Raw genomic sequence first — 66,810 nt, forward strand, 5'->3', positions numbered from 1 at the left:
AATTTAAAATTGTTTGTTGTAGCCTGTGTATGGACATCGATTCTTCAATTAATGGTGTTTGGCTGAACTTATTTTTCAGAACTTATATGCTCCAATATCTTTTAAAATGTAATTTATCCAAAGATTCTAAATTGTTGATATGTCTGGATAATTGAGTTTATAAGCTAGCAAGAAAGTTGCTATTAGAGAGAAAATCATAGTCAGAATAGATAGACAATAACAGTTCAAAATAGAATAAAGATAAATTGAGGATATATGAAACTAAAAGTATACATTTTGCAAGAATTTATAGATTGTTTATAACTTATCTTGCTTGCAAGAATAATGTATAACAGTATAAGGTCTCGTACAACTTATAACTACTTTTAACTAAATATTTCTGCACCATTTCTTTCCCAATTTTCTCAAATCTTTCTTCCAATGCAAAGTCTGCATATTAAATTAACAATAGGTTACGACCAATTGAGTAGTAAAATTGACAAAGAATCGGAGAGTGTTAATGCACAAAACAAAATCTTTTAAAATCTTATGTTGTTCCACGATATGATATCTTTTATGGGACGAAAGGTGCATTTAATAAGGACCGAATGCTGAGAACGAGGTAAGTCACACCACATGTGAAATACTACCGAAAATGGGCATGCATCAATAGTGTCATCTGTTAAAAGGAGGAGAACATCTAGCCTAACATTTCCATAATTCTACAATTTTGGAAAGGGAAAAACGCGTTATGGTTTTACGAGGAAATGGATTTAAATTGGAATGTCAATATGAAGATTATATAGTAACGCCTTAAAAAATAAAATATAATGAAAAAGCCGAATTTCATTGGACAAAATAAACTGCGACTACACTGATTCAGAGTGGAATTAGGTTCCCAACATATCATGCATCATTAATTCTAAACTTTTATCAAAGAAATAGTATTCAATTTGCAATTGCAAATTATTTCAACGAAAATTTTACAATAAAATAACATAAAATGTGAACAAAAAAAAGTCCAAATTTAATTACGAATTTTAACCAGTAAAGTAAGTAGACGTGTATGGCCTTGAATAAAACACTATCATGTTAATGATGACTTAAATTAGTTATTACAATTTAAAAGTTTAATGATGCCATGTTACACAAATTCATACTTAATTTAGAATACTCGGAATTAAATTATACTCCTCTTAGTATTTATTTCAAGGTAAAGTTTACTTATAAAACATCAAACTATAAACATGTGATGAAAATTATACTCACATATATTGGAATTTGCATAGATTCCATTTATTAAAATTGTTAATGGGGGCATACTAGTTCATTTATGCTACTAGTATAAGTAGGGGTGTCGAAACGGGTACCCGTGGATACTTAAACCTGATTTTGCAGGTACCCGTACCTAAAAACTTCAATATTATACTACCCAATCCCGACCCATATAGTTATACGGGTAACCCGATACCTGCATCGGGTATCCCAAACCCGCAGTTGCGGGTACCCAAACTCGCAGGCATAATTTGAATTGTGTATTATATTATTCAACGGTATTATGCTTTTAGTTTTCGCTTATCATTAATGCTAGCCATCTAATACAATAATTTTATGTACATGTTTGTAATTATAGAATGGATTTTGGGATTGTTGCTAGTTGCTACACTGTGATTTTAGATTTGTATTTTTTTTACTTTGTTGTATTTGCATAATTTCCAACTATTAACTATGCACAAATATGGTGATTTCTCATCTCTTAAATATAATATGACTACGTATGAAATATAATGCAAATCCAAATTTCAAATAAGCAAATATGACAGAAACATCAAGCATGTCTAAAATTAAATCAACCATTAAAAAATTTAATATAAACTGATTATATATAAACTTGAAACTAATTAACTAAAATAAAATATTTAAAAACCCTAACCCTAAAAATAACGAGTATTATCGGGTTTAACGGGTATACCCGTGCGGGTAGCGGGTATACCCATACCTGCAAAAATTTAAAACAAAATATCCGATCCTGCCCCATTTCCCTTTATCGCCGGGTAGTGGGTACCCGATATCCGGTGGATAGCGGGTCGGGTTGAGGGTTTCCCGCCACCCGCTACCCGTTTTGACACCTCAGTAGTATGGTTGAGCTCCGAGTTGAGTTGTATTCAGTCAAATTCTTTTTGAGGGGCCGAATTTTAAACCACTGACAAGCTATTAAAATAAAATAATTTAATGATATTTTAACATTAATAAAAATTATTAATTGATGTTTTTTCATTGAAATAGCTAATAAGGTTGTGTGGTTAATTAATTCTTATCTCCTCACATGTATATTTTGATATTTTCTAAGTTTTGATGTGTTAAATTAATCCACGAGTAGGTGAGTTAATTAAACTACATTAAAAATTCAATCATGATAATTAACTCAAATTATCTTATTACTCTCAAAATTTTCACTTTTCCATTATGATTGAGATTAAATAATTAGTATTCTAGTACAATTACAATTCAATCTTAAATACAAACTAACATGTTAAATTTAAAAATTTAAATAACTTATCACATTTATTAACTAACCTGTTAAATCTTCAAATACCAAAGAAAGATTATTTCCGTACTTTTATAAGAGATTTGATTGAATTAACTTCAGTACTACTTTCTCTTGGGCCCTAACTTTTCGGTTTGAGTGAATTATATCAAAAGTCCCTAACTTTTCGGTTTGTGACACTGTAGGTCCCTAATAAAAAAAAATATCGTCAGATGACCCTAACGTTAAACATAATCACGAATCATGTTTTTTTAGCCACTTTTCGGACGAAAATGCCCAAATGGTTTGAAGGGCATTTTTGGCAATCCCTAAATTCGCTGACATATGAATTCTGTCACATTTATGCCAGCAACTTCTTATGTGATATCCTAATAAGTTCTGATACTTTATACGTGATTAAAGTTTTGACAATATTTGTACATAAAAAACTTCTTATATTCCTCTATTTCTAGTTAGTGGTAACAATATACTAGGTATATCATATAGGAAATTCATTGAGAAACAACAAAAATATGGAAAAGTGAAGTTATTTATGAAATAAAATCTGAATCAATAATACACATAATAGAAAATATTTCATATTTAATTAAATGATACAGTATTATTTTCTTGAAACACTAGCATTTAAAATATTTTTTCATTATATATCATCGAACTAATTTTTTAATGTAAGCCTAACTTTAAAATGATTTTATATTTATTAATATTTTATTATAAATTATAATTTAACTCAAACTGAAATTTTTAACATCATATGAATATTCAATCTTTATATATAAATTTGCATAGTTTCTTGTCATTCATGATAAAATTGAAACATGAGTAATATTTTGAAAATATTCAAGCATGTGACATTAGCTATTTAATCCTTGTAGATTTTTTTTATTAATAATAGTATCTGAAATCAAGACGATGTAAATTTATAAATTAATACTGCAAAATTGGGATACTATCATAATAAATAAAATCGATCGATAAATCAAGGTAAAAAACAAATAAAAATTAGTGGAAATAGAAAACATCGAAAAATACCTGAAAGTGAGTTTTATAAGGAAGAAATGGTCTCATTTTACTATTTTCATATTAATTAATGCAGATAATGATAAATATGTATATTATAAAAAAAATTAGAAAATGTAAATAATGACAAAATTTAAATTACTTATGAAATACTAGAATTTATTAGAAAATTACATAAGAAGTTGCTGACAAAAATGTGGCAGAAATCACATGTCAACAATATAATGGAGTGACAAAAATGTCCTTTTAGGGCCTAAGGGTATTTTGGTCCGAAAAAATATGATTCGTGATTATATTTAATGTTAGGGTCCCCTGGCGTTATTTTTTTTGGTTAGGGACCTACAGTGTCGCAAACTGAAAAGTTAGAGACTTTTGAGTTAGTTCACTCTATTTATATTGATGTGAGAGAAAACGTTTTTCAAAAAAAAAAGAAAATGTGACATCTTTTGTGGGACAAACTAAAGAAGAAATATGACATTTATTATGAGACGGAGGGAGTAATAGTATTAGAATCTAGTAAAATATAATTGAAATTTAGTGGATGATAATTATATATCATTACTAATAATTGCTTAGAAAAATATAAGATTAAACATGAATTATTAGTTTGTGTGGATGAAAATTTTTATGTTAAATGTATAAGAATTTTCAATGTTCACAATATTCCCAAAAAGTTCATGTGGTGGAGTGTTAGAGGGGTTGTAAGTTTACCAGAGGTAATATATTTTATATCCAAAGTATTTCAGTGGATAGATTTAGTCGCATTAAACCAAGTAATATAAAGTAAATATTTCCCATGAACTTCTAGAAATAAAATTAACAAAAAAGAGAGAACGACGGATTCATCCACAAATCTTTTATACGTATATTTATAAATATAACACACTCAACTTATAAATTGTAATAGGATTCATATATCAGATCAAAATTGGATGATTGTTTCTCCAATTTTAAGAAAAGTGCTTCGTAATTTTTTTTCCTGAATCGCAGAATAAATGGCCGGCGGTCAGGCGGCGGAGGTGAAGCCACCGGAGAAGAAAGAGGATGAGAAAGTGCCGTTTTATAAACTGTTTTCTTTTGCAGACAAGCTCGACATAGTTCTAATGGTGGTCGGCACAATCTCAGCCATCGGGAATGGCGTGTCGCAGCCGCTCATGACGCTTATTTTCGGCGAGTTGATCGATTCCTTCGGCGGTGGTGATCGATCAACTGTTGTGCATGCAGTTTCCAAGGTGATCGATTTAGGTTTTTGTTTTTTTGTTGAATGTTTTTTTTTGGGGATTCCATGCAGCCGATTGTCGTCCAATTTAACGCGATAATGCTGAATCGAGTTGTTTCGTTTAATTAATTGCTCGATTGAATCTAATTTTTTCATGCCTGTTTCTGCGGACGTGAGACTGTTCCTAAATTGATTTGAATTTGAACTTGTATGAAGCGATGCTTTAAATTTTGCAGGTTTCGTTGAAATTGGTATACTTGGGCATTGGTGCTGGTATTGCTTCACTTCTGCGTGAGTGTTAAATTTTTTATTTACTGCATTTGAATGCAATTTGCGGTTTACATTTATTGCCATAAACTGTGTGTGTGAAATCATGAACAGAGATGGTGTGTTGGATGGTAGCTGGTGAAAGACAGGCTACTCGAATTAGAGGACTATACTTGAAAACTATATTAAGGCAGGATGTCGAGTTCTTCGATACTCAAACGTCAACAGGAGAGATCATTGGGAGGATGTCAGGCGATACGATTCTCATTCAAGAAGCCATGGGTGAAAAAGTAAGCTCTTAAGTTGGGATAATAGTCATTGTAAAAGGTATAAAAGAGGCAAGGATTCTTAAATATGAGCTGATCATGCAGGTGGGAAAATTTATTCAATTTTTTTCAACATTCTTTGGAGGCTTTATTATTGCTTTCTGTAGAGGATGGCTCCTGTCGATCATCTTGTGTACGTGCATTCCTGCTCTTGTTGCAGCAGGAGCAGTTTCGGCTGTACTCATGGGGAAGATGGCGACACGTGGACAAACTGCTTATGCTGATGCCGGAAATGTAGTTGAACAAACAGTTGGAGCAATTAGGACGGTATGTTTTCAGAGTTTTGATTCAATTGCTTCTTCTTTTTCAAGTTAAAACTTGCTATTAACTCGTCTAGGTTCAATCCTACACTGGTGAGAAACAAGCCGTGGATAAGTACGACGCCAAATTGGTTATTGCTTATAAGGCTTCTGTGAAACAAGGGCTAGCTTCAGGCACTGGATTTGGTTGCATGTTGTTCATGGTCTTTTCTACTTATGGACTTGCAATTTGGTATGGAGGCAAACTGATAATCACCAAAGGATACAGTGGAGGGAAAGTTGTGAATGTTATCATGTCCATCATGACAGGGGGGATGTAAGTTGCATTAACTTAGTTTCTTGTTTTCCAGAATAACTTATTTCGCTAAGTATGGTTTATGCTTCTCCACCAGAGCAATTGGCCAGGCTTTTCCGTGTGTGAACGCCTTTGCAGCAGGGCAAGCTGCTGCCTACAAGATGTTTGAGACCATCCATCGGAAACCAAAAATCGATGCTGATTGTGGTGGAATTATTTTGGAGGATTTAAGAGGGGAGATCGAGCTCAAAGATGTGTATTTCAGATATCCAGCAAGGCCAGAAGTCCAGATATTTCAAGGCTTCTCGATTTTCATACCGAGTGGGAAGACTGCTGCTTTGGTTGGGCAGAGTGGGAGTGGCAAATCAACCGTGATTAGCTTCGTGGAGAGGTTTTATGATCCTGAAGCTGGACAAGTTCTGATTGATGGAGTTGACTTGAAGAAGTTAAAGCTGAAATGGATCAGAGGAAAGATTGGACTTGTGAGCCAGGAACCTATCTTGTTTGCCACTTCCATTAAAGAGAACATACTATACGGGAAGGAAGATGCAACGGATGAAGAGATACGAAGGGCTATTCAGCTTGCTAATGCTGCTAAGTTCATTGACAAGTTACCAAAGGAAAGACATATTCCTCTTTTGTCTGGCATTCTTTAGCATGCTTTTTCCTAATGGATTTTGGAAATGACAAGCTTCAACAATGCAGGGTCTTGATACAATGGTGGGCGAACATGGCACCCAGCTCTCCGGGGGTCAGAAACAGAGGATTGCGATTGCTCGTGCCATTCTGAAAGATCCCAGAATTCTACTTCTTGATGAAGCAACGAGCGCTCTTGATGCCGAGTCAGAACGAACAGTTCAGGAAGCACTCGACAATGTCATGACAAACCGTACAACAGTGGTGGTTGCACATCGTTTGACAACTATCAGGAATGCTGATATCATAGCCCTTGTGCATCAAGGGAAACTGGTTGAGCAAGGTGCACGCATATGCATATGTTTTTTTCATCATTTCAGTCTTGATTGCAATCCACATACTAACGTTTGAATTATAGGAACACATGATGAACTGATGAAAGATCCTGAAGGAGCTTATACGCAGCTCGTTCGCATGCAAGAAAGGAGCAAAGAGGCTGAAACTAGTCCTAGCAGTCAAGAAGAAACCCCTCACGCCTTAGAAAGAAGCTTGAGCAGATCCGACAGCCAGAGACTGTCCATGCGCAAATCCTCAAGCAATGATTCATCGAGGCATTCTTTCTCACTTTATGGTGTTCCTACCTTTGACCTACGAGGGATCCAGCCTATAGAAGATGATGTAGAAGAACCTGATGAAATCACAACGAGCAGACGCAGCAAAGTTTCAATCAGACGGCTAGCAGCCATGAACAAACCTGAAGTGCCATATTTGCTACTTGGGTGTGTAGGTGCAGGAGTGCAGGGTTTGGTCTTCCCTATGTTCGGGCTTTTGCTGTCAACAGCTATCAGAATCTTCTTCGAACCTCCGAGTCAGCTCAAGAAGGATTCCAGTTTTTGGGGGCTTATGATGGTTGTGCTAGGCCTCAGTACTCTGCTGGCCCTTCCTGTACAGAACTACTTCTTCGGAGTTGCAGGTGGAAAATTGATCCAGAGGATTCGCTCTTTGTCTTTCAAGAAGGTCGTTCACCAAGAGATCAGTTGGTTTGATGATCCTGTAAACTCAAGGTTTGTCACTATCTAATGGAGTTAATATCTAAACACCCTTTTATATGTTTTAGTGTGTGTTTGTGATGGTTGGAGGTGTTTGATATGTGCAGTGGAGCAATCGGAGCGAGATTATCAAGTGATGCCGCGACTGTTAGAAGCATTGTTGGGGATGCTTTGGGACTAATAGCCCAAAATATGTCCACCTGTTTAGCAGGTCTCATCATTGCCTTCACTGCTAACTGGTTGCTGGCCATCATTATCTTAGCAGTCCTTCCTCTTGTTGGTTTACAAGGATTCCTTCAGATGAGATTCTACAAAGGCTTCTCTGCTGATGCCAAGGTCTCTTCACACCACCAACCAAACACACACACACACACACATGAGAAACAAGTTTTTGAATGGAATGTTTGTGCAGGTTATGTATGAAGAGGCTAGCCAAATAGCAAACGACGCTGTTAGCAGTATCAGAACAGTGGCGTCGTTCAGTGCGGAGGACAAGGTGATGAAGATGTATGAGCAGAAATGCGAGGGTCCTCTGAAGCAAGGAGTCAGGCTCGGAATTGTAAGTGGTGCAGGTTTTGGTGTTGGTGCGTTGGCGCTCTACTGCACCCAGGCCTTCTGTTTCTATATAGGAGCCATTCTCATTCAAAACGGCAGAGCATCATTTGGTGAAGTATTCAAGGTTTTCTTCGCCTTAACCATGTCTGCAACTGGGATCTCCCAAGCTAGTGCCACAGCTCCGGATGTCAACAAAGTGAAAGACTCTGCTGCCTCTATATTCGAGCTGCTCGACAGCAAGCCTAAGATCGATTCAAGCAAAGAGGATGGGACGACATTGTCTAGCGTTCGCGGTGAGATTGAGCTTCTTCATGTCAGTTTCAAGTATCCCACACGACCGGATATTCCAATCTTCAGAGACTTATGCCTCTCCATACCTTCTGGAAAGGTATATATATCTCTCAATGTTTTCCTCTTAATTCTATCAATACTTGCATTTGCTTAAAACCGCTCCTACTTTCTACAGACAGTTGCTCTAGTTGGAGAGAGCGGTAGTGGAAAATCAACCGTCATCGCGCTGATAGAGAGATTCTACAATCCTGACTCGGGCCAGATTTTCTTGGACGGAGTGGAGCTCAGGAAGTTCAGGCTGAGTTGGCTGAGGCAACAGATGGGGCTGGTGAGTCAGGAGCCGGTGCTGTTCAACGACACAATCCGAGCCAATATCGCCTACGGGAAGAAGGGAGAGGTGACAGAGGAAGAGATCATCAACGCAACGAAAGCAGCCAACGCTCACACCTTCATCTCCGGGCTGCCTAATGGCTACGACACGGGCGTTGGGGAGAGAGGCGTGCAGTTATCAGGCGGTCAGAAGCAACGGATAGCCATTTCTCGGGCAATACTGAAGGATCCCAAGATCCTTCTCCTTGACGAGGCGACAAGCGCGCTGGATGCTGAGTCGGAGAGGATAGTGCAGGACGCGTTGGATCGGGTGATGGTGAACAGAACCACGGTTGTGGTGGCGCATCGGCTGACGACGATAATGGGGGCGGATGTCATTGCGGCGGTGAAGAACGGAGTGCTTTGTGAGAAGGGGAAGCATGATGTGCTGATGAAGATCAAAGATGGAGTTTATGCATCTTTGGTTGCTCTTCATGCAAGTGCACAGTAGTGAGTGATGAAGTCTAAATAAGTATGTTAACATGCTTTTTTTGTTGATTAGTTTGATCATAATAATTCTTGATTGACTGCTTTTCTCTCTCTAATTTTGCTACCATGATTGAGAAGAGAGAGAGAGAGTGACAAAATGGCAGTTATGATTAGTTCACTGTCAAGAAACCTTTTTTGTGTTGAAGGAAGTTTTGAATTTCTGAGATGTAGTTATTCAGTTATACTTGTTAATGTTCATTGATTTGGTATGCTTACTTAGTTCATCTTTCTCATTTGATTGCTGACTAAAAATCTAACTCAAACTCTCATAAGATCCATTACTATAGACATAGAGAGAAAATTATTAATGTAGTGATATAAAGTATGATTCATTTAATATCTAATAACTATACCCCTTTATGAATTTTATTTTTATTGACTTCTCTCTCTGATTTTCAATTCATTGATAAATATATTTGACGTAGAACATGAATTACCACACTCATTTGTTACTGTCATCCATGCATATCAAGTCTTTCATCGCACTCTTAGAAGATTCATCATCGTTCTTCAACAAGTGATAACAGATCATATCAAAAAGACTTAGTACTCCCTCTATCAGTGAATAGGAATCTCGTTTTTCCATTTTAGTTCGTCCGCGAATAAAAGTCTCGGTTCACCTTTATTATAGTAGAGTCTCATATTCCACTCATATTTAATTTAAAACTAATATATACCAGTGAGACTCACATTCTACTAACTTTTTTCCACTCACTTTTTTTAGCATTTCTTAAAACTCGTACCGGAAAGAAATGAGACTATTATTGATGGAGGGAGAGAGTAATTAAACCATATTTTATTAAAGGCGGATGGAGGGAGTAATTAAATCATATTTTATTGAAGTTTGTAATGTTATAAATCATTAATACTCCCTCCGTCCCGCACTACTTGCACTTATTTCCTTTTTGGGCGTCCCAAGTTATTTGCACTCTTTCTATTTTTAGTAACAATTTATACCTACAGCCGTAATTGTTGACTTTGTCTATCACTCATTCCTTAATCTCCGTGCCCAAAAGGAAATGTGCGAGTAGTGCGGGATGGATGGAGTATGTTTCTGGAATCTAATGAATTAAATCATTAAAGTTGAGGTGGAATTGTGTGTGAATTAAATCATTAAAGTTGAGATGGAATTGTGTGTGAATTCAGTACAGGAACAAAATTCATAATCGAAAGAAAAATTGTACTCCTACTACAAGTGTTTTTCCAATTTCGTGTCATCCAGAAATTCATTATAATATTAATATAATTGCTAAAATTATTTTTTTGAATATCTGCTCATTTATAATAATAAGGAGTATATCTTTTGTATTTTATTTTGTGCGATTTGATCACGTTTAAATGAAAAACAAATGGAATTTATAACACTCACAAATTGTGAACGTTGGAAACATATTACGATGTTTTAACTATTTAATAAATCCATATATGAATAAAAATATTTCGTTCATTGACTTATGTTTTTTTAAAATATTTATCTTTAAATTATAATTTTGTACATTCATATATTTCTAAAAATATTTTACCAAATTCTCAATTTAATCTTTCAATATTTTGGATAGCTTAATTTAGATACATGTGCCTCAGTTTGCCAATCAATGTTAAGGATATATTGGTATTTTACTGTAATTATTAGTGATCAAATTGCACAATACAAAACGTTAGACATTTATTTACTTTTCGCAATAAATAATTAGATATCATGACTTTATTGCTACTTAGCCTGTAAAGTATTAAACCAGCACTACAAAAATTGAAGCGTGATGTCTTAGCCCATAAAATAATTACTATACGTCAACACCAAACGAATTGAACGTGATGTCTCACAATAAATATAACCCAATTAAAAATAAAATATCACAGTAAAGCATGACTCAACCCTCTTAATCAAATTACATGAATGTCTCGCATGGCAGCTGAAATTTCAATGATTTGGGCCCAAAAATTCGTAGTCATCTCACTGCAGAAAATAAAATTAAAGAATGAAATAAAGTAATACATTAATCGTATTATGCATACATACTATCATTTTCATCAAACGTGTTTAATTTCCATATTATACAGACCACACATAAGTCAAACACGTAAACATATTTCTCTATAAAACAAAACGCGGCATTAGCCACGTTTTTTTTTTAAATATATGTAAATTAATTGGAACTATCCGAATTAGTGTCATATATAATTAGTTTTGGTTCAACGCCAACGTTATGTTAAATAGAGTATAAAATACTAGTACTATTAAATGAATTTGAAGTTGAAGACGCCAAGAGGATAACTACTACAAATATGATAAAATAAATAAAAAACTTGGTTTAAGTCGATTTTTCCATATTAAATAATTAATTTATTGACACAGCACATGTAACACTTGCTTCCATACGACTGGTTTATTAATAAAAGTTGATAACCATCTTTCATTCAATATTTAGATGGTTAAAGAAAAATGGCACCAGATTTGATTCTGAAACGTGAATCCTTCAAAATCTTTAGGTAAGAATAATATGTTCGGCCTACTATTATTTGGATATGATTAATTATTTCCACGAATAGCTTCTCAAACTGCTTGTCTTGACTGTAATAATTATAATAAACTTTTCTGGTTTTGATTATGTCCAAGATGAAGCTTCTTAAATAGTTTATGAAGAAAGTTTCATCTCAAATTGAAAATATGAAGTAAAATCAACTTAAATTAAGTCATTACTTGCATATTCAATTTTCTATTTTTAAAAAAAATTCAAATTTATGAAATTGATGGCTATAAAATTATAAAAACAGTTGAGCCATTTATTGCAAACATTTTTTTGTAACCACCAGTACCTATCGATTTTGTAATGAAACCTACAATTTGATAGATCTCTCCTTCACTTCACGTAGCAATACGATTCAATACATAGGATCGTAAATTACTCTCGTAAAATTTAACACAATGCTTATGAAATTATGAGCATTCAAATGTTTGTTTTGTTTCAATATATTTTCTTTCTCAACAAACAATTCATATAGTAATTAAATGAGTCATTAGAAATAATAGTATTTAATTAAATAACTTATTTATTCTCACCGACAAATAATAGTGTTAATTAAGTTCATATGATTATATGAATATCTTTATTAAAGACAAGCCATTCCAGAAAAAAAAAGATAAAATAGTGTTAACAAATTAAACAATGTTAGACTTCAAAAATACCCTTTTTCCAGTTTGAACAGCCTGCTTCCCCAAATATATACACAAGTTTTTTAGTATTATTTCACAACCACTGACCAACAGAGAACTAACATAAACAATGACTCAGTATAAATATGTTTAATATTTATATAGATTATGAACTACAAGTGGCCATTTTTTTTATTATTGTCCTTGACAGTCCCTGTGATTTGGGTTATTTTGATTCCTGTTTTTGGATAATATAATGTAATCAAGGAGTATAGTATATTATTAATACCTCAAAACTGAAAATATTCAAAAGGTATTCAAAAATCAAAGCCAATTAGTGTTCTAATTATTTATATACTCATGAAATAAAATATGGGATTGAAATATACTATACTACTAACGAATAAAAATACAAATTAATGGGTAATCAAACAACAGTTTAATAAATCAGGTAAGTATAATATATAGCTCTAAAATCTTTTATTAATTTTTATATGCTGCTACGCCAGTTCCATTTGTGGAAGCAATTTGATTTATTTAAATGAACATTCTGCATGAACAGGCCAGATTAATCCAAGATATCCAGTTGTTTAAATCAGATAAAAATATTAATTAGACAATTTGACTAATAGATTTAATAGTTTTGTACATCACATGCTATTATATTTTACAGTAGAGGATTCTACATATCTGTCGAAATCCGGTCATTGTTCAACTTTGAAAAAGTATTTCTTCTTTAATTTCCGAGTATTTTACTACTACAACATATACATTAATAATACTATTCAAAATTCATAAAATCAAAATTCAGTCTTATACAATTGTCAGTCATGCCTATAAATACTTTTACTTGTACCCTAACATCTCACTATTACCACAAACTACATTTATATTTATTAATTCATCTGAGTTAGGAATGGAGCTGAGCCTTCAAGAAATGGTGAAAAAACCAATCCACGAGATCCCAACGCGGTACGTTGTGGATCAAGAAGCCTTGATTTCACGCTCGTCTGAGGAAATTTCATCCTCAACCGCAGCAGAAATCCCGGTTCTCGACATGGGAAGCTTGCTCAACGAACAAACGAAAGCCTCCCAGCTCGAGAAGCTGCACTCAACATGCACCCAGTGGGGCATATTCCAGGTTTCAAAATGTTCTATTTTAGGTTTTATCGGATTTTGTTAGGAATTTATGTCATCATCTAATAATAATACGTATACTCATGTATGCAGCTAGTGAATCACGGGGTGAACACATCATTGGTGGAGAAATTGAAGCATGAAATCAAAGAATTCTACAATCTTCCATTGGAAGAGAGGCTGAGATACAAGATTAGGGAGGGAGAGGTTGAAGGGTATGGTCAAACAGTAATTGTTTCTCAAGATCAAAAAGTTGATTGGGCAGACAGATTCTATATGATCACTAATCCTATTCAACGCCGCAAACCTCATCTCTTTCCCGACCTCCCTTCATCACTCAGGTGCATATTCTTTTCTAACAATTCTGACTTGAGTGACATTGTATCTGGTGTGATAGTCGAAAAATGAGTTATATCTATGAGAATCTTCATTAGTTTGGCAAGACAATTAACACACCTATTCAACCAGATAATCAATTTGAAACTATATTACACATAGACAACATAAAATTGAGTCATGGGATAGGTGCGAACAATGTTAAACTTGATGGTTTTTTTTGGACCCATTTTTTTAAATTTTGGGACAGAACAAATTTTGACCAAACTTTATAACTTTCATAGCAATTTTCCCTTTTCATATTTGACTTTTGCCCTTGTGGCTTCAATATCGATGATGTCATATTGTTTCGGATTTAGTCATTGTGCAAAAGTCTCTATCACCACAACGAAACAGTGGAAAATCATTGTCTCAAAATTACAAAATAAATTTAAGAATATTAAGATTCTACAAAAATAAATTTATGTGTCCGTTTCTGAATCTAATCCAGTGCACTGAACAACTCTATGCAGAGAAGCCCTAGAAGCCTACATCTCCGAGCTCCAGAAACTGTCAAAGGCGATATTCGCGGTGATGGCGGAGTCTCTGAAGATGGAACCTAGCGAGGTGGAGGAGATGTTCGAGGACGGGATGCAGTCACTGCGAATGACATACTACCCGCCTTGCCCGGAGCCGGAGAAGGTGATGGGGCTGACGCCGCACTCGGACGCGAGCGGGATCACCGTCCTCCTCCAAGTTAACGGCGTCCAAGGCTTCCAGATCAAGAAAGACGGCGTCTGGATGCCAGTCCATTTCATGCCCGACGCCTTTGTTGTCAACGTAGGAGACATCCTTGAGGTTTGTTCACTGTCCCTCATCTTAGCCTAATCCTAATTTATTCACCAACATTAATTTGGTCAATCACTAAATTAATTTATTCAAAAAGTGTGTGGAGTCGTGTGAGAATCGTGCATGCTGACAAACATATGTTACAAATTCATTAACATACCCAAAAATCAAACATCCAATCTGAATTAAACTTGAACTCAGATTTGGTTTTATTATATACCTTAAAATTTAATAATTCAGTCTATAATTTATATATAGAGTTTTTAAAATATCTAAACTTTTGATTTTTTTGTATATTTATAGTATCTCCGCTAAATATAGAGCGACATATTAAATCGTTGGTATTATTCAATTTCGGACATCTATTTAAACAAATATGGTATTACATATATGAATTTGGTAATAATAAAATATGGAGTAATTAATATAATTCTAATAACAAAATAACAATCAAATATTAATCTTATGTTTGAAATTGTACATGATATAATATTAATTAATGTATTAAAATATTGTAGTATATGTTTTTGAAATTTTAGTTTTTCTATTTTTATGATATTTCTTTTATAAGTTTAGTTCTTTGTTATTTGGTTGGGATCAATATTTATACAGTTTACATTTCGATTTTATTGACTTTTTGGGTTAGCTCGATTCGATTCAGTTTAGGCTAAAATACAAAATTGAAAACCGAATACTCACTCAAAAACACGTGTGTGCAGATATTGAGCAATGGGGAGTTCAAGAGCATCGAGCACAGGGCGACGGTGAATTCGGAGAGAGAGAGAATAACGGTGGCTATGTTTTTTAACTGCAAATACGAAGCGGAAGTGGGTCCGTCGCCGTCGCTGTTGACGACACAGCGGCCAATTTTCAGGCGGCTGAAGATGGAGCAGTACGTTAAATATTTCTTCGCCAGGAAGCTCAACGGGAAATCATTCCTTGATTACATGAAGATATAATAATGCATCTCTCTCTCTCTCTATATATATAGTTAGTAGTATTGATTAAATTTGTCTTGGTTAGTTTACATGTAAGTTTTATAGTTTTTTGGTTTTGAAGTTGTACTGAAATTTCACTTGGGATTATATTGACATTATCATACCTTACCATACTTTTGAATTTATAAACTACTTTATTCATCCTCATTTGACAATAAACTCTCGAGTATAAAATTTTATTAAAATATTTAAAATTAAATTAAAGATAAATAAAAAAATGAAAAAGTAAAAATGATACAAACAGGGTGCATGCACCCCTAATATTCTCCTTCTCGTGCACCGCTCTCACCCTCTCATTGCCATCATTGTCACCTTCTCCTTCCCCTCCTGAGTGAAGTTGCCTCGCCTTCTCACCTAGTTAGATCCGGGTCGGGTCGGGTCGACTGGTCGCTCACATGTCACACTTTTCTTCCATGAGTTTTTCTCATACAAAAATGGACCACTGACTGTCACACACAAACTATACTAGTATTCGGTTTATAAAAATAAACTCATTTATAGACGAAATGAGTTTTAATGTGTAATTGATAAAGTTTTATTAATGAAAAAATAATTATATTATTTGTGGATGATACGATAATAATTGATAAAATAAAAAAGAGAAAGAGAAAATGAAAAAAGCAGAAGAAAGAAATACTAATGATAAAGGGAAATTTAATAAACAGAAACAAGACTAGTTTTTATCGATAATAATTTGAACTATATTTCATGGATCAAATTCTCGGCCCAAAACTGAAAATATACATTCGAGTAAATGGGCCTCGTTATGGGCCTATAAGAGAGTAGCTTCTGACTTCCAAAACCCCATCTTTCATTTTCTTCTTTCACTGCACATTCCAAAACACAAATCTGCAGAAATCAGTGACGAAGAAGAGTCATGGTTGAAGAAAGCGAGAAATCAGCGGCTTCCGCCATCAAAGAGGAATTAGATAACTCTTCTGAGACGAACAAGAATCACCACGGCGAGGAATCGGATGCCGAGGAAGGGGAGATCATCGCCGCCGATTCGGACGCTGCCGCACCGCTGCCGCCGCCGAGACATCCCTTGGAGCACTCCTGGACTTTCTGGTTCGATAATCCTTCCGCAAAATCGAAACAGGCGGCGTGGGGAACCTCAATTCGCCCGATTTACACCTTCTCCACCGTCGAAGATTTCTGGAGGTAAACTGTTGTTTGAGTATTTTGGGGGTTTTTAATTGTAGTGGTGTTCTTGAGCGAATTAGGATCGTAATTGCACAGCTTCGTTATTTGTATATGATGTTGCCTATTTTTGGGATCATAGGTTTTTGAGAAAATGAAAATAAAATAAAAGTAATGACATGGAGAAATTGAGAATTAGGGAAGGGATATGAATTGAAATTAATTTTGTTTTCTTGGTTGACGACGTGATTGAATTTCCATGAATGTATGATTTCTTCCCCCAATCTGAGTAGAAACATTTGTCGCAGTTGGTAGCTATTCATGTATTTGTGAACCGTACCAACATTAGGATTTCTTTGTCATGATTTGCAGTGTTTACAATAATATTCACCATCCGGGAAAGCTGGCAGTTGGAGCTGATTTGTACTGTTTCAAACATAATATTGAGCCAAAATGGGAAGATCCTATTTGTGCCAATGGGGGAAAGTGGACTGTGACTTACTCACGTGGTAAATCCGACACTTGTTGGCTTTACGCGGTATGCTTCAAACCGTCTTTGTTGAACGAGATTATTTCAAGCTCAGCATGTCTAATTTTTGTTCTCTGTTTATTGTATTTATGCTCTGGTTCTTTTTTTGGATTCCTTTTAGTTGCTTGCAATGATCGGTGAACAATTTGATTATGGAGATGAAATTTGTGGGGCTGTTGTGAATGTTAGAGCAAGGCAAGAGAAAATTTCAATCTGGACAAAGAATGCTACCAATGAAGCTGCTCAGGTTTGTTTGTGTGTAAAACTGGAATGCTTCCTATTGAATTGCTTTTACTTGGTAAATTATTTTAATTATGATCTCTTGTACATCATTAATCATTGTAGGTTTATCACATGGTTCATTTCCCAATTCTGTTACTTCTAAAATGTGATTGTTTTGTTTTGCAATTCATGGCAATACAATATAAAATGCCCCCCTCAATGTTTTTAGATGATAGTAATTGTATAGATTAAATAACCTATTACTTTTTTGTTCAAACTGAACATTAATAGAAGAAACAGTCTTTTGTTGCTTTTATCAGATTTTATTGTTTGTTGTTCATGTCTTGAAGTGCCCTTAACTTGCCTATACCACAAAACTGAATCTCAATAGCTTTTTTGTGTTTAATGATTAAAAAGAGCTTTTGTTAGATTTTGATCATTTAAAGGGTGTGTTATAGAATCCTCTCCCGGCTGTCTTCAGTTTATCGTTTAGAGATTGTGTAAAAGATGATACCATATAGATGTTGAAACTGAACAACTATACTTAAAGATGACTGTGTATCAACAGCAGTTTCTTTTTTTGAGCTGTGATTCCTTTATTTTTGCTTCAGAAAGCATGTTTGTTAGCTTTTCAGTAATTTCTCAGACTCTCTGCTGTAAAATTTTCAGCTTAGTATTGGAAGACAGTGGAAGGATTTTCTTGATTATAATGAAACCATTGGTTTCATATTCCATGTAAGTTTTTCATTCAGTCATGTTTAGCTTAATCAATCATGCTAGTTTTCTTAGATCGATAATACCCCATCTTTATAATGTAGGAGGATGCTGCAACGAAGGACAGGGGAGCCAAGAACAAGTATACGGTGTAGCAGTCTGAATTCTAGGTGGTCATGTGCTGTCCTGTTTGAATCATCGGTTCAATATGAAAGCAACTCTTTTTCGTCTTGTTAAAAACGTGAAAATAGGATCATCTTTCAGTATCTCCAGTTTACTATTGTATTAAAAAAAAAGACTATTTCTGAGTTTCCATCGATATAGAACTAGATATCATGCTGAATGTTTGATCTCGTGTTCCACATTTTATGCATTGAGCACTTTTTCTACAAGATAAGAAACTACTAAAATTCCAAAGAATTAATGATCCATGCTAAATTGCTAATCAACCTCAAGAACAAAGCTTAATCAACTTGATTGACTGCATCCAAGGTAAAATTGAGCTGACCTAAACATTATGCACGATTTCCAGATACCAAGAAAGCACCAAGAAAGTTTTTTTTCTGGCAATATTTTGAATAAATCCGTGTTCTAAATCATGAGCAAGTAATATTTAGAAAATATTTTGGATTATGAAAATGATTTAACATTCTATATGGAGACTTGGGTGTGAGCCTTTAAAAAACCTTCTCTTTATAGATAACAATTAATGAATGTATGTACAAAGAATTTCAATTAATGATTCCTTCATTCTTGGAAATATGTATGTCTACATTTCTACTATAAAATTTATCCCTCTTGTGGATCATCTTCTTTCTCATATGTCATACTCTTCCACATAGTTTTGCTTCAAGTAAAAGCCAATTTTCTCCTGAGGCTAATGCCGTGCTATCCGATGCAACACCGCCCTCACAAGGTTGCTACGAACAATGCATCTCGTTGTAATTTGAAGTTGAAAGCAACTCCTGAGGCTAATGTTCCAGAGAAGCCATGTCGCAAGCGGGGCCCAGAGATGTCCATCGATGATCAAAGGTGGAAAAAGCAGAAGATGGACTGCAATGTGAAAGTTGAGTGCAGTAATCTTTTGAAAGTACTGATGGATCGTAGACTAGCATGGGCGTTCGCTAGGCCATTCGATCCAGTGAAGACCCCACCCGATTACTTCAAGAGGATTAAGAATCCAATGGATTTAGGAACAATAAAACGTAAACTGGAGAGGAATATGTACTCTGCTGCAAAGGAATTTGCCGATGACATGCTGCTGACTTTCGGGAATGCAATGGCGTATCACCCTCCTTCGTCTGAAGTTTATCGCAACGCAAGGCTATTGGATTGTAATTTCAGGAGGAGGTGGGAAATATTGGCTGCAAAAGTGAAGCTAGTTGTAGAAAACAATCATCACCAAGTTGCTGGTCTGATGAAAGCTACCATGGCTGAAAAACATGGCAAGTCAAGGCGCGTAGCTTCTACTGAAGGTGTCCAAATGTCGCCAAAGAAGGCGTTGCAGGTTGCAACGCTCAAAAGTCGCTTTGCAGATACCATCTTCAAAGCCACACAGTGATTAGGACTTTATCATTTTTGGTCCATACTTGTCTTAGGGTTTACAATCTTCTGCTTCTCAGTAATTGTCGTACAAATCATTACGTTTGGCTTGTAAGTAATGGACAAATAATTATTTTGTCCTAAAAATAATACTACATAATTTCCTCCAAATCATACTTAACTTTCCCCAAATCATATACTCCTCCTATGGAACAATTGTTGAAAAAAATGTCAAAGCTATTATATAATTAATCATTATTGAATGTCGCGGATTGGCCATGATTAACGTGCTTTTTTTACATGATTTTTTGTGTATATAATTTCATGTAGAAAAACATTTTATTATAACCTACGAGTTTCACATTTGCACTAAAACTTAATTAGATAATTATTGATTTATTAATAAAAATGTAACCTATTGAAATAAAGGGTAATGATTTCCTTAAATAAAATTTAAATCAAACTAACATGTACCCCTATATCACAAAAAAATAATTTAATCCGATACAGATTACTTTACTAAAGACAATCTTTAATTACTTTCCTTACTAAAATCCCAAGTCAGTTTGAAGTCTTTATTTCCTTATCAAAATCCAAAAAGTCGGTACTTTCCTACACCTCCGAAGCCTAAGATTAAGTAAGGAAATTTCACTTTAATGATTTAATCTCACGCAAACTATCTCTCTTCGAAGCCCTCCGCCGACCTTCCTCCTTCAAAACTGCCCTCAAACTATCTATCTTCATGAAACATGATGCTTGTGTTTATACTGTTTGTGTATTGTAAATCCATGAGAAATATATGAGAGATGTTGATTGTGTTTGAATTCTGTATTTTATGTTGTTTATTCCCCAGTGTAATTGAAGTAGTACAATTGCAATGGCTGAGAGCCAATCTCAAACAATGTCCTGCCATCCGAGGCAACTAGCTCACAACGTTGCAACGAACTCGGTCTACTTTGAAGTTCAAAGTAACTCCCAAAGGTCAAGGTGTATGGCCTGTAGTGGAAATTAAGTTAGGCGAAGGGACGCACATGCCTTCTACGGTGAAGCCATCAATGCTGTTCAACTCGGGCAAAAGGATGCCAGAAACGTCTCTTGATGGTCAAAAGGTGCAAAAAGCAAAAGATGTCATGTGAAGATCAGAGGCAAAGAAACAGAGTTTCTGTTGTTGTATATAAGCCTCCCAAGGCTAATACGATCACGACCTCGAAGATCCAACTCGATTCCTACTGTTACTATGGCGAGAGTTCGTTGTTTTTGCCTATATATTGTTGCTCTGTCATAGAAAATATCTGGCTTAACATCACCCCTCTCAAGACGTAGAAACGCATCCTATCGAATTGGGTAATTAATATAGTATGTGTGTATCTTATTAGCGAATACTTGTAAGTTTATTTCCCAACAGATCATCCTAATTTGTAAAGGCAAATTCCAAAGAATTAATGATCCATGCTAAATTGCTAATCAACTTGATTGCATCTAAGGTAAAACTGAGTTGACCCAAAAATTATGCATAATTTCCAGATATCAAGAAATCCCCAAGAAAGTTTTCCCTGGCATTTTTTTGAATAAATCCAGCCAGTAAATATTTAGAAAAAAGATTGGACTAAGAAAATGATTTAACATTCTATATGGAGACTTAGGTGTGAGCCTTTAAAAAACTTCTCTTCATAGATAACAATTAATGAATTTATGTACAAAGAATTTCAATCAATGATTCCTTCATTCTTGGAAATATATACAACATTTCTACCTCTTGTGAATCATCTTCTTTTTCATACTTCATATTCTTCCACATAGTTTTGCTTCAAGTAAAAGCCAATTTTCTCCAAAGCCTTGGGATTTGAATAGCAACCAAATAGAATACTCATCTCTTTCAGCAGGATAGGAGACGTATCAATCTCAACCGTCTTTTTGATCTGCAACGAATAACAGTTTTCGACTTTGGTCAGCATGAACTCAAAACTAACATAAAAACAAAAGATTTATTTTGTTTGGCCAAAAGTTATCAGTCAAATAAGTATGTACCTTCCCTAGTGCCATCCTTGCAGCTTTTCTTTCTCTCTCACGAGAGGCCATTTCAGCAAAGCGGCCTTTGAGCATTGCAACCCGCGAAGCCTTCTTTGGCGACATTTGGACACCTTCAGCAGCAGATGTAGGAGTCGTGGAAGAGGTTGAACAGGGGCTTTTTTCTTCAATGGGAACAGCCCCGCGAGTATAAGCATCAATAGCTGCTTCTTGACACCGGTTCACACCTTTGTCAGAATTTTTCCTCAATGATGTGCAGCCATTTAGTGTTTTTTCCTGTCAAATTGACAAAGCACTCATTTAGTGTCAAATTGATGAAAGTGGAAAGCACAAGGTGTAGAACAACCATACTTACATTCTTAATCCCTGCTCCGAGCTTCAGTTTTTTCTCCAGTGATACGCGCCTTGAGTAGCCACGTTTTTCAGCTTTGGGAGCTTTCATCGGACCAGCTGCTGGCTTCATTACTTGGTTACTGTTATCTACATCTAGCTTCATTTTTTTAGCCAATATTTCCCACCTCCTCTTGAAGTTACAATTCAATAGCCTTGCGTTGCGATAAACTTCATCCAAAGGAGAGTGATACAACATCGCATTCCTAAAAGTCAGCAGCATGTCACCAGAAAATTCCTTTGCATCAGAGTACATATTCCTCTCCAGATTACGCTTTATTGTTCCTAAATCCATTGGAGTCCTAATCTTCTTGAAGTAATCAGGAGCCTTCACTAGATCGACTGGCTTAGTGAACACCCATGCCAGTCTACGATCCATCAATTCTTTCAAAAGATTACTGCACTCAACTTTCACATTGCAGTCCATCTTCTGCTTTTTCCACCTATGATCATCAATGGACATCTCTGGAACATTAGCCTTAACAGGCTTAGTTACAGCAACAGAAACTCTTTTCCTTTGCCATTGATCATCAATGGACGTCTTTTGCTTTTTACACCTTCGACCGTCAAGAGGCATTTCTGGCTTCCTTTTGCCTGAGTCCAATGGCATAGATGGCTTCACCGTGGAAGGCATGCGAGTATCATCAGTTCCTTTGAGTACCTTATCTTCAACTATAGGCCATACACCTTTGGGAGTTACAACATTGAACTTCAGAGGACAACGAGCTGCCTTGTTCGTAGCAACCTTGTGAGTGAGTTGCATCGGATAGCACGACCTAGTTTGAGTTTGGTTTCCAGCCATTGCAATTGTATTGCTTCAATAACACTGGAGAAGCACAACAAAAAACAGAAATCATCAGAAATAGCCATCTTTCATACATTCGCTCATATGAATTGAATGCATCCAAAACATAAAGTTGGCCAAGAGAAATAAGATAAAATCAAATCGTGAACTCAAGATATCAAATAAAATTACTCCTATAATTTAAGAAATCCAGAAAAAAAAAACAATTGAAAAACAAATCGAACAGTTAGAAAATTGTGCGAAAAAAAATTCAAGGATATTTGGATAGAAATTTTTGTAACATTTACCATCAACTCATTAAAATGCATTACTCCTATTTCTACAAACAATTTATCGTAGTTTGAGTATGTGGCGCATGCTTAAGAAGGAGGGGGAGAAGAAGAAGCTATTCGTGGAGTTTGATTTTTAGGGTACAAAGCAAGTTTATGATGGATTGATCGGCAACACCAAAGTCTTCAAAATTATGAATGAGTAAACAACCAATTGAAAGAATTTAACGACAACAAATCAAAATGTAGCTAGGTTTTGCGATCATACCTACACGTTGAGGAAGTTCGTCTATGAATCGGAGAGCTGCGTTGAAGAAGAACGATGCACGTTGGCGGAGGGCTTCGAACTTGGAAGAGAGTTAGTAGTTTGCGTGAGAATTAAGTGCAATTATCTGATTGATCTTCAATTTAAATAGGTTTTGGCGGTTTAATGAAAGCACCGATTTTTTGGAGTTATGTAAGGAAATAAAAACTTTTGGGAAGGAATTAAGATTGCTTTTGCTAATCTAGACTGTATCGGATAATTATTATTAATAAATTAATTATTGTTTAGTCACGCAGGTCAGTTAGGTTCAAATTTTATTTATATAGGATTCTTTTATTATATAGTCCATAATTATCTAGATAAATTTTAGTGGCATTGTGAAACTCGTAGGTTGCAGTTCTAGTTAATTAATTAATTATTAAAAACTATAAAATAAATTGTTTCTCGAAATGAAATTTTATTTTTTTATTTAAATCTGAATTTTCAGATTTTTTGAAATTAAAAAAAATGAAAATCTAACGGCATTGTTGTTGGCCAACCAGAAAATACCACGTCGCCTGCTCGTCGGCAAGGACGGTGCTCTTCGGCAAGAGCACATCCGTACCGTCACCAAAAGCGCAGCGGTGAACACGGCTCCTGCTCTTGCGGGAGAGCACTGCGTGGAACTGCGGAAGCTCTAACAAAATACTTAAGCAAAAGAACCACGTCAATTTGAGAAATTACAATTTTATCTAGTACTATTAGAGTAAAATAACAAATTCTTCTCGTCGTTAATTTCCTTCTAATATTTCGCTCCCTCTAAAATTAGGGTTTACAAACTTTTACATCTCATTAATTGTCTTACAAATAATTAGCTTTACGGACAAATAATTTTTATCAACTTGTCCTAAAATAAAAAAAAAACGGAGTATGATTCATATCATCTTTGTGAAGAACGAACCTACGGTTGTGATGATCGAAATGCAAATTAATGAAATGACAACATGCAAGGAAGAACACAAGCGAATTACGTGGTTCGGCGTAAGCCTACATCCACGGGCAGAATCTGGTGTGTTTCTTTATTGATCACTCGAGAAATTACAAACATAAGAGCACTCAAAACTCTCAAGAATTTACAAGATGGAAAACCCTCAACTCGCCCGAAAACTTCTTGCTTCGAGAGCTAAAAACGCACAGCTGAAAGATAACACTTCCTCTCTTGAATTCTCTCTCTATCACTTTTGATTTCTGTTGTTGTTAGTTCCGGAATGAATCGCAACTCCCTTAAGAAGTATCGATCAAGAAAACCGCCGAACAGCTTCCTTTGCCGAACAGCTTCCTTTTGCCGAACAGCTTTCTTTTGCCGAACAGCTTCCAATTGCCGAACAGCTTCCAATTGCTGAACAGCTTCCTTTTGCCGAACAGCTTCCAATTGCCGAACAGCTTCCAATTGCTGAACAGCTTCCAATTGCTGAACAGCTTCCTTTGGCCGAACAGCTCCTTTTGCCGAACACGGTTATAACCGTTTCCAACGGCTAGTTCCTGTTTTGGTTCCCAACGGCTATTTCCTGACTTGATTCTTCCACCAGCTCAATCCGATCTTGATGAGCTCAAACACTAACAAATCCTCCACCTTTGAGCAATCTAAGATCCATCACCACCAGTTCCACCTTCCTTCCCATACTTACAAATTTCGGACCACCCCAACCAAATCCAAGCAATGTCGGAACTTGGATCTTGGTAGGGCTTTAGTAAGTGCATCAGCCGCATTGTGCTCGGTGCTGACCTTCTCAATCTTCACCGCACCCTTCTCAACCTCATCTCGAATGAAATGCAGCCTCACGTCTATATGTTTGCTGCGTTCATGATATGTCTGATGTTTCGAGAGACAAATCGCGCTATTGCTGTCGCACTTGATCACAACATTCTCTTGCTTCACCCCAAAATCACCAACTATACCCCTAAGCCAGAAGCTTTCCTTTACTGCCTCAGCAAGAGCTATATACTCTGCCTCCGTCGTCGATAGAGCCACCACGGATTGGAGATTAGACTTCCAGCTCACCGCGGAGCCGAACAAGGTAAATATGTACCCAGATTGTGAGCGCCTATTATCAAGGTTAGCTGCATAATCTGAATCGCAAAACCCAATAATGCTATCCTTATCTCCTTCATTCTCTGATTTGAACATTATTCCCAGATCACTACTTCCTTTGAGATACTTGAGAATCCCTTTCAAAGCCAACCAGTGCTCTCTTCCCGGACAGGACATGTATCTGCTCACCACGCTTACCGCATGAGAAATATCAGGCCTTGTGCATATCATCATATACATCACACTCCCAACTATGTTGGAATAAGGTATCTGGCTCATCTCTCTTTCTTCTTGCTGATTTCTGGGACATTGTGATTTGGACAGCTTAGTCTGTTGTGATAGTGGAACTGAGGTTGTTCTACTCTTGTCAATCTGATATTTGCGCAGTACTTTCTGAATGTAGCCTTCTTGGGACAACCACAACACCCTCTTATCTGCATTTCTGAATATATCCATTCCCAAAATCTTGCTAGCACTCCCCAGATCCTTGATTTCAAATCCCTTTTTCAATAAGGCTTTCACCCTATCTAGCTCCTGTCTATCTGGTCCAGCAAGCAAGATGTCGTCTACATATAATAGCAAATACACAGCAGGTCCCTCAGACTTTGATTTGAAGTAGACACAACTATCATATCTGGAATTTATAAATCCCATACTCTGCATATGTTCATCAAACTTGATATGCCATTGTCTACTTGCTTGCTTCAAACCGTATAGACTTTTCTTCAGTAGACAAACCTTATCTTCACTCCCATGTATCACAAATCCCTCTGGCTGATTCATGTATATAGTTTCCTCAAGCTCTCCATGAAGAAAGGCTGTCTTCACATCAAGTTGGTCCAAAAACCAACTTCTTTGAGCAACTATAGCTAGCAAAATTCTGATTGAGGCATGCTTTACCACTGGAGAAAATACTTCATTATAGTCTATTCCCTCCTCTTGTGTGAACCCCCGAGCTACAAGCCTAGCCTTGAACCTAATCTTGTTCCCAACCTCCAACTTTTTCTTGTATATCCACTTACAACTCACTGGTTTTTGTGTGGAAGGTCTCTTCACAAGCACCCATGTCTTGTTCTTGATCAGGGACTGTATTTCATCTATCATAGCCTCCATCCACTGCTTGCTCTCCTTAGAACTCATAGCTTCCTTGAAGCTTGAAGGCTCTGCATACTCTATGTTTTCTGCAACACATAGTGCATATAGCAAGTATTCTTCTTCACTGTATCTTGTAGATGGTTTAGGGATTCTTCTGACCCTATCTCTGGCTAGAACATAGTCACCCAAATCCTGCTGCTCTTCTTCAGGGTTCAAGACATCAGCATCTGCTTCTTCTTGTTCACTATGATTTCCCATCTGCTGTTCAGGCTCAGCAATTCTATCTGCTCCAGAAACCTCCACCTGAACTGATTCCTCAGCCTCCTCAGGTTCTGGAACACCCATCTCCACCATCCTCTCAGGCTCTGGTTCTTTCTCAGAATGAGATGGCCTCTGGCTCTCTTGAGCCTTTTCTAGAAATGGCATCCTACTTTCTTCAAATTGCACATCTCTAGAGATAATAACTTTCTGATTTCCTGGCTCTATGCACCACAGTCTGTAGCCCTTCACTCCCTTTTGGTATCCAATCATCACACATCTCAAGGCCCTTGGCTCCAACTTACTTTGCTTGATGTGTGCATAAGCCATACAACCAAAAATCTTCATATTCGAATAATCCATGGCCTTTCCATACCATCTCTGATCAGGAGTGTCAAAAGCTATAGCTGAAGAAGGACTTCTATTGATGAGAACTGCTGCCATACTCACAGCCTCACCCCAGAATCTCTTAGCCATTCCAGAGCCAAAGAGCATACATCTAACTCGCTCTAGGATGGTTCTATTCATGCGCTCAGCAACTCCATTCTGTTGGGGATTAGATGGAGATGTCCTATGCCTCTTCATACCTTTCTGCTTGCAGAAAGAATCAAACTCCCCACTCAGAAATTCCAGCCCATTATCAGTTCTTAAACACTTCAAAGAACACCCTTTCTCCACCTCCACTTCCCTACACCACTCCTTGAATTTCATGAATGTCTCTGATTTTTCCTTCAAGATAAACACCCATAATTTTCTAGAAAAATCATCAATAATGGATAGAAAGTATCTACCTCCACCCAATGAAGCTGGTGTAGCTGGGCCCCACAAGTCACTGTGGGCATAGTCTAGTGGTGACTTTGAGCTGTGAATTCCTCTTCCATAGGGCAGTTTCTTACTCTTTCCGAGCACACATTGCTCACACAAACCCAACTGCTCATTGGGATTTTTCAGCTTAATCAGCTCCTTCTTGGCCAATTCTTTAATTCCAGTTTCTCCCAAGTGTCCGAGTCTGAGATGCCACATTCTTAAGTCTAATACCTGCACCAGATTCACAGATCCAGTAACCACACTTGCCTTTAGATAGTATAGGCTTCTCTTTCTCTCAGCCATCATAACAACATCACCATTCTTGACGATGTTCATAATCCCATCAGATAATATGCAATTATATCCTGCTGCATCCAACACTCCAATAGAGATCAAATTCCTCTTAATCTCTGGAATAAACCTCACACCAGTGAGTAACCTGATGGAGCCATTATGAAGTCTAAGCCTGATGGACCCAATTCCTCTGATTCTGCATATCTGGTCATTTCCTAACAAAACTGATCCAGCTGCATTCTTGATTTCCTCAAAATGACTTCTAGTTGGACACATGTGGAAGCTACATCCAGAATCCATGATCCATGGAAGTTCTTCCATGTCCTCAGTCACACACAGAGCCTCCGGGACCACCAACTCTTCTGCAATATCAGCATTGTTCTTGCCATTCTCTTCCTCGGCCTGCTTCTTCTTCCAAACCCAACAATTCTTCTTTATGTGGCCTGGTTTCTTGCAGTGATGGCATGATCTGGTCTCTTTCCAGTCAGCTGTCTTGTTTTTCCATGGCTTCTTCTGTGACTTTCTTTTCACATTCTTCTTGTGATCAGCAACACTCAGACTCTCAGACACCATTTCAGTGGACTTTGGATTAGATTTCTGGATTTCCTTGAGCTTTAGAGCAGAGTATACCTCTTCATATCCAATCTTGGACTCTCTACCAAGAAGTATAGCATCCTTGAAATGCTCATAACTTGGTGGCAAGGAATTCAACAACATCAGAGCCTTGTCCTCATCTTTAATCTCTTCATCAATGTTCTCAAGATCATCGATGCATTTCCCAAATTCTTCGAGCTGTTCCAACACACCTTTTCCCTCAGCAATCTTGAAAGTGAGAAGTTTCTGCTTCAGGTGCAGCCGATTTGCCAAGGATTTGGCCATGTATAATGACTCCAACTTGGACCAAACTCCAGCCGCTGTCTCCTCCTTTGAAACTTCTCTGAGGACTCTGTCACTGAGGTTGAGTATCAAGGTACTATATGCCTTGTACTCTCTGTCTTGAGCCTTTGCCTTCTCCTTTTCATCAGGCTCGGGCTTCTCCTCCTCATTACTGCCTCCACCATTTAGGGTTTCCCATAAACCCTGTTGCATCAAGATTGCTTTCATCTTCAGCCTCCATAGGCCAAAATCATTTCGGCCTGTGAACTTTTCAACATCAAACCTTGCTGCAGCCATTATTCAAACAGGTTGAGCGCCTTCTTGAGGAAACAAAGAAAGAACTCCCAAAACTTTATGCCTTCTCGATCAATTCAGTGGACGAATTTCCCACAGACGGCGCCACGTTGTGAAGAACGAACCTACGGTTGTGATGATCGAAATGCAAATTAATGAAATGACAACATGCAAGGAAGAACACAAGCGAATTACGTGGTTCGGCGTAAGCCTACATCCACGGGCAGAATCTGGTGTGTTTCTTTATTGATCACTCGAGAAATTACAAACATAAGAGCACTCAAAACTCTCAAGAATTTACAAGATGGAAAACCCTCAACTCGCCCGAAAACTTCTTGCTTCGAGAGCTAAAAACGCACAGCTGAAAGATAACACTTCCTCTCTTGAATTCTCTCTCTATCACTTTTGATTTCTGTTGTTGTTAGTTCCGGAATGAATCGCAACTCCCTTAAGAAGTATCGATCAAGAAAACCGCCGAACAGCTTCCTTTGCCGAACAGCTTCCTTTTGCCGAACAGCTTCCTTTTGCCGAGCAGCTTCCAATTGCCGAACAGCTTCCAATTGCTGAACAGCTTCCTTTTGCCGAACAGCTTCCAATTGCCGAACAGCTTCCAATTGCTGAACAGCTTCCAATTGCTGAACAGCTTCCTTTGGCCGAACAGCTCCTTTTGCCGAACACGGTTATAACCGTTTCCAACGGCTAGTTCCTGTTTTGGTTCCCAACGGCTATTTCCTGACTTGATTCTTCCACCAGCTCAATCCGATCTTGATGAGCTCAAACACTAACAATCTTTATATAAGTTCAAAGATCAATCCAGTTCAAATGATTTTTTACTCAAGGAAAATCATTACCCTTCATTTAACTAAATAGAACTGCAACCTACGACGAGTTTCACATTAGCAATAAAATATATTTAGAAATTTTCTTTATTATTAATAAAAAGAATCCTATTTAAATGAAGGGTAATGATTTTCCTTAAATAAAATTTGAATCTAACTGGCGTATATCAGTAAACAATAACTTAATGGAGTAGTACTTTCATTAAACCGCCAAACCCTATTTAAACTGAACATCAATCACATAAATTCACTTAATTCTCACGCAAACTACTTACTCTCTTCCAAGTTGAAAGCCCTCCGCCGACGTTCATCGCTCTTCTTCAAAGCCGCTCTCCGATTCTCCGTCGAACTTCATCATCGTGTAGGTATGATGGGAGAATCCGATTCTCTTTGATTTTTTGTCGTTAAATTCTTTCAATTGGTTGTTTACTCAATTCGTAATTTTGAAGACTTTGATGTTGCCGATCAATCATTCATAAACTTGCTTTGTACCCTAAAAATCAAACATTCATGAAGAGGCATGCGCCACATGATATACAAACTATAATAAATTGATTGTAGAACTAGGAGTAATACATTTCAATTAGAGTTGATACTAAGCATTACCAAAATTTCTATCCAAATCTCCTTGAATTTCTGTTTCGCACAATCCTGACTCTTCGGTCCTTCTTTTTTTTGGATTTCATAGATTATGGTTTCGTTCGATATTTTGAGTTCAGGATTTGATTTGATTTTATCTTATTTCCTTTGGCTAACTTTATGTTTTGGATGCATTAAATTCATATGAAAGAATGTATGAAACATGGTGATTTCTGATGATTTCCCTGTTTCTGTTGTATTTTCCTAGTGTAATTTGAAGTACTACAATTGCAATGGAAGCAAACCAAACTCAAACAATGTCGATGCAACTCCCTCACAAGGCAGCTCGTTGTCCTTTGAAGTTCAAAGTAACTCCAAAAGGTGTATGGCCTATAGATGAAGATAAGTTACTCGTAGGCACTGATGGGACTCGCATGCCTTCCACGGTGAAGCCATCTGTGCTGTTGAACTCGGGCAAAAGGAAGCCAGAAATGCCTCTGGACGGGCAAAGGTGCAAAAAGCAAAAGATGCCCATTGATGATCAATGGCAAAGGAAAAGAGTTTCTGTTGCTGTAACTAAGAAGCTGGAGGCTAATGTTCTGTTGAAGCCATCTCCCAAGCGGGGCCCAGAGACGTCTCTCGATGATCATTGCTGCAAACTTGAGTGCAGTAAGATTTTGAAAGGACTGATGGATCGTAGACCATCACAAGCATTCAGTAAGCCGGTCGATCCAGTGAAGACTCCGGATTACTTCAAGATGATTAAGAATCCAATGGATTTAGGAACGATAAAACATAAGCTCGAGAGGAATATGTACTCTGCTGCAAAGGAATTTGCTGATGACGTGCTGCTGACTTTTGGGAATGCAATGTCGTATCACCCTCCTTCGTCTGAAGTTTATCGCTCAGCAAGGCTATTGAAGTGTAATTTCGGGAGGATGTGGGAAATATTGGATGCAAAATTGAAGCCAGTTGTAGAAAACAACCACCAAGTTATGAAGCCAGCAGCTGGTCTTATGAAAGCTCCCGTACCTGAAAAACGTGGCAACTCAAGGCAAACATCACTTGAGAAAAGATTGAAGTCAAAACCAGGCATTAAGCATGTAAGTATGGTTAGTCTTTACACCTTGTTCTTTCCAATTTCATCAATTTAGCAGTAGTTGAGTTCTTTGTTTATTTGATAGGTCAAGCAAAGAAAGACAGCACTTAATGGATTCTCATTGATGAGCACAACTGTTGACGAAGGTATGAAGTGGTGCACTTCAATATCTTCCAATTACGTTGGTCGATCTATCGACTCTGAAAACCGGTAAATCCAGAATTAGCTATTGATGCTCGTACTCGTGGGGCTGCTCCCAATGAAGAAAAAAGTCCTTGTTCAACCTCTGCCACGACTCCTGCATCTGAAGGTAAGGTTACTGTATGTTTGGTATTGCAGCTTCATTATCCCAATTCTGATGAACTTAATGAGGGAAAGAGTGAATGGGACTGAAAAATAGAGTAGCAATGTGGACTTTTTATTGTGTCTTAAGTCATGAGGCTTTTCTCATTACATATGAGTTTAGTCCAACACGTTCCTGACTAGTATAAATAGTTATTCTTAACTTTGTTTAATTTCTTGCAGATTTGAACATGATTATGAATAGTTTCACACTTTTCATAATTGGTTACACTTCTATAGGTTTCATGGCTGGTGTCCAAGAGTTCCCAAAGAAGGCTTCACGGGTTGCAATGCTCAAAAGCCGCTTTGCAGATACTATCTTCAAAGCTACACATCCGTCACTTGTATGTACATTACTTACCATCTGATACACTATTGTATATTTAGTTTTATATCAGTATGCCTAATAATATTGTGTGTTTCATTCCTTGTCTAGGATGAAAAAACAAGGATCAAAGAACAACTCAAAGCTGCTGAAATGGCCTCCCGTGAGAGAGAAAGAAATGCTGCAAGGATGGCACTAGAGATGGTACATAGCTCATGGACTGATAACATTTGGCCAAGCAAATTCAATACTTTTTTTGTTAGCTTTGAGTTTATATTAACCGAAGTCGAAAACTGTTGCTCGTTGCAGATGGAAAAGACTGCTGAGATCGATCGCCCTCCAAACATGTTGGAAGATATGGATATTCTATTTGGTCGCTATCCAAATTCGAAGTTATTGGAGCAAATTGGCTTGTTCTTGAAGGAGAACTATGTGGAAGATGATGATCCAGAAGAGGGAGAACTTTTCTAGTAGAAATGTGATTGTATATTCCCCCCAAAAAAAGGGAAGGAATCGTATATTAAAAATTGTATATACATTCATGAATTGTAATCTATGAAGAAAAGTTCTTGAAGTCCCACAACCAAAGTCATGAATTGTAGTATAAAGAAAAATTGTATATACATTCATGAATTGTAATCTATAAATTGTACATATATTCATAATCGATTGATGAAAAAGAACATTTGCCAATTTCCATTTCCTCTATATTTCAATCACAAACAAGATTCCCCCTCACATCACACCAATGTACACAAAGAGGCTAAATAATCGATATTTAACAAGGGTGGCATCAAGATCCGCGGCCAGTTTCTCAGCTCTCGCAACGAGCAGCAGATTAGGCTGTGTATGGTTCGAGCAAAGGCGCTTTCGATGCTCGTGCATTTGTTCTGCTGTAATGGAAGTATAGCACCAGCTGAAGAATCCCAAGAACTGCTCCAATCCCATTAGGAATCTGATTTTATGCAAATGGTAAAAGCTTAGAGAAGTTTGAGGATTTCATAAGCATTTTGAGTAGGAGACAGCAAGTGCTTACAGAGACAAAGGCATCGTGCTTGAGCATTCTATACGCGAAGAAAGCAATACTCATCAAGAATGTAGCAAGAGAGAGATAGTATGGCATGTATTCCACACTTTTTGTTCTGATCACCAGATTCTGTGTAATCATAATATCAAAGAAAATCCACTAATGTAGAGATAAAATGAGCTAATTTGTAACCTTAGACTCACAATGATGAATAGTGGAGAAGCAAACATGGATATTAGAATTATAATTTTATATTTTTTTAATTAAAAAAATCTTGTCAATTAGAATAGAAAATAAATACTCATAAAAAATGAGAAATTAATTATAAAAAATAAAGATGAATATAATGAAAGGAAAAACATAAATTTTATGTAATGTTTAAGGGATTATTTAGTTTCATTAAATGCATTTATTATAATTTTAAATTGAGTTAAGAAGTAAGACTCTGAAAGTGATGATTAGAAGGTTTTGGGGGAATATGATCGTGGTAAGAATGATATTGCTACCACATAGTACATCACTGCAAAATGAGAGTTGATGTATTATAATACAACATTGGTGGTAACATTGAATCCATTCATACAAATATAAAAAAATCCAGAAATTAATTAAAAAATTTCTTCATTATACTGCCTCATACCTTTGGAAAGTGTGGCCTCAAGATCATCCAGATATTGTAACTTTGTTCTTTTATTAAAAAAATACTTACTACTAGTACTGCTTCCTAGTCCTATTGAACTTAGGAAAATTTTTATAAGGTCAATTATCTTAACATTTTTTTCAAATTTCCTATTCCTATTGATAGCTAGTGAAAACATATGCGACTGTTAAAAACTATACAGAAGCATGCAATAGTTGCATGTTATCAATAAAAATATGAGGTCAATGTCATTCTATTATTGGAATAGAATTTTTGCCAAAGCTTTTGTGAATAATAATTGATATAAAGTTGTCATAGTTGCTATCCTAATGAAAAGTGCATTGTATTGAATTCTAATTATGTTCTCCAGCCTCCAATTGTAGCATTTGAGAAAATAATGGGCAATCTAATCAAAGTTTCCTAAAACCATGGGCAAAATTATACAAAATCTTGGTGACATTTTAGTTAAATCTGTCATTCATAAACAAAATAGTCCCAGTTAACTAAGACCCTAATTTAAAATTATAATCACTGGCTAATTTTAGTTCCCCAACAACCGGCAAGGGTTGATCTTATGTAATCAATTAGAAGAAAGTTGATTGAGTCATCAACATAGTTTATTATGAACAAAAGTCTAAATATAAAAATATTGACCCTGCTTTTAACTAATAATTATTTCCTCTCCTTTTATTCAAGTTTACACTATAATAAAGTAGCTAGGTCGATTGGAAAAAATATATTAGTAATATAATTCTTATGAATCAATTCATTCAAGCAATCAATAATGATATCGAATGACTTTAACAATTTTGTGGCCACAAATTTGTCCACGATTTCTGAAAATAGACAAGCAAATTAATTTATGAAATTTACCTGGCCTTATTAAATCCCTACATATGTTTTTCACTAAGATCACATATCCGAATTGCCAGAACGACGGCACGTTGGTCATTTACATATCCAATAAGCCATGTATCCTATGTTAAAAAAAATATCAAACATAAAAATTGAGGCACAGTTAATAGTGTTTGAGATTATTTAAAAATAATTACTACTATAATTTAGGATGTAAAAAAATATTTTTAAATTAATGATAAATTATTTTAATCTTTTGTTTTCTAAAAGTGTTTCTATTTGTGTCTCTTAATTTTAGTTGAGACATTAACAAATTAAGGAAACTTTACGAAACATAGATGATATAATTAGACACACAAATTAGCATCCTAAATAGTATTAAAAAGTCTCCTTATCTATCTTTTTTGGCGCAGTGGTATATATGAATCAGTTTGTCGGATTTTTCAATTGTGATAAATTTTAAACATATTTGTGATTTGTACTATTAAATTTTAAGTTTATAAAAAAAATTAGATTTTGACCAAGATACTAGTGATACTCATTTCTTAAATCTTTGATCTGAGTTCAAGATAACTAAGTTATGTTAAAGTCTACTACTAAATGACAAAATTAACGTAGTTGATCAGATGTCGTGTTAATGCGGTTAACGAAGCGAAGCAGTATTTTAAGTGTTAAGTAATTGTTTTATATCAGTATGCTTCAATTATAATTAATAATCAAACATGAAGATCCAGATTCCACAGCATATTAAACAAATCTGACTTGCGTATTACTACTATATACTCCATAGTTTAATTGTGGCAATCTATTTATGAATGATCCAAAGGGATTTTAACCCATAAATCGGATAAGATTCAGAGTCAAGTTTCATTCCTAACAATTTATTGCACTAAATTAGATTGTATAATTTGTTTTTTGAATTTATTATTTTTGTTGGATAGAAATTTAATATTTTTTTTTAAATTTCAATTTTACGAATATATAGTAGTATTGGTTATAATGTATCACAATACATTTTATTTTTACAACAAATTTCTACTTCATCTAATAAAAATAACAATAAAATTCAAAAAAATTAATTATACAATCTAATTTAGTGCAATAAATGGTTGATAATAAGTACAAAATTCGACTGAAGCATGCAAAATTGAAAGTAAAAGAAAAAAATAAAAGAAATTCTTGTGAAAATATTAAAATGGAAAATGGAATGAGAGACTTAAAAATGGACCACTATTAATGTGTAACAACCCATCACTATTCCCTTCATCTAGATAAGCCACAAAATAATTATTGCTCTTGCCTAATGTCGCACCACGTAGAGTGATTAACCGCGTCAAATTCGGTTACTTAATCTTGCTCTCTTGCTTATAATTTGATTCATTATTTCTAACTAAAACATGACAGTCTAAATTCTACACGCACCAATAATAATCTTTCGAAATTAGAGTCTTATAAATATTACTGGTTTGATAAATTATAATGCCAATATTTAATTTCGATTAACGCTATATAAAATCAATCTTGACTTAAAATCTCAATCTTCCAAAAAACATTAAGTCGTTCCATATAATTGATGATTTTACTTTATTCTCTCGTTATATTTTGTTCTCATTTCTATTTTTCTTTCAATTCACTTAACTGTTAAATATTTACTTCTTAATTCTGTTCCAAATAAATTATCTCAATACTAATGTGAAAGGAATATAAAATTGTTCAATTTAATATAGAGCAATTGAAAAAAATAATAAAAAATTAATTATAAAATAAAACAATATTATTCTAATATAGCCCAGCTGTGGATTGCACAAAACGACAAATTTATACAGGAAAAATGAGATCTATTGTTTAATAAAAAATGGCGTAATGCCCCACCCACCCCCATTCATAGCCTAACAGAAACCAAATCTAACACCCTGGAATCTGGATCTTTCTTAACTTATAACATGCACCCAATAATCACAATTCATAATTTCACATTTTTATAACATAATTAAAATATCTCAATTGAAATACCCTTTCTTTTTCCTTTTCTAATTCAATTAATCCCCCTTTTTTTGCAAAACATTTTTCCTCTTCCATTTTCTTACAACAAACAGAGTCGCACAATTTCTTGGAAATTCCGCACAATCACTAATAATACTAATTAACATCTAATTTCTGAAACAATCGGGTGAAAAAATCCTTTAAAAATCGAATTTAATTCAAAATTCCCATCACGTTTCGAGGAAGCCGGTGAGGCGGAGAACGGAGTTACGGACTTGGCTCAAATCCCGTCCCTTGAGAGTCCTCCCGTTTCCCGTGCAAACGGAGAAAGCCATCATCTTTCCGGCCACGCGCCGCCCCACGATGACGTGCGGAGGCACCATCTCTCCGCCGCCGCAGTCAGCTTCCAAATCGGGATCGGAGTAGCGGAGCCACGATACTTTCTCCGGGATGCTCATCGGAACCGTCTTAATCTTCTTCCTCGAGAAGAGCTCCATCGAGCTCATCTTGAAATCGGCGGCGGCGTCGCCGGTGAATTCGTTGTTGGTGTTGAACACGACCTCGGATTCCTCGAATTCTTCTGCCATTGTAGAAATCTGCACTCGGAAGAGAGAAATGGAGCAGAATTTGTTTGTGAATTGAGATTGAAAATGGTGAGAATTTATAGGGAAAATGAATGAATGATTGAGTGTTGAATCAGAGCTAGATCGATTTGATTGCTGGCGTCACTGTGAAGAGGTTTGAGTGCGGTCCCCGCTTTCTCGATATTATTTTACTGTTTCTATTTTAAATGAATAAATTATTGGTCGATTTGTACAAAAATTATTAAACTTTAGTAGTACTAGTAAATTTTATACTCCATACATGATTATTAGAGTATGATATAGGAAAGAGATAAAGTGGATAAGGTAGAAAAGAGAAAGAGAGAATATGGTAAAAGAGAGAAGAGAAAAAGATTAAAAAAAAGAAAAGAAATAAGTATTATTAATAAATTAGAAATAATTTATAATTTTTAGTATGAGACTAATTTTAGTGGAGGATGATAATGAAAAAACAAGACTATATTTTTATGAACGGAATGAGTACTTTTATATTGATCTCCAAATTTATCTACAAATTATTGAACTCTTAATTCTTTATGATTTAGTCCAAAATCAAAATTACAAAGTTGATATGAATAGATTAGCATCAACTAAAATGACAGTCACATAATAAGCATTGAAATAAAGTCCCATTGTACTAAATTAAAATAATTTCATAAACTGAATTATGGTTTATATTGAGAAAAAAATGTAATTCTTCCGTCCCATAAAAATAGAAATTTTTTAAGGGGTCGGACCAAAAAGAAAGGAGTTTCTATTTTTAAGGGACGATGAGAGTAATAAGAGAGAAAAGAGAGATAGTTCTCAATCCATAAAGTCATGTCAATGCAAGAATCTTTGTTAGTTGCAAAACTAGAAAAAATCAATAATTTTAAAATTTACAAGTAGATTTTAAACCCGATATGCAAATCTCGAATTTGGCTAAAATTTTGAAATTGATATACTAATATCCTAAATTAATTGCTTTTTTGTTAAGTTAAAAATCTTCAACATTTGGATTGTTTATCTTAACTTGAGGCTCACGGCTTTTTGCTGTCTTTATAACTAATTCTATTGTAGATAAGGAATTATTAAATTGGCAGTAAATACAATTAATTTTGCGTAGCGTATTAATTGTTTTCTTTTTGAAGGAATTAATTGGCTTTCTTCTGTTTTATTCCTTGCGTATGCTGTACTCACTCACATAGGTGTTAATACGTACGTATCAAGTTTTTTAGAGGGAATGCATCAAGGTATTCTAATTACCACGTTAATTAAATTTTCATTACAGTTTTAACTTCAAATTTCAATATTATTAATTAGAGATCACGCGTGTAAAGTCCGATTTCGTAATTAATTCATATTTCATATATATGTATAAATTTTTTTACCATTAATTATTTTTGTAGTAAGAAGACCCAGCACAATCACAATATGGGGTCTTAAAGTCAAATATATAAACATATTTAGCTTTAACAATATGCCATTTGAATATTATGCATACACAGTTACACACACTACAGGCTAAAGTTTGGATGTTTATCTTGACAGTAAAAAAAACGCGTAAAAACAAGTTTGGATGATTATCTTTTTAATATTAATGTGCTATAAAAAGAATAAAATAAAATCTCAGTAAGATGTTTATATCAGTTTTTATATAGGGTTTCAGTTTTTTTTACGTTAGTATTGAATACTTTTTGGGTTCCATTTTTCTAACATCTTTAAACTCTTTAAGACGAACTTTGGAGTAGAATGGCGGGAAAGAGAGCTAGGGTTTTAAAAATAGAAAAATGAAATGCTCGGTTAAGTTTCAGACTAGGACCTTGGTAAATGGAGTAGCGTTTTAAATTTTCCAACGTCAAACATCCCTCGATAAAATGGACTAGCGTTTTAAATTTTCCAACGGCAAGCATCTCTCGATAATTCGCTCTGGTATAATTGAAAATTATAAGAGATTTACTCACGGAACTCTTCGTTTGTAACATAAATTAAATTTTCTAATGGCAAATCCCTTGGTAATCTGTAGGTAAATGGCGACGCACATTGTGTTGTCGGTAAATCCCTTGATAATTGGCATGTTTTTTGTTTGTAGTGTAAGATCCATCGCCTTCTCTATATAGTACATACAATGAGGTTATGATTGGTTGATGAGGGGGTGTGTGGGGACCCTATGGACTAGAAGAAATGTTAATTTTGTGGGTATGCTTTCGATGAATCATGTTAACAATTAGCCTTTGTGGAGTAATTTTAATTAGGTTAGGAAGGTGGAGAGTTAGAGTACGTGTTGCAATCAATTTATGACCAATTAAGTTTGTATAATTTTTTTACCTACTAAATAGGGTATGTGTCTCGTGCATGCACACGTGTGGTTGGGCCCCCTGAAAGCTCCGTTTTAGTTCCGTTTGCGTCTACTGTTTACCGTTGAAATTAACTAAGGTCAAATTTACAAAACTCCTAGTATTTCGTTAGTCCAATTTTGCAGTAGTTTTCACAATTCTTGGGTGTGTGTTGACGACTGTGTGTAGATATTATAGATGAACAATAAGTGCTACAACATGTACCATAAGAAATTAGTGATGTCAATCGGGCCGGCCCATCGGGTTTCGGGCCAACCCTACTCGGGTTGCGGGTCAATCGAGTGCGGGGTAATCGGGTTGAGCTTTTTTCGGGTTATAAAAGTTCAACCCTAACCCTAGTCGTGTTTCGGGCTGGCCCAGCGGGTTAATCGGGTTGCTACCGATAAAATTAACATGCGATCAATCCAATAAATAATGATGAAAATTAGTTATATTTATAAAATATAAATATTTAATTATGATAAATTTGAGATATATACTTAATCTCAAACACAAACATGATCAAATACTAATATTTGAGATTTGTGTAAAATAAAACATAAATTTAAATATTTTAAAGCATATTTTAAAACATGTTTTACAAATTTAAATATTTGTTAATGAATTAGAAGTTTCTAATTTATTTATGTATTATTATATTAATAAAATTTTAATATATAATTTATATATTTAATATAAAATTGAATGTTATTTTTTTAGTTATCTATATTATAAAAATAATCAATGAAATTGTCCAATTAGGAGTCAAACAAATAGAACAATAGAAAATTTATCGGGTTTTCGGGCCAGCCCATCGGGTTTTAAGGTCTGACCCTAACGTGTTGCGGGTTGATCGGGTGCGGGCTAATCAGTTTGTAATTTTATCGGGCTAGAAATTTTCAACCCTAACCCTATAAATTTGATGAGTTATTTGGGTCAGTCCACGGGTTGCGCGCTGCATTGACATCCCTAAATCATTGTTAGAATCAAGCTAATATGTGTCCTTTGTATGGCCGATGCTTTTAGCTTTCAGTTGACTGTAATCATCATCGGTTATTGACCGTAATCACTATCAGCTATTGTAGTGCCTTCGTGGGCGTATATTCTTACGAGAATAAGGCCATCCACAACGCTGTCTCTATACCGTCTCTTAAACCGTCTCTTAACTACTATTTGAGCACTATTTGAGGGCCCCACTGTCCTTTTTTCCTCCATCTCTTAACTAAGAGACGGAGGCTGCAACGCTCCGTCTCTTAACCGTCTCTATACCGTCTCTTAATTACTATTCATTCAATTTAATTTATAATTTTTTTTAAAACCCAATTCAATTTAAACAAACACACTTTATTAAAATTAAAACAAAATTAAAAAACACACAAAATAAAAAAAACACACAAAATAAAAAAAACACACAAAATAAAAAAACACACAAAATAAAAAAACACACAAAATAAAAAAAAATTAATCGGAAGGGCTAATCATCCTCCGGAGGCGGTCGAGGTTGAGGGGGAGTCGGAAGGCCAAGTTGTGCTGCCATATGCACAATTCCGTTCCACCAGGCCGCGTATTGGGAGTGCGAGAAGCGGGAAGTGTCCGCCATTGTGGCGGTCATGTACGCCACCATAAGTGTGTCCGAGCCTCCTCGCGAGCCCGATCCTGAGGCCGGCTGGCTTGATTCGCCTCGGCCCTTCCTTGCTCTAGCCGCTTTCGCCGCCTTCGTCCCTTGCGGCCGACGGCGCGTACTCGCGGATCCTCCTGCATCGCCGACCGTACCCGCAAACTCCTGGGATTCAGCATCATGTTGGCTGATGCCTTCAGCAGTGTCACCACCAGACGCACCAGCACTAGACGAGTATTGGCCACTCGCCGTATGCTTCGTGCGCTTCGAGTTTGAGCCCGAGCTGGAGCGGAAACCGCCGGCCCATCGTTCCTCGTCCTTGACGGCGCGCCAAACATCAACAAATCTGAATTGATGTCCCTCGTCCTGGTAGTAGGCGCGCAAAGCGGACGTCAAAATGTCGGTGGCCGTGGCGCCGCTTTGGTAGCGCGCCTCTTCCGCCGAGTAGATGCCGCAGAATTTTTTGACCTGTCGGTCGACTCGGTCAAAGTGACAGCGGATCATTTTAACTGTGCGCTTGCGGGAGCGGTTCGGCTTTATTTGGTGGTAGACCTCGACAACCTTTTCCCAGAAACACTTCCGGGTTTGTTGATTCCCGACGATGGGATCATACGAGACCGTGATCCAGGCGTTGTACACCGCCATCGTTTCGAGGTTGTTGTACGGATGTCGGCCAAGATCCTCTTCCTCTTCTTCCTCCTCGTCCTCGCCCGTCTGGGGTTGTACACTGCCTCGGCCACCTCCACCGCCTCGGCCACCTCCACCGCCTCGGCCTACTCCCGGCGTGGGATCAACTGGAAAATCCTCCCGGATCTGGGATAATCCCTGCGAAAACCGCGGGACGTTGGGACGAACATATGCATCAAGGTCAAAATTGGGTGGTTGGTACCCCCCCGGCGTCGCCGAACCCTGGGTCCCCGGCGTTGACGAACCTCCACCGCCCAATGTGTTGATCATGTTCTCCCAATCGCCGAATGAGTTGAGATCCCACCCGCCGGAGCCGGAGCCGCCATAGTTGCCCTCGCCGTCGCCGGACATCTTGAGTTGGGTTATGAAAATTTCAGCGAAAATTTGAGAGAAAATTTAGATGATATGAAGAATAGATGTGTAGTTGTGTGTAAATGAGGATGGGTTTAGGAGTATTTATAGAGTAAAAAATTTAATAAAAAACAAAAAAAATATAAAAAAAAAACAAAAAAACGGTAATAATACCGTTACAAAAATTTTTTTTTTTATTTAAATTCGATTTTTTTTTAAAAAAAAATATTTATTGCGTCAGCACGTGACGACGCCCACTCGCGGGCCGACGAGTGGGCGTCACGCACGACGCCGGGCTGCGCCACGTCGCCGAGGCGCGTGGCGAGCCAGCTCGTCTCCTGGCTCGGCGAGACGAGACGCGCGACGAGACGGGACGAGATGGAGGCTGCAACGCGTCTCGCCGGGGTCTCGTCTCGCTGAGACGAGACGCGAGACGCCGGCGAGTCCCGTTGTGGATGGTCTAACATTTCTCCTAGACTCGACTCGACTCGACTCCTGGTCATTTTTCATTTTAGTTTTGATTTTTGGTTGTTCATTTAGTTTCGGCTAAATTATTTATTGAGGGGTCCGCTATTTAATGTCCATTTTATTCATAATTTTTAATAGTAATATTTTAATTACAATTATATTTAAACACACAAAACTGAAAATTTTTTATTAGCATTAATTATTTTATTCTTTTTATTAAAAAAAAAGTAACGAAAAAGATTGAGAACGAATATAAGGGTATCCACTATAATAGAGACGCGGCGATAGCCCCGGCGGGGACGACGACGGGGCGGCCTATAAGTGAGTGGGACGTCCGCCCCGCGGCGGACGAAAAAAACAAGCCGGGCGGGCGATCGGCGATAAATGTGCGAGGAAGCGCCGGTGGACCATCGCCGCGCCTATAGGCGCGCCGGTCGCCCCTTTCGATTATTTTATTTTATTTTTATTTTTTTTAAATTACCCTATAAATACCACTCCTCCACCACCCATTTTACACACTTTTCACACCCTCTCCATTCATTGCCTATCTACACTTTCACTCCCTATTCTATATAGTGTACCGAATTATTTAATGATCATTATCCATAAATTAAATTTAATGTCACTGTTTTACTGGATGATAACGTAGTTACGTTGAATCGTCGATAAGGCTTTCTAGTGGATATATGCATTATAACGAATCCCCCAAGCAAACGACAAAATGTTTTACGTTTAGTTCCTTCTCTTTTGCTTATTTTTTTCTCTTTCCAGAATTAATCATTACGTTGATAATAAAATATACTGTATTGATTAGAACTATAATGTGCTTAATTAAGCTAGAAGAAAATGGAAGTTTTAGAACGCAATTTTAATGTGAAAATGGTGATTAATTTAACTGGAATTTGGCACCAAACATTCCATGCTGTTTTTTTATTCTCAACTCAAGTACTACTATATTAATTTAATACTACAAAGGACCATATATATACACTTCAAATGATAGTACTAATGTAAACCATATTCGTAACAACTTAAATTTCCCAACTTTGCGAGCTGGACCATTTTACTTGTAGGGTTTTTAAAATTACATTAAACTAACAAGAAATTAATTGAGTGATAGTATGTGAATTTGAGAGAGAAACTATAAGAAGCATTGTAAAGATAAGAATGAAAATATGAAAAACAAAATGAAGAATCTATGTTTTGTGATGGAGGAGTTCCAATTGAAGAATCTATGTTTTGCTTTTAGAGGAAAATGACAGCGCATAACCAGTCATTTCATGGCATTTGTAATTTAGCAAGTTATATTTCACCTTCAAATTAAATAAATCTGCCTTATCAACAATTTTCTCATCTCCTTCAACTATGTCCGCTCAAATTAACACAAACACTACTTTCAATTCACAATCCATCAATGGGGGATGTTACTTGTGTGGTTTTGTACTCTTGCAATGACACGACCTTCCTTTGGCATGGCCCCTCACATTCTAACAAACTAGGAGTAAAAATGATATCACACCATGATATTTTTTACATTTGGAATCTTGCATGCTATGGTTTCATAGTGAGCTCGTGGGGCGTACAGAGGGAAAAAGATTATCATCAGCATCGAAAGGTAGATATGGTGTAGCAAATATTGCTAATATAGGATGACAAACAAAGAATGAAGATGGATCACAACTTTAAAACATTGGGGTAGAAATGTCACACCTTGAAGTCGGAAACAACTCCAAAGGCCAATCTGTCAGTACGTATATTCACCCCACAATCATGTGATATTTCGGGGCCTTGAATTAAAATGTGAATTTATTAACCAATTAATTTTTTTTTCATGTGCATCTCTTAAGTTATGAAAAAAATAGTTTTTCTCAAGAAAGTATCAAAGTATAACTCAATTGAAATATTTCTCAAGAAAGTGTCAAAGTGTTACTCAATTGAAATAGCTAAGCTAGGTTACGTGAACATGACAAACAGCTTATTCTTGGTCCACTAAAAGATTAGCCACGACTTTAGAGTAGAGGTCCCGAAAACTAGTATAGGAAAAATCATTCTCCTAAAAACTAGTAAAATTATTGGAGGAAAACAACATTTTAAAATAGAAAATATAATTTAGACATGTCTTTTTCGTTCTCTATTCCTTTTGTCCCAAATTGACCGATTTTTCGTCTTTTATAATTTCTATGTTCTTTCAATTTAAAGTAAATAATTAATTTTGTTTTATTTAATAGTTGAACTTAAAATAATTTTTCCAGTGGAAAATGATAGTCTTTATAAGACAAATAGTGTAGAGGACCATTGACATAATATATTCAAGTAAAATAAAACAGAAAGTATTAATTACGATTGAAAATGTCTTTTCTTTTCTTTATTTTTAAAGAAAACGACAACCATACAAGATATTTAAAATGCCAATAAATGTTTTTCACACCAAAAAATATCAAAACGAAACTCTATAGAGTTCAATCTCATCCAACTAACATAATAACTGATTAAGAGGGTACTAAAATGGGAGTAGTTGAGTTACTAAAAAAGATGTTTCCTCTTTAATAAAAGGTACATGTATAATTTGGAATAACTTTCTATTATAATAATAGTTTAATTTTAATCCATTTGAATATCTTAAACCCAAAAATGGGAATTGCTGCTAAAAGCCTAATCCAAAAAGCCCAATCGATGTGTAAAAACTAGAATGGGTAATGTACGTCTATAATTTTGGAATAACTTTCTATTATAATAAAAGTTCAATTTAATCCTTTTTCTAATACGCTACACAACCCCCAACGCTACAATATCCAACACATGGTTTCTCGATTCATAAATTATTGTAAAAATGATACAATTTGTATATTATTTGGGATAAATAGGAAAGTACATAAGATTAATCTGAGTTAGTTACTGCAATCGGACTTCTTACTCGATGAATTCCATCACTCCAAACAAAGGAACCAAAAGCATACACATTCTCGACGGCGCCACCGCCAGCTGTAACCGTAATATTGAACATCTGCCTTTCCCCCACCGCGCTGAATCTCAGCACCGCCGGCGCGATCTTCACCGTGTAACCCGGCGGCTGATTGATCGTCACCGTGTACGTCGACCTCGCGGGCCCCACATTGGTGACGACTCTCGCCACTCTCATCCTTCCGTCCTCCAAATCGTCGATCGCCAGCGACGGATAGTTGAAATGGCTCGCCGAAGGCACGTCGTCGTCGTCGTCGGGGCAATGGAAGGACGGGTCGAGCCGATTGCCGCTGCTGGCGCAAAGGAAAAGCAGATAGTCTCCATACGAAGCATCGTAGACGAGCCCCGGATCGGCGGCCAGGGATGGCTGGATGTGTCCGGCTCCCGATTCGAAGGGGGTTGAAGGATTCCCTTGCGCATTTGTTATGCTTCCGCCTTCGTTGTTGCTCGGCTTTGCTGTAACATATCACATCGATAAGTGAACCGACGAAGCTATAAGTTATAGTCTAACGGGATGGACCAGTCTAACCAATACATACATTATAATTACTTCATTTATTTATTAATTAATGTTAGATAGGATGTTTGAATCCACTTGACCAATTGAAAAATATTCATTAGTTGATCGGTACGATCTGATTTTTAAAACACTGGTTTAACTAGAAAAATATTTAAGAGTGCTTAGAAATTAATTTTTAATATAGACATACAACTTGTGATGAGGGCGGATCTTATGGCGGCGCTACTCCAATTGGGGTGCAACGCCCTAAGAAGTGCGGCAACAGCAGAAACATGGGGGCACGATATAGACGTCCCAGAAAGGAATTGGTATTTAACGACTCTTTTGTCAGCCGGGACGTTCAACGGAGATGCCGCCTCGCTCCATGCTGCTAGTATATTGAGTCCCGGAGCAGTAACATCCGGCTGCAAAATTAAATTTTAACTGACCCATCAATATTTATGAAATGAAACAGAAAAATGACTGACCTTAAGAATATTAGGATCGACGAGGCTGGGGCCTCTAGAGGTGAAGGGAGCCATGAATGGAGCCAATGTGCCGGATAAAGTCTTGACCGGCTTTAACGTGACCGTTGCAGCTTTATTGGACACAGTGTAGTTATAAACTATCGGTATTTCGTTAGAGAGAATGGTTGTTGTCGGAATCATAAAAGACTGGCCTATAACTCCCATTCCTTCGTAGGAGTTTCCGAGCACAGCCGCTGCGCCGCCTGCTCGGGCCACTTCTAGGGTTTCGAAAGTGGCTCCACTACGGCAGAAGACGGCTTTTCCTCTCACAAGATCCGGTGAAAGCGTGCCGCTCATGCATAACCTAGCGTTAATGTAAAAGTAATGAAATAAAGTCAAAAATGTATTACCTAAATTTAACAATATTATACGTGTATATATTGATCGAACCCATTATTTTCACTTGTTGTGGAGCCTGGAATTTCCACATCTGCTGCATAAACGAGAGGGTATGTCCCAGCCTCATCAAATGGAGTGATTGATTGTCCCTGCTTTCATTAATGAAATTTTAAAACCGCATCATTAGTTTCATAGCATTCCAAAAGCACATCCAAAACTTCAATTAGTATTACTAATTCCTATTTAAGAGCACCTCCATGGTTCCATCTGCGTGCTTAGGGATGAGGTTAAGCACGAGCGTACGTGCATGCTTGACATGCCGTGGGACTAAAGTATAAAATACTAGTAATTACTACTAACAATAACAATGGCGAAAAGACTCGAACATGATTTTCAAATTTAATTAATTCATCTAAATGATTCACATTAGTAAAGGAACTTAACATGAACTTTCACCTATTAATTGTGAATCGTAAAAAATTGCTAGTAATATAATACGCCCATACATATATGTGGAGTATATACGAACCACCAAAACGACGCCGTTTCCAAGCATGACAGGCGACGAAAACTCACGGTCGATGCTACTCGCACCAACGGTGATGACCCACGGGGCAACGTTCGTGATGGTGGACTGATCCGGGCCGGAGTTCCCGGCGCTGCAAGCCACCACAATATTTCGTTTCACAGCATACAGCGCTCCAATGGCGATCCCATCTCTCTCGTATGGAACGCTAGTACTCCTCCCCATCGAAACGCTGAGCACTTGAACGCCGTCGGCGATGGCGTCGTCAAAGGCCGCGATCAAGTCGTCGTCGAAGCATGCATTCCCTTCCGCCATGCTCGCCCCCGGAACCGCCCAGCACACTTTGTACACGGCCAGGCGCACGAGCGGGGCGCCCCCGCTCGCCGTGCCGCTGCCAATGCCGCCGATCGCGGCGGCGTTGGGGACCATCCGGCCGCCAACAATTGACGCAGCGTGGGTCCCGTGGCCGGCCATGTCCCTAGGCGATTTGAAGTCGAATTTTGGGTCGACCGGGCCGTAGGCTGCCTCGTACCCTTTTAGGTAGTAGCGAGCCCCTACTATTTTCCTGGTGTATGTATTACCAAATTGATTATTCGAAATTTGAATGACAAATCATTAATTTTTTTTTCTTCTGATTTAATACCTATTGCAGTTAGAAGAATTAAATTGGTCACCACTTTGACAAGATCCTTTCCAATATGATGGAATAGGTCCCATATCTGTGTCACTGAAACTCTCTGACTCTGGCCATATTCCTAGAAAGTTTAGGTTTCCAAATTAGGTTAGTGTCATATTTTATGTAAGTACTAAAATAAATAGCCAAGGACATTTTTTTATTTAATGGAAGATACTAACTTGTGTCAAGGAAACTGTGTCTTAATCTTTTGCTTTTTGCTTTTTTGAGATGCTTTTAAAGCATCGTTCATTTTGGTTGGATGCAAGCCAACAAATATTTCTTTACGTCTTAAAAAAAGATTAGACAAAGTTTTCAAATGCATCCTCAACACACTTTTCGCTGTGTCCAAAATTTTGATCAATTTTCCAACGCATGCAATTGCGTAATCAATTTGATGGTCCTTTTTTTGTAGAGTACAAATCAAGAAAAAACGAATACCGGTGTCGATTACGCCTACGGTGACATTCTGGCTATATCCCGCTTGCTTCAACAGATCTTCTCCATTAGCCATCGAAGCATCCCAGTTAGCCTCGAGCAAGCTAATGAAATCCCACGATCTGGTCGTGTGAAGCCTCGATGGCTGGCTACGGAACACTGAGATCACTCCATCCATCTCTGTCCAACACAGTCAAGATTCAATACATTTAAATCTGCACAGTATATATATATCCATGCATGAAGCAACATATAGTCACCTGATAGTGCATCAGCCTGTTGAGAAGTGAGAAAAGCCGAAAAGCCATTAATCGCGTTCTTGTAGCTGTAAATGATGGAGGCTGCAGCTTCCTCACGAGAAGACTTGACGGAATGCAGATATGAACGGTGTATGTTTTCGATTTCTTCAGGTGTCTGAAGCCCACTGTGCCCTCCTAGGTACACTACGTATACCTGGATTTAGCATATACAATTAATCAAGTAAAATAAATCAAGAATGTGTTTGTAAAAGTCGAAAGGAGGTAAAATCAACCTGGTGTTGAGCAGACAAAGCCGAGATTCGGAGAAGAAGAAGAAGGGAAAAAAAGAAAGATGTTGGTTGGTTATGCATTATGCCTGAAATTATGTGTTGCTGTTTCAGTTTGTTTGATCAGCTTATAAAGATTGGTGGCAACAAATAACCTCTCCTTATGTGTGACTCTGAGAGTGGTATTTTAGCCTTGTTTTACTGAGTAATCAGTTATTGTAATGCAGTGCAAAAGCTACATGCGTAATTTCTTCTCAAAGAGAATCCCTTTCTTGTACGTTTAATTAGTGTTTATGGTAGAGCAATGATGAATCCGCGAATTATTGATGATGATGAATGCTCGTAAAAATAAATTACGACACGGTGAATTTACGTGGTTCGATTTACTGAGGTAAATCTACGTCCACGGGAAGAAGGGAGGGCAAGATTGTATTGCTTGATCTGGGATTACAGCTTACAACACAGACTTGCTATATGATTTTATCTCTAGAGAGCTTCTAACTCCTTTCTATCAGATCTAAGTTCTATTTATACATTGAACTAAGATCGTGGCTTACATCATCACTCTAGGTCGTGGAGGTCGTGTAGGTCATGGCCTAAGATCGTGGCCTGAGTTGACGCCACGTGGTAGTGGGTGTGTTGGAAGTTGTGGAAATCCTGCATGGGTCCACTAACTCCTTGTTCGGTCGAAAACTGAGACCGAACTGCTTTGGTTGCCGATCTGAGAGTAGAGCTTGGTTGGCTTTTACCGAGCTGTAGGCTGAGGCCGAACTCTTTGGTAATGCCGAACTCGCAGAGCTTGATTGGTCGGCTTTTACCGAGCTGTAGGCTGAGGCCGAACTCTTCGGTAATGCCGAACTCATACTCTTCCTTGGGCTTTGGGCTGATGGGCCGTCATTGCTGTCGGGCTTGTTTAGTACGCACCCCATCACTACCCCCCCCCCGAAAGACGAAGTGAATCACTTCGGCGAAGCGAGTCACTTCGGCATTCTGGATAAAGGTACGGGGGAGGCTGACGTCAGGGGACGTCAGAGGACAAGTACGATGAAATAAACATCTTTGACCGGACTCGTCTTTGGTCTGATGAAATAAACATCTTTGACCGGACTCGTCTTTGGTCTGATGAAATAAATATCTTTGACCGGACTCGTCTTTGGTCTGATGAAATAAACATCTTTGACCGGACTCGTCTTTGGTCTGATGAAATAAACATCTTTGACCGGACTCGTCTTTGGTCTGATGAAATAAACATCTTTGTCCGGACTTGGCTTGTCGGTCTGATGAAATAAACATCTTTGACCGGACTCGTCTTTGGTCTGATGAAATAAACATCTTTGACCGGACTCGTCTTTGGTCTGATGAAATAAACATCTTTGACCGGACTCGTCTTTGGTCTGATGAAATAAACATCTTTGACCGGACTCGTCTTTGGTCTGATGAAATAAACATCTTTGACCGGACTCGTCTTTGGTCTGATGAAATAAACATCTTTGACCGGACTCGTCTTGTGTTCTAATTTGGCGATTTTTGTCGCCGGGATTGAACTTTCCCTTGTCCTAATTCGGCGAGTTTTATCGCGTGGATCGGACTTTCCCAGTTAACCGAAGTGGTCTTATGCAGTAAACCTCTTTGACTAGACATGGTCGTCCTCGGTCTTATGAGGTAAACTTCTTTGACCGAACTTGGTCGTCCTAATTCGGCGAGGTTTATCGCGTGGATCGGACTTTCCCTTGTCCTAATTCAGGCAAGTTTTATCGCGAGAATCGGACTTTCGTTGCAGTTCGTTTCAGACGAAGTGCTTGATTTTTAAGCCGAATTGTGGTCTTGTATCCTCTTTAGAAGCTTGGACTTCACAATCGTTGGCTTATTGCAGCTCGTTTCAGACGAACTGCTTGTTTAAGCTGAATTGTGGTCTTGTATCTTCTGTAGAAGCTTTGACTCACAATCGTTGGCTTGTTGCAGCTCGTTTCAGACGAACTGCTTGTTTAAGCTGAATTGTGGTCTTGTATCTTCTGTAGAAGCTTTGACTCACAATCGTTGGCTTGTTGCAGCTCGTTTCAGACGAACTGCTTGTTTAAGCTGAATTGTGGTCTTGTATCTTCTGTAGAAGCTTTGACTCACAATCGTTGGCTTATATATGTTCTAAGAAGGGGATCAGCCTTCGAAGAACAAGATACCTCAGTAACATTTGTAAGAGACGACACGCACCGAAACAGACAAAACACACAGACAAAACGCACAGAGACAAATAAAGACCAAGCAAACCAAAGAAAGCACATTGACCGGACTGTCTCTTACAAATGGAACTTTTTGAGGTTGGAAACGTACCATGTTCGGGGTACTTGTGCTCTTGACACGTGAGTCAATTTGTAAGACCCTTTGCCGAGGACTTCTGACACCCGATATGGACCTTCCCATGTGGGTTCGAGTTCGCCCAGCTTTTCTGCTCGGCTTACTTCGTTGTTTCTCAAGACGAGATCTCCCACTTGAAATTGCAGCTTCTTCACCCTTTGGTTGTAATACCGGGCTACTTGCTCCTTGTACTTGGCTGCTTTTATGCAGGCCAATTCTCTTCTTTCTTCGGCAAGATCTAGTTCGGCTCTCAGTCCGTCACCATTCATTTCTGAGGAGAAATTGAGTTCGGGGACTGGGTATGCCAATCTAAACCGGAATCACGGCTTCAGTGCCGTACACCATCGAGTTCGGCTCCGGTGTGACTTCGGTCATTCCGCCTGCGGCTGCTGTGATTGCTATGCTTGATGGTGCCGAACTGATTGCTCGGCACTTTTAAGCGCAATCTGCGAACACACTTGCTCTTTTTTCGATCACCTCGGATGACCGCTATCTCTCCTTTGGTGGGGAAGGTGTTCGGCGAGGAAGCCTCTGATCGCTATGATCGGGCTTCTTTTTGTCTTCTCTAGATGAGCTGTCTAAAGACCGTTTTCGACGGTCTGCCTCATCGGCACGAGAAAACTTGTCCGCAATGTCCCACATCTCTTGAGCTGTTTGCGGACTGCATTCCACGAGCTTTCTGTAGAGAGCTCCGGGCAGGATTCCATTTTGGAATGCCGAAATGACAAGTAGATCATTGAGATTATCTACTTGTAGGCATTCCTTATGGAATCTCGTCAGGAAGTCGCTGATCTTTTCGTCGCGACCTTGACGTATAGAAAGCAGCTGAGCCGAAGTAATCCGGGCTTCCGCTTTCTGAAAGAACCTCCTGTGGAAAGCATCCATTAGATCTCGGTAGGATCTAATGCTGCCTTGGGGGAGGCTATCGAACCACCTTCTTGCGTTCCCGATAAGCAGTTCGGGAAACAGCTTGCACATGTGGACCTCGTTGAGACCCTGGTTCGCCATGTTATATTGATAGCGTCCCAAGAAATCATGAGGATCCACGAGTCCGTCATAGGTTATCGACGGAGTTCGGTAGTTCTGTGGTAGGGAAGTTCGGGTAATATCGTCCGAGAACGGAGTCCTCAATGCTCCGTACATGGCGAACCCGACATTTCTTCGGTATGGAGGAGATGGAGTTCTCCTGTGATTCCGGTACCGAGGATTCTTTCTTCTGGAAGACATGACACTACTGCGGTAGTGACTGTCTCGTATGGAGGGAGAGGGAGAATCCGCCGTTTTTGCCTCCGGCTGCTTTTGGCTTCTCTGCAGGAAGGTTAAGAATTCCTCCTGCTTTTCAGCCAAAAACAGCTTGACAGCCTCGTTCAAATCAGGCTGCTGGGAAGACTCAGTGGGACGATTTTTGGAGCGGCTTGTTCCTTCGCCATGAGAACTGGTGGTGGATTTATCCCTAGGCTGTTTTCCAGACCTATGGGATGGATTGGCTTCCTCCTGGTTCTCACGGGCAGGAATACGGGTACTCTGCGATCTGGTATGCATTTTTTGGGTGGAAAAAATGGATCAAAAATTCGCTTTATCACAAATTTGGTTCTCTGTTTCCCACAGACGGCGCCAGTGATGAATCCGCGAATTATTGATGATGATGAATGCTCGTAAAAATAAATTACGACACGGTGAATTTACGTGGTTCGATTTACTGAGGTAAATCTACGTCCACGGGAAGAAGGGAGGGCAAGATTGTATTGCTTGATCTGGGATTACAGCTTACAACACAGACTTGCTATATGATTTTATCTCTAGAGAGCTTCTAACTCCTTTCTATCAGATCTAAGTTCTATTTATACATTGAACTAAGATCGTGGCTTACATCATCACTCTAGGTCGTGGAGGTCGTGTAGGTCATGGCCTAAGATCGTGGCCTGAGTTGACGCCACGTGGTAGTGGGTGTGTTGGAAGTTGTGGAAATCCTGCATGGGTCCACTAACTCCTTGTTCGGTCGAAAACTGAGACCGAACTGCTTTGGTTGCCGATCTGAGAGTAGAGCTTGGTTGGCTTTTACCGAGCTGTAGGCTGAGGCCGAACTCTTTGGTAATGCCGAACTCGCAGAGCTTGATTGGTCGGCTTTTACCGAGCTGTAGGCTGAGGCCGAACTCTTCGGTAATGCCGAACTCATACTCTTCCTTGGGCTTTGGGCTGATGGGCCGTCATTGCTGTCGGGCTTGTTTAGTACGCACCCCATCAGTGATGAATCCGCGAATTATTGATGATGATGAATGCTCGTAAAAATAAATTACGACACGGTGAATTTACGTGGTTCGATTTACTGAGGTAAATCTACGTCCACGGGAAGAAGGGAGGGCAAGATTGTATTGCTTGATCTGGGATTACAGCTTACAACACAGACTTGCTATATGATTTTATCTCTAGAGAGCTTCTAACTCCTTTCTATCAGATCTAAGTTCTATTTATACATTGAACTAAGATCGTGGCTTACATCATCACTCTAGGTCGTGGAGGTCGTGTAGGTCATGGCCTAAGATCGTGGCCTGAGTTGACGCCACGTGGTAGTGGGTGTGTTGGAAGTTGTGGAAATCCTGCATGGGTCCACTAACTCCTTGTTCGGTCGAAAACTGAGACCGAACTGCTTTGGTTGCCGATCTGAGAGTAGAGTTTGGTTGGCTTTTACCGAGCTGTAGGCTGAGGCCGAACTCTTTGGTAATGCCGAACTCGCAGAGCTTGATTGGTCGGCTTTTACCGAGCTGTAGGCTGAGGCCGAACTCTTCGGTAATGCCGAACTCATACTCTTCCTTGGGCTTTGGGCTGATGGGCCGTCATTGCTGTCGGGCTTGTTTAGTACGCACCCCATCAAGCAACAAACATGACGATGGCTCAAGGAATTAGCCATTCATAATGCAGGTTTTCTTATTTGCTTATACTATAATTATTGAAGTTGAAATGATATACGAGGAAATGTCTAATAGCCTTCACCTATATAGCATTAATTGTATGAATTTTTGCTTATTTTGAAACCACTGGCACGATTGTTGGAATGTAGTGTTGATCTTTGGCTTTTAGAATCGGACATCCTTTTTCATTTGTGCTAAATTAATATTTATCTTATACTATTAAATAATAGTATTATTCAATTACTAACTATTAGAAACTAAAATAAGTAAAAGTATTATAAGCAGATTTCAAATATTTAAAAGCACTCTCATAATAGTAGTAATAGATAAACAAATATTTCCAATTTTGTAATGCAAGCCCTTTTACTGTTATAGATCAATGGAGTAGGTATATAGATAAAGAAATTCAACCGGCCCAAAATGAGAAAACTAGGCCCAATAGCGTAATCCGCCCAAACCTCTCACTCACAGCCACATCCACAGCTTAGCTTTTCATTCAAGCTGAAGCACACGCTCAATCTCGGGCATTATACAACGCAAGCATGAAGCCATGAATTATTCGCAATTATCAATTCGGCAGGTAATTCCTCAATCTCTTCCCCTTTTGCTTCAGTTATCGTCGTCACTTATTTGGAACTTTCGTCGAACACTTTCAGGTTATATGTGCTAAAGTTGATTTTCCAATATTGAATTTTTCCGTTCGACTATTCAAGGCATCTGGTCACAGTGTTCCTACCCATAAGGTAAGCGAAAGCTAAAATATCATCAAATTAGTAAAAATTTCTGCTCTTTCATGCTTGAATTTTACATTCAAACTGCAATTTTCACTGTTTAGTCAAAAGCGATAGCTTCTCAGCAACGCTTACGTGGAGACCAAAATGACCAATCTTTGGTTCAATCAAATCCTGCTGAGAAGTGCGTGGTTTCGTTTTTGCTTATTGTAATAATTAAGTTAGTTTCTTTCATATGTTGATGACTAACATTTACTTAAGCAGCAGTATTTTGTGTATCTGACAACAGGAAGCTTGTTCGGAAGCCGGGTAGAAAGGAGCACCACTTATGGCAAAGGAGAGACCAAACTGGTTCAGGACAAAAAGCACTGAATCTTATTCAAATTGTATGTAAGATTTGCCTTTGGGTTTAAATTATTCCCTTATTTTTGTTATGTTGTAAAATGGGATGGTGCATTTTTCTTAATACTCAACATCAGAGAAAATTTATGTGATTTTGATAGATTTGTGGGCTTCCAAATGAGAAAGAGGCTGTTTATAGCGCCCTTGATGAGTGGATAGCCTGGGAGACTGAATTTCCATTAATTGCTGCGGCAAAGGCTTTGGTGATCTTAAGGAAGAGGAGTCAGTGGAAAAGAATTATTCAGGTATAAAGCTTGTGATGGCGAACTTTTCACTCATAAACTGCAAAGTCATCTTGAATTTATATAAGCATTGAGCATTTTCGGGTATAAAAGGGCCACTAGTCAGTTAATGGACATTCTGGAGATGCTTATTCTTATTAAGCGTTTGAAAATGATTCCCTCGGACTATGTATATGTTTATGCTAATCACTTTCAGAAAGTAGGTTTCAACTCATTTATTTAAGTCAAGCAGGTGGCCAAGTGGATGTTGAGTAAAGGTCAAGGTGCAACAATGGCGACCTATGACCACCTTCTACTGGCATTTGACATGGATAGAAGGCCAGACGAAGCAAAAACGTTATGGAACATGATTTTACATGCCCACAATCGATCTATTTCCAAAAGGCTATTTTCCAGGATGATATCCTTATACGACCATCATAATATGCCAAATGATGTTATAGAGGTGATTGTTCATGATTTAAACCAGTTATAATCATTAGCAAGATGTTTAGGTTCCTCTTGCTCTTTATGATGATTATTGCTTTTATCCATAGTCAATCTTGTGCTGAATCTCTTTTCTGGTTATGAAACATCAGGTATTTACTGACATGGAGGAGTTGGAAGTGAAACCAGATGAGGATACTGTTAGAAGAATTGCACGGGCCTTTGAGGTGTTAGGTCAAGAGGATAATCATAAACAGTTCTTGATGAAATACCAAAGAAAATGGAAATACATTCACTTCAAGGGTGAAAGAGTTCGGGTAAGAACTTGATTCATAGCATGATCCAACTTGACAAAGCATGGATTCATGGTGTAAAAAAGTGGATAGAATTTTGGAGGTAAATGCATTGTACGAATTTATTTAGATTCTTCATATACTATACATACGTTGATAGTATTCTGTTTTTTTTTTGTTGAAATCCCATCAAATATCATGAATTTACTTGTGGCTGGTACATAGCATGAATTCCTTTCCCTGTTATTGTTGATTGCTAATTCTTGCAACCAAAGAGGAAGACACCGTTTGACTCAAACAATACAGGGAAGAGTAATAATGTTTCTTCATATTCCTATGTTAAAGCATTCATGCTCAATACCAAACTAGCATAACTTAGAAGGAACTAGGCTACTGAAACGGCCATGGGGCTCCGAACATTGTGGATTCCCGTCAGACCACATGTACCATCCAAATCCGTATGGTTTCCCCCCTTTGCTGTTATGCTACTATCTGCTACTTTTACTGTGATGGTGTATGTAACTCCTTTTCTCCCCAACACGATTGAAGTGTAGTATGGGAGGCCATATTTTTACCAAGATCCCAAGTGGAGGTTTCATGCTCACAAAATATATACTCTTGCTGCCTCCCACATTAGAGCATCCACAACCGTGCTCTTGCCAACGAGCACGGTTGTGGGCCCGGCGCCACTATTCATGCCTGCTCTCTGGCAAGAGCACAACACCCACAGTTGTGCTCTTCCGCAAGGACGAGCACAATTCAATTTAAAATTCAATTAAACAAAAACATTTCCATAATATTAAAATTCATTAAAAAACCATAATAAATATTACAAATTACAAATAAAATAAAAAAGACATAATTAAAATCCTAAAAATTAAAAATTACATAATTAAAATACTAAAAATTAAAAATTACATAATTAAACTCCTAAAAATTAAAAATTACATAATTATTGGCTAATATTACCCGAGGAAGACTACTCATCCGGCGGCACTAACCCCAATTATTTTTGGAGACCCAATATCATGGTCTCGTGCGTTTGAAGTTGTGTGGGGGTCATAGTTGACCTATCGGCCATATTGAGTTGGCCTAAGAGCATCCACAGCGAGTTGTTCGGGGGTGGAGGTGGCGCATAGGGAGCGCGTTCGGGAGCGGGGGCAGATGGAGTCGCGGCGCGACGGCGGTTGGCCGCCGCCTTCTTCCTTCCTTGCGGTTGGCGTCGGGGCTACCCAAGTTAGCTCCGGCGAGTTGGCTAGCCACTTCTTCGGAGCCGGGGTCGGATAGGGATACCGACCTTGACCGTTTGGAGGAGCCGCTAGAGGAGGATGTTACGCCTCCCATATACTTCGGGTGCGTCCGCGTGTCCTGCCAAACGTTGAGGTACTTGAACGACTTGTCGTTCATGGATTGGTAGGTGCTCAGCGCGACAGTGATGATGTCGACCTCGCTCCGGCCGCTCCCGGCATTCCGCGTCTCCTGGAGGAAATAGCCATTGAACTTGCCAATTTCTTCATAGGCTCGGCCGATGGAGTTGCGCACCATACTCTCGTTGCGCTCGATCGTTCCCGACGGCCTGTTTTCATTGTACCGGCGAGAGACGCGCTATCAAAAGTGATCGCCGGATTGGTTCATGCCAACCACCGCATCTTCAGAGATTTCCAAGTACGCCTTGAACAATTTATCCATCTCCGCCGGAGTGTACGGTGTGCGGACACCGTGAGTAGGAGGAGGCGGAGTTTGGGAGGGGGCGGTCTGCCTAGGCTCCGGTGTCCACCCGTATCGCCCTTCGGAGGCACCTTGGTCGTCGATTGGGTATGGCCGGTAGCCACCCGGAACGCCCGAATCTTGGGTTTGAGGAGGTGCCGAATATTCCGTTTCCAGACTAGGAAACGGTTGTGAACCGAACCATTCGGGGTTCCAACCGTGAGAGGGCGGGTGGTCATCGCCTTGGCCGGACATTGTTATGTTGTAGGGTATGAGAGAATGAAGATGAAAATGAATATGAGAGAATGAAGATGCAAATGTATATGGGAGAATGAAGATGAGAATTGTGTAGTTTGATGTGAATTTTTGGGTGTGAAAGTGGGGGTATTTATAGATGAAAGTGTGCATTTTTGGGGGAAAAAAAATTAATAAAAATTTAAAAAGTGGTAAAAAACGGTAATAAACGGATATTTTTTTTTGGGAAGTGAAATTTTTTTTTAATTGGTTTTTTTCATTAAAAACCGATTTTTAATTAAAAAAATAAATAAATTCAAAGCCGTTGCCCAATCGCCGCGCGCCACGTGTCCAGCGGCGCGGACGGACGCGGGTTGGGCCACCACCGTTGTGGATGCTCTTAGTCACTGTTCTTACCACAGTAACACTGTCACGCAGCCTGGGTATTGCCAGGGTTGGGTAATTTAGGTTTAACGGACCCATTGAATGTTTCGGGCAGGTGAAGGTATAATCAATCTTAACTCCGATGCTGCATAGGTAGAGGAGATAGTCTGTGTAGGAGGCGTCATAAACAAGTCCGGGATCTGCTGCTTTTGCTGGCCTGAAATGGCCGCCACCGTACTGGAAACGGCTCTACACAAAATTAATACTCCCTTCGTTTCTTAAATATTGTCACAATTTGACTTAAAAAGTGTAATAGAAAGTGAATGGAAAAAGTTGTTAGGACGTGAGTCATACCTTTAAAGTGTTAGTTTAATAAAATGTGACTGAGAATAAGTTACTGAAATATGAGATCCAATAAAAATATGATAAAAAAGTGATATACTTCTGGCCTCACTCACCTTATATCTCTAATCAAAATTAAGAAGCCCAAAATAACACAAAGGAGGCCCAATGAGTAGCCCACTTTATACTCCCATTCTCCACCACTCTCGATCAAACTCTCTCTCTTTTTTCATCTCACTTCTTCCCCAAATTCTCCCAGCCATCAACGCATATAATCTCTGGTTTCTTCATTCTCTTTCAAAGAATAGTTTCCATAAGACTAAAGTCCATTTTTGGTCCTTAACATATAGCGATTTTTTAATTTTTGTCCAAAACATTATCTTTTGAATTATTTGGTCTCTCACAAATAAAAACGGGTCACATTTTGTCCATTATAGACGGAACCGTCAAATTTTTTACGGTTTTAATTATCGGGTCACAAATCCGTCACTAATTGGGAAAAACAGATCCGTCACAAATCCGTCACTAAACCGTACTACTACAAGCTCGGCCGCGTTTGGAAGCGGAGCTATCTCCTCTACGGCCAATCCGGCACCGGAAAATCCAGCTTCATCGCCGCCGCGGCGAATCTCCTAAGCTACGACGTTTCAGTTTGGTAAACCATATAACACTTCTTCTTCTTCTTCTTCTTCTTCTTCGCCAAAACCCTGAATTTCATTCCACGGCAAATTCTCCAATTACTGCTATATTTCCTCAATGATTTCGCTCAAAATCATCCACACACTTCATGTCAGAAATCATACTCTCACCTTCTTCATTTCATCCAATCCTTCCAAATTTACGCACCTCTCTTCAATTCCCCAGAACCCATTCTCGCATTCGGCTCAATCCGCAGAAACCGCCGATGAACAGACTCGCAGTTTTTCTCAACCCTTGAGTGGCTTCTTCAGAAAAGTCCTCTTCGGCAGTGAAAGTGCCGACATCAATCGCGTTGCCGCCGAAAATGCGGAGTCGGGGGAGACAATTGTGGTGGGCAAGCTGCGAAAGCTGGAGGAAGAAATTAGGGATTTGAACGAGAAAAAGTGCGAAACGGTGGAGAATCTCGAAATTAGTGACGGATTAGTGACAGATTTGTGACCCGGTAATTAAAACAGTCAAAAATTTGATGGTCCCGTCTAAAATGGACCAAATGTGACCCGTTTTTATTTGTGAGTGACCGAATAATTCAGAAGATAATGTTTTGCACCAAAATAAAAAGATCGCTATATGTTAAGGACCAAAAAGAAACTTTAGTCTTTTCATAATTAGCAAATAGTGAAAAGCTGCAATTCATAAAAGTGAGTAAAATAAAAAGCTCTTTCTTGTGAAAATCTTGAATGGACAAAGTCCAACTCACTCAATTTCTTTAATAATAGAGTGATATGCATCAATTACTGATAGAAATACATTTGATAAAATACCTTGTAATGGAGTAGTAATTTTTTTATGCAGGAGTATGATGCAACTTGCATCTAGTGTTAGATAGAATTTGGAAGACTGACCCGTGAATTCACAACTCGAATAACTCTCTATGTGTGATGCGACGCCGAAGCCGCTGTTCATCAACATCCAACCACCGCCGTCATCCTCGCGGTGATTACCTGCTGCCTGGCGCTGCTCGTTGATGTGAGCACTCGTTTTTCTCTCAAATTCCGTTTCTTTGATATTGAATTTATGTGCAGAAAGACTATGAGATTGATTGGATATATATATATATATATATATAGGACTGTGATCAATACCGAACCACTCTTAAACCTTAAACGTCGAACAACATCATTATATGATAACATGGAGTTCATTATAATGAACTAATAACAAACATATAATGAACTTCAGATTTCTAAATTATGCATGATGATGTCATTATTTTTAAATCTTAGAATTCCCTATAATGAACTACAAATAAAGTTGTAATGAACTCCGCATTATTATATAATGATGTGTTTGACGTTTAGTGTTTAAAACTAGTTTGGTATATAATACAACCCTATATATATATATATATATATATATATATATATATAGGGTTGTCTTATATACAAAACAATCTTAAAGTGTATAACCTAGAACTATATTTCATCCATTGGGTGAGGAAAAAAGGAAGGCCAAGATCAAAATTCATACATATTTTATGGTTACTTAGGTAGTTATATTCATTATTATTTAATTAATATTAATGGCAAATCAATACCACTGGATCTAAAGATCCAACGGCCTCCATGTGGCATTGGTTCTACATTTAAGAATGGTTCTCTTATGATCAAAACCATATATATATATATATATATATATAGGCAAAACTGATAGATATTGATGGATTTGGTGGTTGGAGAGATTTTAGGGAGTGGAGATATGGGGAAATCGTTTGGTGATGAGGTTTGGAGAAATATATTTGACCAAGTAGTTGACTACAAATTTGGAATAAATAATTGATTTTTTGGCTTCTCAAAATTGGTCCAAACTAAAAGAAATAAAATGGGTATAAAAAGTCGGGGTGTTACAATACCCATACCCGCAAAAATTTAAAACAAACTACCCGATCTCGCCCTGTTTCCCTTTGTCGTCGGGTAGCGGGTCGGGTTGAAGGTTTCCTGATATCTGCTACCCGTTTCGACACCCCTAATTAAATATATGTTGTTAGAAATAGCACCCTCTGTTGTGCTTCTCTCCACTGCCTACCGCTCCTTCAAACCTATTTTCATCTCTCTCTCTCTGAAAAATTGAAAGAATTATCTCATCTCTACATTCTCGACCATCGTTGTATCCCCTTCCGTGAGGCCACATCCGAATTCCGGACGTCACCTCGCTTCACTTCCTTTCTCTCCACTCAGCATCTCACACTACGTTGAGGTGGGGTCGAAGACGGTCCAGAGCCTTTGTCCTAGCGGCAAGGAGCTTAGACATTATTGCATGAGATGTCAAGTTCGAGCCCTCTTGACATCAGTTGTAATTTCCTCATATCTATAGTATAGGAGTTTATTTGTAATTTCCTCCCTTATATAGGAGTTAAATGTTTTTGAAAAAAAGAGGTGGGGTCGAAGATGCGAACATCGTAGGGCCAGAGGCCAATGAAATGAGCTTTTCGACAGCACTCTAGGGCTAGTAGTGGGGTCGGCCAACCCCACCCTGCCACCCAATTCCATGTACTCAGGCAATGACACGAGATGAGATGTTGTTTTATGTGTTAAATTTTCAGAGAAAATATATTTTTTTATATTAATGAGAGAGAAAATTTTTATGACATTTTTTATAGAACAAATTAAAATGAAAAATGTAACGTCTACAGTGAGATAAATAAAATATTGATATATATATATTATAAAATTTTAATTTAAAATATTCACGCTATCCTCAAATTTATTACCAGTTTCATTCCTAGATCCAATTCATAATTTTAATTTCAGATACTAAATATATTAGATATGTTGACTAAATTACGATATTTGAATTTATTTAATTAAAATTGAGTTATTAATTAATTAATAGAAACCAAATAATATATCTTCTTAACTAGTAGTATAAACTATAAAGTTTATTAGGGTTAGTTTTATAAATAATTAGTAGTACTTCTTTTGAACTGTGTTGTTTGACCGTTTGTATCATATTGGTTACTAAAATTTGATTTGTTTCAAAATAGATAATATACTTTATATTATTTGTAGTTCAATTTAAATAATTATTTTATTTTATACAAAAATTAAAATGTCATATAATAATATTTTAATTTTATAAACTAATTATAGTTCCTTATTTGTTCAACAAAGGTTTTCTTATAAAAATAGAAAATAAATGAAGTTAAATAACTTAAAATCAAATTTTTATTATTTAGACAAGGATTTGATTATTAATTGTGGACAACACATTTAATAAATTTATGACAGAAAAAAATATCATGTGAATTTGCATATAGCCAACATACAGGAATTTATATAATTGAAAATATTTTATTAATACATGCACTTCGAGGCTTCACCAACTTATAGCTCCTTATTAGTTCAATTTGACTAATTAGAAAATTTTAAACCCTAATAGCAATGTTATTTTATGTTAGTTAATATCCTTCAATATATTTTATTTTTAAAAAGGAAACACGTGTAAAATATAGAAGGAATTGTAAAGTCTATAAAAGTAACATATATAGATAATATTATGTGGCATTTTAATTGGTATATGGAATAAAATAATTAGTCAAATTGAAATAAACTAGTACATATAATATAAAGTAGTATAAACTTTATTTTACAATTTGAAACAGAATAAACTTTAGTTTCCGATTTGATAAAAAAACACCCTAGTTTGAGAAGAAATTAAGCTAGTTTATTAGGGATATTCTAGTTTTTAGTTATTGGCTGTTATACTGAGTATGGATGTATTTTTGGCTATACCTTTTGGTATGTATCATTAGATGATGAATACAAATAAACAAATTCAAAACAATAATTTAGTAGCCAGTCCAAATGGAAAGAGTTGAGAGAAAAAATGAATCAAGGTTTAAAGAATATTCTGTTTTGCATGTCCCTACAACTTGAATACTGAGTGAGTAAGAATATAAAGAGAAATTAAAAATGAAAACTAAACAGTAATTAAAAATGAAAACAAATTACTAATTTCGAAGTTGGGCTCCAGTTTCTCCTCTACTTACTCTACGCATACCAAAAACCGATTAACCTGAACCCGACTCCTGAAGACTCGGGCTCCGACCCGAACCCGACCGCCGCCTCCGAAAAACCGATCCCAATTTACCGAAAAATCGCCGGAAAGCACCGTCCCTCGGTGGCGGTATCATCCGCCACAACTCAATTGCCCTCAACGTGCCGCCGGTGTAGACGAGACCCACCACCGACTCCTCACCCTCGACGAACCTCCCAACTGTGAATCCGCCGTCGGACAACCGCGAGATCGAAAGCCCCACGCCGCCCGGCAACTCGTGGCGGCAAATCGGGCACGAGTTGTGGAGACTGAGCCACGGGAATATGCAGCCGTCGTGGTAGAGGTGCTTGCACGGCATCTCGCGGGCCTCCGACCCGACCTCCAAGGCGTCCGTGCACACGGCGCAGACGTCCACGTGGCAGGCCTGGATCCGCACCGTGGGCAGGGACGCCACAGCACGCTTGCTGGCAGGCGGATTCTCCGGCCCGGCCAGCAGGCTGAATCCGATCTCCAGGACGCCCTCCAGCGTCGCCTCGGAGCCGGGCCCGACCAATGACTCCGAAACGGAGGAAGGCAGAGCCCGGATCCTTGTTCCCGACCCGTCGTCGTAGTAGAACTGGTAGCCCCGTGGCCCCCGGAGGACTATCAGATTCAGCGGATTGAAGGAGGCGTCGCGGCAGTTCGGACAGAATTGCGACTCTGCAGAGACGAACCACCACCTAGCACACTGATAGCACCAGACATACTGCATTGCCGTGGAATCCATGCCACAAAAATCAATGTTTTAATAACCGGAATAATCGATGATGAATTGTATCACATACTACTAGTATTTATAAGTAAATTATTGTTATGAAATTGACGAGAGAAGGAAGAAAAAAATTACACGTTATTTCCATAAATCAAATATCCTTTCTTCCTTCCAAGTTTACGCCTGCTATCTTTTACACATATATAGGAGATCCTACCAAATATCAATTTTTTTTTTGGTTCACCAATACAAATCGCTTCAAACTAAATATCATATTCCTTATTTCAGAGTTGGATATTATAGCTTTTCATATTCATATCTTTATGAGACCTACGAAAATGAAAAATGTACCTATATTTTTATTACAAAGGAGGGAGTATTATATTAGTACTAAATAGATTATGATTGGAAAATAATCTCCAAAAGTCTTTTCGATGCACACGGATCACTTTGATTCTCAACGTTGTTATGATTTCCAATCAATTCCCCTAATATTGATTCATAATTTATCATTATTTCCTAATATTGATTATTCTAGAAACTTCTTGTTTAATTTATATATGGGAAAAGACATTTGGGAGACTACTAACTCAAATCGTTTTATTTGTTATTCTTTTCCATCTTCTTTTTTACGGATTTTATAATTTAGGTTTTATTTTCGTTGATCTTCTTTTTTCGAATTTTAAAATTTAGGTTTTAAGTATTTTTTTTATTGTATGTATGAAAGTGGAATTGAGGATGACTTTTTCTACTAAGGGAAGTGGCTTGTATTTTTTCAGCACTTTAAAAATACACATGTTATTACCATTGTCTATATCTTGAATATAAGTCATTATTACGTTGATATATATATATATAAATGTTACATTGACATTGTATATCATGAACTTTAAGTCTCATATTAGTACAATGAAGATCATTATACTACAGATTGTTATAATTATATTCAAATTGTATACATATTCAATAGAAATTTTCGCAGTTCCTAGCGGCATCAATTTTCTATATCAATTTTTTGCTCAATATTTGTTTGAAATTAACGACTTAATTGAGAAATATATATATTCAATTCAATAGGCTTGATAATTTATATAGAAAATTACAAAAACAAATAAAAGAAATTTACTTCAAAATTCAAATACAATAAGTCAGTAACACTATTAATAGTTCACAAACTACAAGTTAAAAATGACAAAGACGTATTAACACTAACAAATAACAATAAGCAAAAATTTATATGTTGGCTGCAAGGTGAAAGAGGAAGATGATTTCAGTTTGCAAATATTGGAGAGAATTCACAAAGGATATAGAAAGGGTTTATAAGATAGAGGATATAGACTGTATTAGGAAGAGAAAAAAAATATCCTGTATTAATTATGAAGAGAGAACAAAAATACGGTGACTTGTGTGACAGAGTTCCTAATTACAAATGAATTATGCAAATAATTTAATTTCTTGTTTAATATATATATATATATATATATATATATATATATATAGGAAAATGATCAATACAAAACTTGATCTCAATACAAAATCCAGACCAAATCCTGACCATGAGATTTGACAATCCAATGGTCAATAATTAAACAAAAACACGGAGGGTCATTGTAAAGCAGTTTTAGGTCATATTATAAACTTTGGGTTTGAGGTCATGTTAAGATCATTTCATGTCATCCTTACTATAATGACGTAAAAATAAGCTTACAATGACCTAAAAATGACTTTTGTATGCTTGGTTCTGCATTTTTGTATTAAGAATGCGTTTGCA

The 66,810-nt window shown here is 37.5% G+C and overlaps 10 protein-coding genes across 10 annotated transcripts; 6 read left to right on the forward strand and 4 right to left on the reverse strand.

Moving 5' to 3' along the window:
* Positions 1-4,487: 4,487 nt before the first annotated feature.
* LOC121755509 (ABC transporter B family member 9-like) lies at positions 4,488-9,518 on the forward strand. The gene is made up of 11 exons (XM_042150806.1): positions 4,488-4,779; positions 5,003-5,057; positions 5,148-5,323; positions 5,405-5,626; positions 5,697-5,935; positions 6,012-6,534; positions 6,620-6,893; positions 6,969-7,614; positions 7,707-7,935; positions 8,012-8,542; positions 8,621-9,518. Exons 1-11 carry the CDS (start codon positions 4,543-4,545, stop codon positions 9,263-9,265), a joined length of 3,777 nt encoding a protein of 1,258 aa, XP_042006740.1. The 5' UTR covers positions 4,488-4,542; the 3' UTR covers positions 9,266-9,518.
* Positions 9,519-13,368: 3,850 nt separating this feature from the next.
* On the forward strand, positions 13,369-15,717 carry LOC121755199 (protein SRG1-like). The gene is made up of 4 exons (XM_042150485.1): positions 13,369-13,598; positions 13,688-13,935; positions 14,443-14,767; positions 15,478-15,717. The coding sequence occupies exons 1-4, from the start codon at positions 13,374-13,376 to the stop codon at positions 15,715-15,717; spliced, it is 1,038 nt and encodes a 345-aa protein (XP_042006419.1). The 5' UTR covers positions 13,369-13,373.
* Positions 15,718-16,576: 859 nt separating this feature from the next.
* LOC121756265 (eukaryotic translation initiation factor 4E-1-like) lies at positions 16,577-18,704 on the forward strand. The gene is made up of 5 exons (XM_042151763.1): positions 16,577-16,917; positions 17,269-17,434; positions 17,547-17,672; positions 18,317-18,382; positions 18,466-18,704. Exons 1-5 carry the CDS (start codon positions 16,634-16,636, stop codon positions 18,514-18,516), a joined length of 693 nt encoding a protein of 230 aa, XP_042007697.1. The 5' UTR covers positions 16,577-16,633; the 3' UTR covers positions 18,517-18,704.
* A 537-nt stretch (positions 18,705-19,241) lies between these two features.
* LOC121756071 (transcription factor GTE12-like) lies at positions 19,242-19,922 on the forward strand. The gene has a single exon (XM_042151528.1). It carries the CDS (start codon positions 19,242-19,244, stop codon positions 19,920-19,922), a length of 681 nt encoding a protein of 226 aa, XP_042007462.1.
* A 1,756-nt stretch (positions 19,923-21,678) lies between these two features.
* Positions 21,679-22,784, reverse strand: LOC121756074 (transcription factor GTE12-like). The gene is made up of 3 exons (XM_042151532.1): positions 22,287-22,784; positions 21,932-22,207; positions 21,679-21,822 (listed from the first exon to the last, which is right to left on the reverse strand). The coding sequence occupies exons 1-3, from the start codon at positions 22,782-22,784 to the stop codon at positions 21,679-21,681; spliced, it is 918 nt and encodes a 305-aa protein (XP_042007466.1).
* Positions 22,785-30,495: 7,711 nt separating this feature from the next.
* LOC121754964 (transcription factor GTE10-like) lies at positions 30,496-33,112 on the forward strand. Its single transcript, XM_042150246.1, has 7 exons — positions 30,496-30,555; positions 31,042-31,876; positions 31,958-32,018; positions 32,093-32,182; positions 32,398-32,558; positions 32,651-32,743; positions 32,849-33,112. The coding sequence occupies exons 2-7, from the start codon at positions 31,067-31,069 to the stop codon at positions 33,008-33,010; spliced, it is 1,377 nt and encodes a 458-aa protein (XP_042006180.1). The 5' UTR covers positions 30,496-30,555; positions 31,042-31,066; the 3' UTR covers positions 33,011-33,112.
* A 4,162-nt stretch (positions 33,113-37,274) lies between these two features.
* LOC121756075 lies at positions 37,275-37,631 on the reverse strand. Its single transcript, XM_042151533.1, has one exon. It carries the CDS (start codon positions 37,629-37,631, stop codon positions 37,275-37,277), a length of 357 nt encoding a protein of 118 aa, XP_042007467.1.
* Positions 37,632-45,846: 8,215 nt separating this feature from the next.
* Positions 45,847-49,658, reverse strand: LOC121754298 (subtilisin-like protease SBT5.6). Its single transcript, XM_042149676.1, has 9 exons — positions 49,581-49,658; positions 49,309-49,501; positions 49,052-49,228; positions 48,581-48,692; positions 47,941-48,502; positions 47,463-47,560; positions 47,034-47,376; positions 46,757-46,970; positions 45,847-46,502 (listed from the first exon to the last, which is right to left on the reverse strand). The coding sequence occupies exons 1-9, from the start codon at positions 49,656-49,658 to the stop codon at positions 45,964-45,966; spliced, it is 2,316 nt and encodes a 771-aa protein (XP_042005610.1). The 3' UTR covers positions 45,847-45,963.
* A 5,629-nt stretch (positions 49,659-55,287) lies between these two features.
* On the forward strand, positions 55,288-57,151 carry LOC121753895 (pentatricopeptide repeat-containing protein At4g18975, chloroplastic-like). Its single transcript, XM_042149188.1, has 7 exons — positions 55,288-55,415; positions 55,492-55,578; positions 55,671-55,750; positions 55,856-55,952; positions 56,070-56,213; positions 56,443-56,655; positions 56,789-57,151. Exons 1-7 carry the CDS (start codon positions 55,386-55,388, stop codon positions 56,963-56,965), a joined length of 828 nt encoding a protein of 275 aa, XP_042005122.1. The 5' UTR covers positions 55,288-55,385; the 3' UTR covers positions 56,966-57,151.
* Positions 57,152-64,301: 7,150 nt separating this feature from the next.
* LOC121756076 (E3 ubiquitin-protein ligase RDUF2-like) lies at positions 64,302-65,039 on the reverse strand. The gene has a single exon (XM_042151534.1). The coding sequence runs from the start codon at positions 65,037-65,039 to the stop codon at positions 64,302-64,304; it is 738 nt and encodes a 245-aa protein (XP_042007468.1).
* Between the last annotated feature and the right edge of the window lie 1,771 nt (positions 65,040-66,810).

This window comes from Salvia splendens, chromosome 11, assembly GCF_004379255.2.
Source record: "Salvia splendens isolate huo1 chromosome 11, SspV2, whole genome shotgun sequence".
NCBI classification, from domain to species: Eukaryota; Viridiplantae; Streptophyta; class Magnoliopsida; order Lamiales; family Lamiaceae; genus Salvia; species Salvia splendens.

What these genes read in the sequence shown, in the direction of transcription:
- LOC121755509 (XM_042150806.1), top strand. Translation starts at nt 4,543, where the DNA reads ATGGCCGGCGGTCAGGCGGCGGAGGTGAAGCCACCGGAGAAGAAAGAG. An exon ending in TCATTGACAAGTTACCAAAG is followed by an intron (nt 6,535 to 6,619) that starts GAAAGACATATT and finishes TCAACAATGCAG; the next exon opens with GGTCTTGATACAATGGTGGG. An exon ending in GATGATCCTGTAAACTCAAG is followed by an intron (nt 7,615 to 7,706) that starts GTTTGTCACTAT and finishes TGATATGTGCAG; the next exon opens with TGGAGCAATCGGAGCGAGAT.
- LOC121755199 (XM_042150485.1), top strand. Translation starts at nt 13,374, where the DNA reads ATGGAGCTGAGCCTTCAAGAAATGGTGAAAAAACCAATCCACGAGATC. An exon ending in GACCTCCCTTCATCACTCAG is followed by an intron (nt 13,936 to 14,442) that starts GTGCATATTCTT and finishes AACTCTATGCAG; the next exon opens with AGAAGCCCTAGAAGCCTACA. An exon ending in ACGTAGGAGACATCCTTGAG is followed by an intron (nt 14,768 to 15,477) that starts GTTTGTTCACTG and finishes ACGTGTGTGCAG; the next exon opens with ATATTGAGCAATGGGGAGTT.
- LOC121756265 (XM_042151763.1), top strand. Translation starts at nt 16,634, where the DNA reads ATGGTTGAAGAAAGCGAGAAATCAGCGGCTTCCGCCATCAAAGAGGAA. An exon ending in ACACTTGTTGGCTTTACGCG is followed by an intron (nt 17,435 to 17,546) that starts GTATGCTTCAAA and finishes GATTCCTTTTAG; the next exon opens with TTGCTTGCAATGATCGGTGA. An exon ending in CCATTGGTTTCATATTCCAT is followed by an intron (nt 18,383 to 18,465) that starts GTAAGTTTTTCA and finishes TTTATAATGTAG; the next exon opens with GAGGATGCTGCAACGAAGGA.
- LOC121756071 (XM_042151528.1), top strand. Translation starts at nt 19,242, where the DNA reads ATGCCGTGCTATCCGATGCAACACCGCCCTCACAAGGTTGCTACGAAC.
- LOC121756074 (XM_042151532.1), bottom strand. Translation starts at nt 22,784, where the DNA reads ATGTCCATTGATGATCATAGGTGGAAAAAGCAGAAGATGGACTGCAAT. An exon ending in TCGGAGCAGGGATTAAGAAT is followed by an intron (nt 22,208 to 22,286) that starts GTAAGTATGGTT and finishes TCAATTTGACAG; the next exon opens with GAAAAAACACTAAATGGCTG. An exon ending in CAAGGATGGCACTAGGGAAG is followed by an intron (nt 21,823 to 21,931) that starts GTACATACTTAT and finishes TATTCGTTGCAG; the next exon opens with ATCAAAAAGACGGTTGAGAT.
- LOC121754964 (XM_042150246.1), top strand. Translation starts at nt 31,067, where the DNA reads ATGGAAGCAAACCAAACTCAAACAATGTCGATGCAACTCCCTCACAAG. An exon ending in GAGCACAACTGTTGACGAAG is followed by an intron (nt 32,019 to 32,092) that starts GTATGAAGTGGT and finishes CGGTAAATCCAG; the next exon opens with AATTAGCTATTGATGCTCGT. An exon ending in AAGCTACACATCCGTCACTT is followed by an intron (nt 32,559 to 32,650) that starts GTATGTACATTA and finishes TTCCTTGTCTAG; the next exon opens with GATGAAAAAACAAGGATCAA.
- LOC121756075 (XM_042151533.1), bottom strand. Translation starts at nt 37,631, where the DNA reads ATGGCAGAAGAATTCGAGGAATCCGAGGTCGTGTTCAACACCAACAAC.
- LOC121754298 (XM_042149676.1), bottom strand. Translation starts at nt 49,658, where the DNA reads ATGCATAACCAACCAACATCTTTCTTTTTTTCCCTTCTTCTTCTTCTC. An exon ending in CGTAGGCGTAATCGACACCG is followed by an intron (nt 48,693 to 49,051) that starts GTATTCGTTTTT and finishes TAAACTTTCTAG; the next exon opens with GAATATGGCCAGAGTCAGAG. An exon ending in GAAACGGCGTCGTTTTGGTG is followed by an intron (nt 47,561 to 47,940) that starts GTTCGTATATAC and finishes TAATGAAAGCAG; the next exon opens with GGACAATCAATCACTCCATT.
- LOC121753895 (XM_042149188.1), top strand. Translation starts at nt 55,386, where the DNA reads ATGAATTATTCGCAATTATCAATTCGGCAG. An exon ending in CGCAATTATCAATTCGGCAG is followed by an intron (nt 55,416 to 55,491) that starts GTAATTCCTCAA and finishes GAACACTTTCAG; the next exon opens with GTTATATGTGCTAAAGTTGA. An exon ending in AGTGGAAAAGAATTATTCAG is followed by an intron (nt 56,214 to 56,442) that starts GTATAAAGCTTG and finishes TAAGTCAAGCAG; the next exon opens with GTGGCCAAGTGGATGTTGAG.
- LOC121756076 (XM_042151534.1), bottom strand. Translation starts at nt 65,039, where the DNA reads ATGCAGTATGTCTGGTGCTATCAGTGTGCTAGGTGGTGGTTCGTCTCT.